The 52,799-nt window shown below is 50.1% G+C and overlaps 2 protein-coding genes across 3 annotated transcripts in view; one reads left to right on the top strand and one right to left on the bottom strand.

Moving 5' to 3' along the window:
• Positions 1-5,535, top strand: part of EGFL8 (EGF-like-domain, multiple 8) — a 37,886-nt gene extending 32,351 nt beyond the window's left edge. For both annotated transcript variants that reach the window (XM_015407822.1, XM_015407821.1), the window contains 2 exons: positions 380-521; positions 5,241-5,535. In XM_015407822.1, the coding sequence (XP_015263308.1) occupies positions 380-521; positions 5,241-5,290 (192 nt within the window). In that variant the 3' untranslated portion in view covers positions 5,291-5,535. The remainder of the gene's footprint in view (positions 1-379; positions 522-5,240) is intronic.
• Positions 5,536-12,139: 6,604 nt separating this feature from the next.
• On the bottom strand, positions 12,140-47,518 carry AGPAT1 (1-acylglycerol-3-phosphate O-acyltransferase 1). Its single transcript, XM_015407818.1, has 7 exons — positions 47,438-47,518; positions 32,020-32,209; positions 23,453-23,586; positions 19,142-19,317; positions 17,286-17,381; positions 14,446-14,518; positions 12,140-13,763 (listed from the first exon to the last, which is right to left on the bottom strand). The coding sequence occupies exons 2-7, from the start codon at positions 32,202-32,204 to the stop codon at positions 13,621-13,623; spliced, it is 807 nt and encodes a 268-aa protein (XP_015263304.1). The 5' UTR covers positions 32,205-32,209; positions 47,438-47,518; the 3' UTR covers positions 12,140-13,620.
• Positions 47,519-52,799: the final 5,281 nt, after the last annotated feature.

The raw sequence follows: 52,799 nt of genomic DNA, 5'->3' as shown, positions 1-52,799 counted from the left end.
CCTCACCCGGGGGAACTGCGATCCCCCGCGATCCCCCCTGAAATGACCTCTGCCCCCCCCCCCAGTTCTGCCCTCCACAAAATCTCCAGCAATTTCCCAGGCTAGAGTTGGCAACCCTGTTTGGGAGAGAGGCGGCTTTGCAGAGAAGAGCTCTGAGAGGAGAAAGACAGAGCAGTGAAGGAGGGATGGTTTTGGGAGGACAGCATCCAGCCCCAACAGCCGCTTCAGACAGTTAGCACTACCCCTCCGCCAGAGTTCCCATCAGAACAGTGGGCCAGTTGGGGTGGGGCCTAGTCAGTGAATGCGGGGGGGGGGAGTTTGATGGGTTGGACTGGCGTATTTCCAAAATGCTTCTGCAGCTCCCTCCCTCTCTGCGCAGCGTCTGGATCGGGCCATTTCCATCTTGCCACCTCCCCTGGAACCCACCCAGCTGAAAGAGTTGTGGAGTCGCCTTCAGTATCTGGACCAGGTGGAATCCCTCAGCGACCAGCTCCTTTTCCTTGAAGAGAAACTGGGGGATTGTGAGTACCAGAAAGACCCTCCCACATCTCTTACCCCACCCCCACCCCAGCAGAGATGGCTAGCAGCCTTGGGAAAATCTTCCCCTGTGACCAGATCTCTCGCTTCCTCTGGGAGTTGTCTTAGACTGAGACCACTGATCCACTGGAGTTAGTAATAATAATAATTATTATTGTATGGCATCGTGTGTAGTCTAGCCAGGAGATCCTGTCTGGCAGCCAGAGGTTCTAGCTCCTTTAGCGTTATGCACCACTGCTCTTTTCTGGGGGTATTTCCCTGCGCCTTGGCATTCACTCATGCCGGCCAGATGACCATGGAAAAGTCTTCAGACAGCGCTGGCTCTTCGGCTTGGAAATGGAGATGAGCACTGCCCCCCGAGAGTCGGATTAGATTGGCTTTTGAGCAAGGGAAACCTACACCACCGAGAGCCAGTTTGGTGTAGTGGTTAAGTGCGCGGACTCTCATCTGGGAGAACCGGGTTTGATTCCCCACTCCTCCACTTGCACCTGCTGATGTGACCTTGGGTCAGTCACAAGCTCTGGCACAGCTGTTCTTGAAAAAGAGCAGTTTCTGTCAAGAGCTCTCTCAGCCCCACCCACCTCACAGGGTGTCTGTTTTGGGGAGGGGGAGGGAAAGAAGTTTGTAAGCCGCTCTGAGACTCGAAGTGAAGGGCGGGGTATAAATCCAATCTCTTCTTCTTCTTTACCTTTATTTGTGTGTATGCATGTGTGTCCCTGGAAGTCACTGGACGTTTCAGAGAGGCGGCTTGCTTGGCTTCTGGGATCTGACGAGATCAGTCTGGCCGGGGCTATCCGGGTCAGGGCTGCACCACTGCTCTTGATTGGCAGCAGATCTCTGGGTAGAAGTCTGATCCTTTCAGCTGGGGATGCTGGGGATGGAGCCTGGGTTCTTCTGGCTGTGAAGCAGATGTTCTCCTATTGAGCCGCAGCTACACCTGGAGTTGCCAACTACCTGGAAAAACATGTCTGCCCACCCCTTTAACAGAGGAGTAATGTGCAGGAATGGGCGGTTTAAGTACTTTATGGTACTTTATGGTACCAGGGTAAATATTGGGGGGGGGGGTTGCCCTCATGCTGACCTATGACAACCCTGTGGGGTTTTCAAGCCAAGAGGCGTTCAGAGGGGGTTTGCTGTTGCCTGCTCTGCATCGGTACCCTGGACTTCCTTGGAGGCCTCCCATCCAAATACTAGCCAGGGCCGACCCTGCTTAGCTTCCGAGATAGGATGAGACCAGGCTAGCCTGGACTATCCAGGTCATGGCACCATCCTATGGAGAAGAAGAAGAAGACGAGATTGGATTTATACCCCGCCCTTCACTACCCAAAGGAGTCTCAGAGTGGCTTACAGTCTCCTTTCCCTCCCCACAACAGACACCCTGTGAGGTAGGTGGGGCTGAGAGAGCTCCGAGAGAACTGCTCTTGAGAGAACAGCTCTTATCAGAGCTACGGCTTGCCCAAGGTCATCCAGCCAGGTGCAAGCGGAGGAGTGGGGAATCAAACCCGGTTCTCCCAGATTAGAGTCCGCGCACTTAACCACTACACCAAACTGGCTCTGTTCTGTTAAAGGGGTAGAACTCTTTAGCTCCTCCCTGCAGATGGGGACAGCATTTATAAAGCACCATGGGGAAAACAGGAAAGCCCTACCCACAAGGGCCCTGCACCAACTCTAGACATGCAAAAGAAGTGGTGGTCCGAAACGGGTATATACATCCATCCCCTCGCCATGCAGCAGGTTCAAGAGAGTTCAGGGGACTGGTGCACTGAAAACACAGATGCGAATCCAGCGATGAAACGATGCCTGGATAAGCCGCTTCCACTCGTGGATCGCTTGCACCAGTTTGGGTTGAAGTGTGTGTTGAGGCCTTCATTTGCATGCAGAACGTTCTGGATTCGATTCCCGCACCTCCACTAAAAGCGCTGAATTAAGCTAGATGGACCAATAGCGGATCTTTCTACATATTCCCCAGTCCCTCCCCACTTTTTTTTTGTGGGTCTGCTCCTGTGCAGACTGGTAGAAATGATTTTGTTCACATTTGTGGGGGAAACCCTGCTGCCATCCACCGCCCCCCCCCCCCCCCCGCATCCTGCCCCTTGGCTACCTCCTGTTCTTATTGCGCTGGATTTTGCCTTCCAGGCACCTTGGATGGTTCAGGAATAAATCCTGGCACTAAAAACCAGTGCCAATTAGGTCATGGGAAAAGGCTGCTAACTTTACCTCCTGGTGCTACTCCTGCACTTTTCACAGCAAGTCCAAGAAACCAGACAGGTAACAGGAGAAGCTTCTGAACATGTGAAGCTGCCTTCTACTGAATCAACCACTCAGTCCATCAAGATCAGTATTGTCTACTCAAACTGGCAGAGGCTGTCCAAGGTCTCAGGCAGAGGTCTTTCACATCACTTTCTACCCGATCCTTTTAACTGGAGATGCCAGGGGTCGAATGTCTGCATGCCAAACAGATGCTCTACTACTGAGCCACGCCCCCTTCTCAGTCGTGTTGTCTGCGTTGCCAGAAATAACTCCGTTGCCTAGATTTACAAGCAGTTGTAAGTCCCCCCGGGGGGGGCGGGGAAAACCGCCAGATCGGGCCTCGGGGGGGGGGGGGCTCCACCCCAACATGCACATCACCAGGAAGTGACGCGATCACGCGGGGCATGCTGGGGGCAGGGCCATGACCATCTGAGGGAAAACTATGGTTTTCCCTCAGATGGTCATGGCCCTGCCCCCAGCGTGATTGTGTCACTTCTGTGTGACGTGGATGCGGCGCGCGTGCGCTCCGGGAGCGACCCGGGAGTCCCCCGCTCCGGATCGAGGTAATACTTGGCAACCCTATGAAGAGGCAAGGATGAGGCCCCGCCCCCCTGATATCTCAAGAATCAGCCAGGCTAGTCTGTTGCGGCACGACTCAGCAAAGGGACTGGTGGCCCCTGAAAGCCAAACAGGTTTACTGAAACAGACGCTTCTCATCGACCAGGGCCCACTTCTCCAGATGCGATGGTTACGCCTAGAGCTGCCAACCTCCAGGTGGGGCCTGGAGATCTCCAGGAATTACAGCTGATCTCCAGACCACAGACATCAGGTCCCCTGAAGAAAATGGCTGCTTTGGAGGGAGGCCTACTTGGCATTATAGCCCCACCCCTCCGCCAACCCTGCCTTCCTCAGGCTCCATCCGCCCAAATCTCCAGGAGTTCCCCAGCCCTACTTATACTTGTGTACACACACTCTAGCTTTAAACAGTAGAGTCCAACAACCCAGCAGTGCAAGAGGCACAGGAATTTTGTGGCAAGTCTCCACCGAGCTCAACCACAGACAGAAATAGATTTAAACACCCACAGCCTCTCTCTCATGGGGAAACCTTGAACACAGATGAAGCGGCCTTCTCCTGACTCAGACCATCAGTCCATCAAGGTCAGTATTGTCTACTCAGACTGGCAGTGACTCTTCAGGGGTCTCAGGCGGAGGTCTTTCACCTCACCTCCTCCCTGGTCCTTTCTAACTGGAGGTGCCGGGGATTGAACTTGGGACCTTCTGCATGCCAAGCAGATGCTCATCCGCTCTGAGCCATAGCCTGCCATGGAGTCTTTGAGCAAATTACTTTTGATACGTGCCTCATGGCTGGACAGCACTTCCACTGTTCCTTATTGACCGCGCACCCTTCCTAGGTTTCTGTGCTAATTAAACATCTCATTCCTCCTCCCCCGATACCCATGTGTGCCAAGCGAGGTTAACCAGCTTCTCACAAAATGAACGCCTGGCTCTCGGAAGCTAAGCAGGGTCAGCCTTGGTAGGTGCTCGGATGGGAGACTGACGAGGAAGTCCAGAGTCACTACACTAGGGTTGCCAGCCTCCAGGTGGGGCCTGGGGATCTCCCGCTTTTACAACTGATCTCCAGCTGACAGAGATCAGCTCCCCTGGAGAAAATGGCTGCTTTGCAGGGTGGGCTGTATGGCACTGGGCCATGCCAAGGCCCCTCCCCTCCCCAAACCCCGCCCTCTCCTGGCTCCACCCCCAAAGTCTCCAGGTATTTTCCAACCCAGACCTGGCAACCCTACACTACGCAGAGGCAGGTCATGGCAAACCACCTCTGAACCTCCCTTGCGTTGGAAAGCATGCAGGGTTGCTACAGGCGAGCTGCAACCTGATGGCACTTTCTCCATCCCCACCGGGCCTCAGAAGCTTCCACTGCAATAGAGCTGTCTTGAAGGGGCCTCCAGGCCTTTTATTTTACATGGAAGTCTCATCTTGGGTCCCTTTCCCTGGGAGCACAGCTTGGGGCAGATGCCCCTGTGAGGCCAATCAAGAAGAGAAGAAGAGATTGGATTTATACCCCGCCCTTCACTACCCAAAGGTGTCTCAGAGCGGCTTACAAACTCCTTTCCCTTCCCCTCCCCACAACAGACACCCTGTGAGGTGGGTGGGGCTGAGAGAAACTGCTCATTCTCAAGGACAGCTCTTATCAGAACTATGGCTTGCCCAAGGTCATCCACCAGGTGCGAGTGGAGGAGTGGGGAATCAAACCCGGTTCTCCCAGATTAGAGTCCGCACACTTAACCACTACACCAAACTGGTGGAACTCTTCACCTGTGGAACCGGCAACTATTCCAGTCGGTCGATTTCCTTTCATCACCCCCCACCCAAAAAAATGGCTTCATCAGTTATGAATCCCCCTCTTTCATTTGTTTTTCTGCTCCTTCCCTCCACAGGTGCCTGTCAGAATGGCAAAAATGGCTTTGGCCACGATATCGCCCGGTGATGCCAAGACTCAGTATGGATTTCGGGCTCAACCCCACCCCACCCCGCCTACCTTGATGGCTCGTAACTATATACCAGCAGTGGCCACTTGGTGCTCCCGTTAACACCTCGCCCTTTATTTATGCTGAAATGAGTATGCCCTGGTAATTCATTAAAAGTCACTTTCACAGTCACTATCGGGTGAATAAAATAAGAGATTGGATTTAGACCCGAAGGAGTCTCAGAGTGGCTTACAATTCCTTTCCCTTCCCCTCCCCACAACAGACACCTTGTGAGGTGGGTGGGGATGAGAGAGAGCCCTAAGAGAACAGCTCTGAGAGAACTTGTGACTGACCCAAGGTCACACCAGCAGCTGCATGTGGAGGAGTGGGGAATCAAACCCAGTTCTCCCAGATTCCTAACCACTACACCAAACTGGCTGTCTCTGGGTGCTGGAGGCCAGTATCTGAGTGGCACGGGATTCTCCTGGGAGCAGCTGAGGTCAAAGCAAGACACCAGGCTGGTTCCAGACCACATTCTAGCCATTTTAAGTTCCATAAGGGGCAGGTGAAGCGCCGACTCAGCTCTTCCCAGTTGAAATCAAGGGTACTTAAAAGTAGCTCAGGTTGAAAAAAACAAAAGCTGTGTGACCAGCCCAGAGCGTAATTTAATGCCTTCAGATATCAAAACAAGCAACCCCCCTTCCCCCTTTTAAATTTCCTTGCCAAAATCCAGAGTCACTGTTTCTTTGCTAGTTTGTGTTTTCAACACCTTCCGTGAAGATCGTTTCAGGTGGGTAGAACCCAGACTCTTCATGCCTGTCCCTACTTTGGACACTGGCCTTTTAAAATGCCATCTTGTGATTGAGTTGGAATCTGGAATAGTTGTTTCTCGGGTTTTTAAACTGTTCTGTTCCTTGTTCGGTATATTGTAGTAACCCACCCTGAGCCTGCTTGCGGGGAGGGCGGGATAAAAATGAAAATAAATAAATAGCAGTGCTGTTCTGAAGCAACAGAACCAAGTCTGAGTTCAGCGGCACCTTGAAGTGCACACAAAAGCTGATACCCAGAATTAAACGTGGCTGGTCTTCAAGGTGCCGCTGTACTCGGACGGTTTTTCAGCACCTTATTTCTGTCAAAAGTTGCCACACTGGTTCCCTCCAGCCAGGCCAGGCCAGGCCGCTCTGTAGGAATCCAGCCCACTCCGTTCCTATTTAACTCTTTCACATCCTTTGTCTGGAAAAGCACTTGATGCTAACACATTAAACGTTCTGTTTGAACTCTTAATATATTGTTCTTCACATGTTTATCTTATCCCTGATTAAAAATGTAAAATTTCCGGAAATTTTGAAGCTCGGGAAAAAACCTGTTTTTTTGGGGGGGGGAAATGGAAATTTTCGGAAAAATTGAAAAAGTGCTACATTAGCACTTCTTCTTTCTTTTCCAGATTGAAAGTCATTCTGTTACTTTAGGAACATAAAATAGGACTATGGACATTTTTACTTGGCATGAAATTATCACAACTAGCATATTAAAAATGTAGTGCATCCAAACAATTATTACAAACAGAATATACACCCACATGCAAAAACAAAACTGAAACCTTTTTCTTTTCTTGTGACAATAGCACCTCCTAAAGGAAGAAATGCATGTTGTTCTTGCATTGGAGAGTTCAGTTTGTAACCTTGGACTTACTTGTCCTCAGTGCACAGAAATTAGATCAATCTGATACCATACATATTTTTTAGAAATGATTTGGAAAATATTTGAACACCTTGTCCTAAAATATTTTATTCATCATGTTAAAATAAAACGTTCCATAATCTTTTTTCTTTTCTTTTTTCAATTTTTCGGGGGGAAAAAAAGGCTTCAGCAAAAAAATGGGTTTTCCCTGATTTTTTCTCGTTTTTTTCTGGGCCTTCACATCTCTATCCCTGATATGATCGCCCTGTCAATGGCAAAGGGGTAATGGCTGTGCTGGTCTGACATAGCAAAATAGAACAAAACAGAAACAGAGTTTGAGCCCAGTGGCACCTTGAAGGCCAACAAAGTTTAATTCTGGGTATAAGCTTTCGTGTGCATGGTACCTGATGATGATGATGAAGAAGAATTGGTTTTTGTACCCCACTTTTCTCTACCCAAAGGAGTTTCATTGTAGCTTACATTCACCTTCCCTTCCTCTCCCCACAACAGACACCCTGTGAGGTAGGTCGAGCTGAGACCCCGCATGATAGGTAATCCAGCCACAAAGGCTGCAACAAACAGCACTGTGAGAAAAAGCTGTGCAGCTACTTTGTTAAGAACAGTATAAGATTATTTTCCATGAGAGGGAAGGGTTTTATTACAGTGAAGTCATGCGAGGTGACACACCTTAGGTGTAAGCGCTAAATCTGAAATGGGAAGCCAGCCAGTCATTTCCTAACACTTGTGATAGATCAAGATGGTTAGTCTGTCCGCAGCACCAGAAAAGAGCAAGAGCCCGAAAGCAGCTGAACAAAATTTGTGGCAGGGGATGAGCTTTCCTGAATCACCGGGTTGCCAGGTCCCCCTGGCCATGGGCGGGGGGATCGCCAGATCCAGGTTGGAGCAGACCTAGGAGCCGGTTATGAGAAGAAAGAACTAATATGGTCGCCATCGTTGATTCAGCTACAACAATACTCGCACTTACTGTATCATTAATTGGTTTTAGCCAGGGGTCATTTCGTAGAAAAAGAGGTGCAGGAGCTCATTAGCATAATTCATTTGCATATGCCACACCCCCTGACATCACCGGAAGTGTGTCAGAAGGGAACAGCCACCGCTCAGGCTCCACTGGACTGTTTTGGATTGCTAGCTATTGGGAGTGGGGGAACGTGCAGATCTGTCCTCGCAGAGAAGGGAGAGCTTGTACCTGAATAAAACTTGGTCTTAAAGGTGCCACTGGCCTGTTTTGAACTGGGGGGATGGAGGGGGGGGGGCTCTGCATCTTACCTGGCTGCTTCTTGCTGTTTTAACTGTAATTTATATCTCATTTCCTGTAAGCCGCCCTGAGCTGGCCTTGGCTGGGAAGGCGGGGTATAAATTTGAGAAATAAATAAATATATAATAATAAATTTGGAGGTGGAGCCTGGGGAGGACAGGGGCCTCAGTGGGGTCCAATGCCATAGAGCCCACCCTCCAAAGCAGCCATTTTCTCCAGGGGAACTGATGTCCGTAGTCTGGGAATAAGCTGTAATTCCGGGTGACCCCCAGGCCCCACCTGGAGGCTGGCATCCCTACAACTGCTCACAAGTAGTGACTCATGGCAGCTCCTCTCCGCCACAAATTTTGTTAATCTTTAGGGTGCTACTGGACTCTCGCTCTTTTTTAACACTCGTGAGAATGCAAAGGTGGTGTCCTTGGTCAGACCACGAGACCATGCAATTTGCTACAAACCACCCAGGAGCTGCGGTGGCTCAAGTGGCTAAGACGCTGAAGTGCAGGCTGTGGAAGGTCAGTAGTTCAGCAGTTCGAGACCCGGGTGCCGCATGATGGAGTGAGCTCCCATCTCTAGATTTAGCTCCTGCCAACCTAGCAGTTCGAAAGCAAGAAATTGCAAGTAGATAAATAGGTACCACTTCGGTGGGAAGGCAACAGCGCTCCGTGCGCCTTGGTGTTTAGTCATGCCGGCCACATGACCACGGAAATGTCTTCGGACAGCGCTGGCTCTTCGGCTTTGAAACGGAGATGAGCACCGCAACCCTAGAGTTGGACTCGACTGGCTTTTGAGCAAGGGAACCTTTACCTTTACCTTTACCTTAAGGGAACCTTTACCTTACCCAGCCAAACATCGTTCACCAAACACAAAGCGTGACTTTGGAAGGTACTCAGAAAACCGTTTTAGTTTTTAACTGATCCTGTGGTAGGCTGCCACACATGGGCAGCAAGGGCTGTGTTTGGCCAGAGAAGGTAAAACAAGGTTGCACTTACCTGTAGGGTAACATGACTAATTCAAAATAAAGGAACAAATTTATTATGCAAATCACCAGCATAGGCTGTGAGCCACAGTGCATTAAAATACGTTCAAATGGAACACCAAAAAGGTCTTAATGACCTGTTGATTCGTAACTAATGGGAAAGTGCAGATTAGAAAAAAACTGCACCCCATCCGGGTTAATTTTCTGCATTAATACTCTGCACTGGTTAAATAAAGAGCAAGCGCTATTTGACCTGTAGGCCAACAGGAATAGAGATGACCCATGGAATCAAACATATTAAGGAATTGTAGAAGAGGATGGAACAAGAGCCATTAATTATAGTTTGCATGTCAGACACCCTGTCTATTGGGGCAACTGTTTTGAGAAGAAAAAACATATGCTGTCCTGTAAAAAGAGTGGTAAGGAGTCTATCCTACTCCTTAGCCTGGACTCAAAGAGTCTTACAACAACTCATTTTCTTTTTTTAAATCCTCACTAGAACCCAGTCTATCCTACTCCTTAACCTGGACTCAATGAGTCTTACAACACCTCATTTTCTTTCTTTTTTTAAATCCTCACTAGAACCGTACAAGGTAGGGCAGCATGAGAAGCTGTGAAGGCGCAAAGTCCGCAAGTTGTAACACAATTTGTTATCTAAACCTGGTCTCCTAGAGCCAGACCAACACTGAATCCATATATGACACTGGGTCTTGCCGTAAATGATGTCTCATAAGAGTGACTCAGGCAGGGTTACCAATGTTAACTAAAACAGTGGCAGGCAGCTAAGGAGTCCCCCAATTCATTGATGGTTCTGAAGGATACCATGGCACCGAGAGGAGTGGCAAACTACTTAGGCTTGCCTCCCAAAGCATACTTGTCAATCACTTTTGAGTTCCCCATGAAGATGGCAACAGTAAGCCTTGCCTGTGCTTGAAACACCTGTATTGGAAAAGCCCCGTAGAGTTAAGTATCAGTGCAGAGAGACTGCAGCAAGGCAGTGGATTGGGGCTGCTGTGTCACTGTGTCAGCCTTTAAAACTAGGTCTTAGGAAAAGGGCTTGGAGTGGAGCTCGGCAGCGATCTGGTTCTGACCCTGGAATCCAGGCAGTCCCAATTGAGTGAGTGGTAAAATAAAGCACAGCAGGACTGAAGCATAAATAGTCTGTTGTCTCAGGACATGACTAACAAGAAGGGGAAACTCCACCCACCCACTTCAGCCACTCTTCAGAACTAGAGGAGGAGGGGATATGTCTTCATCCGGGCTGCTGGCACACAGATGAAGCCTCTGAAGAGGTCCATTCAGGCCCTTTTCCCACCTCACCAGGGAGGAGGGAATATGCCTTCACACAGGCAAAAACTCAGAAGAGGGCCATTGAGGCCAGGCCCTTTTCCCGCCTCACGGGGGGAGGCCAGGCTCTTTTTCCATCACACCTCACGGGGGGGGGGGATACGCCTTCATCCAGGCTGCTGGCACACAGGTGAAGCCTCTGAAGAGGGCCATTGAGGCCCGGCTCTTATTCTACCACACCTCACCGGGAAGGGGGGTGGGGAGATATGCCTTCATCCAGACTGCTGGCACACAGGCAGCTCTGCCGTGTGAACCCCTAGGCAGCCAAGGCACAGAGAATGGCTGTTTTATCAGCACCATTTTTAGTCATCACACAGTGGAAATCCAGAAAACATTTCTCCTTTGATGTACATTATTGTTCACTAGAGTGAAAACTGTTGAGAGAGAGAAAAGCCTCAGCCTTAAAACTATGAGGTGAGGAAAAACACAGAGAGGAGCAGTGGAGATCTTCTCTCCATGGTGGCAAAACGTGAACTGAGGGAGTAGCAGGAAAGCACCAGAGGGAGGAGGGGCGTTCCTAGTCTGTTAGGAAGCTTGGAAATCTTTTCTGTGGCTGGCCTGCAACTGTGCAGTCCCCAGTCGTGCCTGTAAAGAAGCCACAATGATGAAAATGGGGGGTGGGTGGGATCCCTCTCGCCGAAGGCTGGGCAGCCATCTCTAGGTTTGTACTAAGTCTCTACAAGGCCCCTTCCAACTCTCAGCCTCTGCTTTGTAGTCCAGGGACAGGAGGCCATGAAGCAGCCTGCACTGAACGCGAATTCCCCATACCAGAGGTCCCCTTTTTGAGCCTGCAGGTGCCTTTGGAATTCCCACACAGTGTGGTGTGTGCAGCCACAAGGTGGCTGATGCAAAATGGCTGCTACAGCTTACCTTTGGCCACACACTGAAGATCCTTGTAGTTTGAGCAGCAACGGCCAGGATGGGACATTTCAAAAAATCTGCATAGTGTCAAACTCGGATCTTGTTTGTCATCTTTTCCTGTACTGTCTGTGGCTGCGTGCCTATCATCCTGTTCGTTCTGGTTGGGAGGGGGGGTAAGCGTGGGGGCGTGAGGACTGCTTGGCTGGGGAAAGGGCGGAGATCCATTTAAAAAGCTTCCTCTGCCTCCACCGACAGGGGTAGGAAAGCACACAGGCGTGACCATCCACAACTTTTGCCCTAGGTTGGCGGAACAAGACGGAACACAAAAGATGGGGCTTGTTTGAGGGGCTTTATTAAAAGCAGGAAGATCTTGAAAACACAGACTTGGTGACGCCCCCCCTTCGATCCTCGTTTCCCGCCTCCTCCGACAACACTCCCCCCGCCCTTCTCTCCCAAGGAAAGGCACCTCCTTTCACTGGCGGAAGGACAGGCGAGTGGGTCTCCAGCGACGGAGAGGACCAGAGATATTCTGGAGGGGGGTGGGGTGAAAAAACCACACACACAAAAGATTCCCTAAAGGCAGAAGAGGAGCAGAGGCTCGTCCCCCCCCCCCGAAAAAAACAGGGAATAATTTGGCAATCCCAACCCACCCCTACTGATCTGTGAATAAATACGGTACCACTTTTCCCCTTTCCCAGGCACCTCATCCACCATTTGCCACCCCCCCTCCCCACATGCTGTTATCTCAGATCTCTAATTCTCACACTATTCTGCCTCCTTCAGGCCTGGGGGAACTTCTACATATCCAGCACCACTGTCCCCCCTTCCTCAGCTGTTTTCCCTTCACATCCTCCCAATACTTTTGGCTCCTTGCCCTCCTGAGAGACCCACTTCAGCTCGGCTTCGACCGAAAACAACAGAGACGAAGGCCACCCTCTTCACCTCAGAGATTCCAGTGCATGGCTCCCCCCCCCCGTTAATTTATTGGGGGGGGCTGTATTTTATTCATCCCACACAGACCTCGGGTTAAGAAGGGTTAAGAAGATGGAGAGTTACTTTTTCAACACTGAGAAAGGGAGGGGAGGCACGAATATTGTATTCTCACCCGCCCTGCCCCCCCCACGGTGGGATCTCCCCAAAAAGTGGAACGGCCCCAGACTTACCTCTCAAACAGAATGCAAACAGAGCAAGTCCCTTGATCTCAGCTCCCTCCCCACACACACACACGCACGCACACGCAAAGAGCTCCTTCATGCTCCCCTTCGCCCGTCCAGGTGAAAGTACAGAGCCTAGTGCATTCCCCCTTCGCCCACCCCCACTGTTCTCCTCCAGCGAGGGAAGCAGTCCTGTCCATGATTTTCCTTTTTATTAGAGCCCCCGTTCAGTCCAAGGAGGTCCTCTTCAGGCAAAGCCCCCCCGCCCCCAACCTGCCCTCGCTGGAGATTAGGACAGATCGAATCCGCGGCTTCCTTCTTGTGCAGAGCCAGGAACGGGTCCTCTCGGGGAGAGGGTGGAGTGGACTGAGGCCAACGGAGGCTGTTTCCTCAGATTCCCTTCATGAAAAGCTTGGATGAATCAATCCTGGACCATCGACCCGTTTCACGTCCAGAGGAGCTCACGCTGGCCTCCTCCCCCTCCTCCAACCCCAAAACACTCCTCGGATCCGTCTCTCCCTCTGGCTTCTCCCCATTTGAACTGGGGGGGGGGGTGGCGGCGGGCGGCTCAGTTTGTATAGTGCCTGCGATCCAGTTCATGAGAGTTCCCCCCACCACGTGGGGATTGGAGTGGTTGAGTCCAAGAAGTCCGAGTGGAACGGTTCACAGCAACAAAACAAGGAGTGGCGGGAGGGACTGTACCACGCACCCTGGGGTGCAGGAGGGGGAAAGGGGGTGAGGGAGAAGAATAGGCTAGAATTTCGGTTCAGAACTGAAGGTGGAAACAGGCATGGCCGGGATCGACTCTGCCTAGGTGGCTCCTTGTGGGCGTGGCCAACTTAAGCCCCACCCACTCCCCCCGCAAGACACACCGCTGCCAATCCATCCCCTCCATGCTTGGTGGTAGCACGGCTCTGACACTCCTGGTCCCGTTGCTGGGAATGAGCTCCGCCCTCTTCCGTTCTGGCCCCGCCTCCTTGGCTCCTCACGGGCATAAGCAGCTCCCAGTCCCTACCCTGGAGCTCCCTAGGGCCGGAGAGTTGGGGGAGAAGGGGGTCACTGTGGGGCACCCAGCTCCCCTGAGAGCCCCTCAAAGGCAACAAGCATGGCCTGGCGCACGCGGTCTGTCAGGGCGGGCACATCGTCGGCGCTCAGCCCCCGCGTGGGCATGGGAGGCAAGACCTGGACCGTGCAGCGCCCTGCAGCAGGGGAGGCAGGCAGGGAAGCGGCAGAGGGAGGGAGCAGAGAAGGGAACACAGGGGCGGATGAGGGGAGGGATGACAGGAATTCAATGGGAGTACAGATGGAAACAAGCAGGGCAGGGGAGAGGGGGGGAAAACAGAAATGACATTAGAACAGAAGAAGAGGCATTTGGCTTTATACCCCACCCTTCACTTGGAGTCTCAGAGCAGCTTACAATCTCCTTTCCCTTCCCCGCCCCACAACAGACACCCGGTGAGGTAGGTGGGGCTGAGAGAACTCTTTCCGGAACTGTCTTTGAGAAGACAGCTCTGAGAGGACTGGGACTGACCCAAGGTCATCCAGCAGGTGCAAGTGGAGGAGTGGGGAATCAAACCCGGTTCTCCCAGATTAGAGTCCGCGCTCTTCACCACTACACCAAACTGGCTCTCAATGAGCTTTCCCCGAGTCAGAGCTCACTTCCTGAGATGCGTTAGACATCTGCGGAAGTGAGCTCGGACTGACAGAAAGCTCACACCAGAGTCCATTTTTCTTGGTGCTCCAAGGGGCCACTGGGCTCCTGTCTGATTCTGCTGCCAACGGACTGACGGCAGCTACTCCTCTGGAATCGCCTCCTGGTGGGGGCAGACACCGGTCTATCCGGGTCAGGATTTTAAAACAAGGCCTGCAAGTTGGACTCGCCTGTGGTAAAGCGCCTTTCCTTCTTACTGTAGAAATCCCGGTAGGATGACATCACAATTGGGATAACAGGGACCTGTGGGGGAGGGGAAGAAGAGGAGTTAAAAAAAACAACAACGGAAGAAGAGGATGGTTCCCCCCCCCAAATTCAGATATGGCATCATGGGTCACATTTTAACCCATCCATTCCTTCTCCAAGGAGCCGAGGGCGGCATACACAGTTCTTCCTCCCTCCAAACTCAGGCCAAGTCCTATGAGGAGAGGCTGAAGGAGCTGGTGGAGAGGAGACGACCGAGAGGTGATAGGACAGCCATCTCCAAGTACTGGAAGGGCTGTCATGTAGAGGATGGTGCAGAGTTGTTTTCTGTTGCCCCAGAAGGTCGAACCAGAACCAACGGGTTGAAATGAAATCAGAAATGTTTTTGGCTGAACATTAGGAAGAACTTCCTGACAGTTAGAACGGTTCCTTAGTGGAACAGGCTTCCTCTGGAAGTGGTGGGCTCTCCTTCTTTGGAGGTTTTCAAACAGAGGCTAGATGGCCATCTGACAGCAGTGCGGATTCTGTCAACGTAGGCAGATCATGAGAGGGAGGGCAGGAAGGGTTGCATCAGTGCTCAGTTCTCGTGTCCCTTTCTTATACTCCCAGGGAAATGCTGATTGCCACTTTGCAGTCAGGAAGCAATTTTCTTCCAGGCCAGTTTGGCCGGAGCTCCTGGAGGGGTTTTTTTGCCATCTTCTGGGCATGCAGCAAGGGTCACTGGGGTGTGTGTTTGGGGAAGGTATTTGTGAATTTCCTGCCTTGTGCAGGGGGTTGGACTAGATGACCCTGGAGGTCCCTTCCAACTCTATGATTCCAACAACCTGCAAAGTAGTTCAGACAGAACATGAATGGCCCAAAGCAAGAATCCTGGCTGAGCAGAGATACAAATTCCAGACTTCTCAATCCTTGCTGAGCACTGAAGCCCAGGGGTCCCCCAGCCTTTCTGAGACTGCAGGTACCTTTGGAATTCTGACACAACAGGGTAGGGGCAGCCACAAAATGGCTGCTGCAGGAGGCGGAGCCAGTAACAAAATGGCTGCCCCAGCGTGCCTTCAGTCACACATTGAAGATCCTTGTGCTGTGGTGGCAGCTAGTGTTCCTTCTAAGCTGTATTTCTGAGATCTGGAAAATCAGACTCCCATATACATAGGTTATTGGTCCCATAGTTAATGCCTATTTCCATTTAATATTCATATTCCCCACATTTGTTAAGACATTTTATTTATTTATTTATTTATTTATATTTATTATTAAATTTATACCCCGCCCTCCCCAAAGCGGGCTCAGGGCGGCTAACGGAAGAGGAACGTATGCCAAGGTTAAAACAGTTAAAAACAGAATAAAACATCTTATACGATACAATAAGGTGCGAGTGCTCTGGTTGTCACAAATCCATTAACCACAAGATGGGGTTCTGGAAGGTTAGACCGAGAACAACAGGAGTTCCACACAGCACTGCCATCAGCTCTTCATCCCAGGGCCATCTCATTCCCCCCCAATGATGCCCGCTCCACTAGATAATAGTGGAACGGTGATGGTATAATAGTGGTGTGGTGATGGTATAATGGTGGTGGCGGCTCCTACTCAAAAGCCTGGCGGAATAGCTCCGTCTTGCAGGCCTTGCGGAACTGTGCAAGGTCACGCAGGGCCCGAGTCTCTTCCGGGAGCTCATTCCACCAGATAGGAGCCGCCACCGAAAAGGCCCTGGTTGCAGCCAGTTTAACATCTTTGGGGCCTGGAGTTACCAGGAGGTGCTGCGTCCCCGACCGTAGTGCCCTTGGGGGAACATATGGGGAAAGGCGATCCCTCAGGTATGCCGGACCCTGGCCATGTATGGCTTTACAGGTAAGAACCTTTTTAAATCTGCAGAGCCAATCAAATCTCCAATGACCAACCAGAAGCCTTATTGGGCCGTCCCTGCCCACTTTCCGAAAATGCTTGGTGGCTGCCAGAAAAGGGGTCGGCGGGCCCCACGGTGCCCACGGGCCCCACACTGGGGACCGCTGCTCTGACCACTGAACAAGGCTGTTTCTGTGAGCAAAAGACTGACCGACAGATAAGTAACTTCCGGCTGAGCTTTGGCCCCGGCACAACCTTCGTGTCCCCTTCAAAGAGCACAGAGGAGCATTTCAGATTCTCAACAATCCTGCAGGGGTTGGGGCAGCCGGGTCCGCGACGTGAGTCAGCGGCACTGTCCCCCATTGCGGATATAAAGGAAGCCGACAGAGAGACCGCTGGCCACCGGCCGCCGGGCAGATTTGTGGCAGAGGAGAAACATGACCTGTGGACCTCCTGACTCTCGGCCTCGCCAGTTGGTCCCAAGGCTGCGACAGCCATAGACAGCCTGCCGAAGGGGACTGTCGGATCTGGCAAAGAGCCTAAACTGATGAACCAGGCTGAACAGCCGAGAAAGGGATACACACCACAGGTCTGGGAGGGCACCACACGTTGTGAAGTCTCAGCACAGGCTGAGTTGCTGAGGTGGAGCAGAGGGAAGCAGAAGGCAACAGAGGGCAGGACTCACAATCATGGGTTTAAATTAAGGGCGGGAAGGTCACGGCTGGATCTCAGGGGAAAGGTTTTGACAGTCAGAGTTGTGCGACAACGGAATCAGCTGCCTCGGGAGGTGGGGAGCTCTCCCTCTTTGCCAGTCTTGAAGCAGCGGCTGGACAAACACTGGCCAGGGATGCTCTGGGCTGATCCTGCACTGGGCAGGGGGTTGGACTGGATGGCCCATCTGGCCCCCTCCGACTCTATGATTCTACGGAATGCGGAGAAGCAGGAGGAGCCACGTGCCTCTTACCTGGGCTTGCACGGCCAAGTGGAAGGCGCCCCGCTTGAAGGGCAGCATGGAGCCACTGTGATTCCTGGTGCCTTCTGGGAACACCCAGACCCGAACCTGCAGGGGGGGGGGAGAAGTCATGAGCTGCTGCCCTCAACAACCGAGGTCATGGCCACCGTTCCCAAGTCCCTCCGGAGGTTAGCTTCTTCAGGGGAGATCTCTGCAGTGCCCGGTCAAACTGGAAACCCTTGGATCACCTGCTCCAGATACCCCTAGCCAGGGGTCAGAGTGTCGCGCTCTGGAAGTCTCCCATGTGGCTGGTGTTCGGGGGGAGGACCGGGTGGGAAGGGTACCTCTGCACGTGCTCAGAGGCACCCAGCACCATCCAGGGCTAAAATAGAACGCGGACGTCCTACCCTGTGGAGCCTCAGCACAAAAGCAAGCAGAAATCCTCCTCCCCCCAATGCACCCCCTTCCCTTTTTGATCCCTGGAATATGACTGGGTATCGACTGGGGGGTCACATCCTGGTCTAGCCATGGCTGCCTCCTCTATTAATCCCAAGGGTTTTTTGTGAGTATTTGGCGTGCAAGTGTGTACGCCTGGAAGTCATGGTTGACCTCTTGCGACCACTAGTGGGGCTTGGACATTTCAGAGAGGTGGCTTGCTATTGCCTGCCTCTGCATCCCAGCCCAGGTATTCCTTGGAGGTTTCCCTTCCAAGTAGAAGAGGACTTGTGACTGACCCAAGGTCACACCAGCAGCTGCATGTGGAGGAGTGGGGAATCAAACCCGGTTCTCCCAGATTAGAGACTGGATTTATACCCCGCCCTTCACTACCTGAAAGAGTCTCAGAGGGGTTTACAATCCCCTTTCCCTTCCCCTCCCCACGACAGACACCCTGTGAGGTAGGTGGGGCTGAGAGAGTTCTTTCGAGGACTGCTCGTGAGAGAACAGCTTTGAGATAACTTGTGACTGACACAAGGTCACACCAGCAGCTGCATGTGGAGGAGTGGGGGATCAAACCCGGTTCTCCCAGATTAGAGACTGGATTTATACCCCGCCCTTCACTACCTGAAAGAGTCTCAGAGGGGTTTACAATCCCCTTTCCCTTCCCCTCCCCACGACAAACACCCTGTGAGGTAGGTGGGGCTGAGAAAATTCTTTCGAGGACTGCTCGTGAGGGAACAGCTCTGAGAGGACTTGTGACTGACCCAAGGTCACACCAGCAGCTGCACGTGGAGGAGTGGGGAATCAAACCCGGTTCTCCCAGATTAGAGTCCGCGCTCCTAACCACCACACCAAACGGGCTCTCTTGCCCATATTAACCCCAGTTTTGATGATACTTTGGCAAAGCTGGAGTTAAGCTTCCTTAACTGTAATTTAGCGAAAGAGCCTGTTCCAGCAATGTCTTTCTTCACGCACGAAGTTCAGACGGCAAAGTCATTCTCCTTTTGCAAAGAGATGAGGCATCCTCTCTTAAAAGCATTTTCTCTGCCCTCTAGGTATATTCTGAGGTGGTACGGGCCCATGACAGGACTGCACCATAAATCTGGCATGGACATCAGAGGCAATGAACTTCTGAATCCCAGAGCCAAGAGCCCTGCTGTTGGCCCTCCAGAGGAACTGGTTGGCCACTGTGTGAGCTGGACTGGATGGACCCTCCCTGGTCTGATCCAGCAGGGCTCTTCTTAGGTTCTTAAAGGGAAATTTTAAACTGAGCAACATTCCGCTGGTTCCTCCCTCGCTGGCATTCCATCCGGGCTTGCCCTCTCCACCCCCTGCTCTGAAGACACACCCCCTCGCTTTCTCTCCCCCCCCCCAAGCCTTCCTTCTAGATCTCCCAGGACCTTCTGCTCCCCCCGCCCCACGGGACTCACATCCTCGCGCAACATCGTGTGGGCGGCCTCAGACATGACGCTGATGGCGTCGTCCGTCTTCTTGCGGTTGATGAAAATGATGCCGCCCAGCCAGCACGCCAGGCCCACCGTGCCCATGTACATCAGCTCCTTCTTGGCGATCGGCACGCACCGGTCCGGAAGCACTTCCATCATCCCTGCGGAGGAGAGAGCAAAGGTCATTCGGGGCCATGGGTGAGAGGGCCCTGCCTGCTTCAGGACAGAACCTTTCCAGGGTGGCTCAGCACAAGGTCTTCTCCCTCCCCCTCCCCAGCCGACAAATACCCCATGCTGGCACCCAGGATCCCTGAACAGCCAGCATCCTCTCACCCACCACGACTTGCGTATGCAGCAGCTGCTGCGCTTGACACTAACCCTGTTCCTCCACCCTATGACGTCTGCCTGGTTACCTGGGGTAACTAAAGAAACACCTCCAGGCGACCAAACAAGCACATCTCTGAGAGCTGGGGGAAAGAGCTGGTTCCTGCTGTTCCTACCGACTACTGACATGTGATATTTGTAGGCAGGCAAGCGAGTAAGGCTTGGGGGGGGGGGGAGCTTCAAAAAATGTTCTCACGCGAAAGGGAAGCCTGTGGGTGATCCTCCCCGTTTGGCCCTCTTTCCGGAGGCAAAGCAGCTGGCCATTCTGAGGAGTCAGGCATGGTTCTTGGTTGCCAAGAAAGCGTATTCTAAAAAGCAGGTCACAACTGGGGGGGTGTATGTGCGTATGTGTGTGTAGGGAGCCAACCAGCTCTGCACAAGTGGCCCGTTCAAGCCACTGGTGGGCTCCCTGTTCAGGAAAGTCAGGCCTGCTTTTCAAATTGTCAGAACCCACAGCCAACAACGAAGTACACGCATTCAGGAACGGTAATACTTTTATTGCAGAATGCAGTAACATAAGCACTGTTAAGAATGGCGGCGGCCCCATGGGCCTAATAGGATATAGGGTATTCGTATGCACCCCCCCAGCGCACTGGCCAATTAGGCATCCTCCCGCGCGCGGGATAAAGCTTGGGGACCGTTAGGTAGCTAAAGCTGAGAACCAACACTCTCTCACGGCACCTAGGAAAAACCCAGACAATACATCTCCCTCCTGCACATCTGTATAGATAAGCATTTCGGCGCAAAGCAGGAAAAGCACAGAAAGGAATGCAGTAGCAATTAACCAGACACAGACCAAGCTCCCCAACCCCCATGGCAGCGTAGCTGACACAAATACAGTTCAGATGTCACACGAAACCAGGACTTAATTTAACGCTGGTTAGTCTGAGCACCGGAAGATGGTCCGCTCCATGACTACGGTTTGTGAGGGTACATCAACCCGGGGTCAGGAGAACCCAGGCTGGAAACCGGTCTCTAAGCCACGGCTGGTCTTCGCTAAGGTCAGAGAAGATGCCAGAATGGGGAAGTCTTGGCTTGATCCCCAGGGCCGCTCTCATCACAGACAGTTCTCCACAGTGGGGACAGAGCGAAGGGGGCGATGTCAGCCCCTGTGAAGACCAACCAGGACTTGAACGATCGCCCGTGAGCCAATCCTGGTTTCATAAACCGATCCCAGTTGGCATAAATCACAGTTCTGTGGCACATCCCAAAAAACGATCCTTTGAATAGCCTCAGGGGAACAGCTGAACACACACAGGGTGTGCAGAAAGTCATCCCCCCCCCCCCCCGCCTCTAGTTAAAACAAGCTCGGTTGGTGAGAAATATCTTTCTCTCCCTGAAGCTCTGGAGAGCTGCAGCGGGTTAGGCCGGGCAAAACTGAGCTACGTGGGCCAACGGTTTGAGTACGCACAAGGCAGCTCTGTAAGTCCCTGGGGCACAAACGAGCAGGATGAGAAACCAGAGCTGTTTTCTTTCAAGCTCAGGACCAAGATTCCTTGCAAGTTCTCTGCAACCAGAATGCCTTCTCCCAATGGGACAGAAACACATGGGCTCAGGGCCAGCTCTCTCTCCCCCCCCCCTCCCACAGAGCACAAAGACAAGAGAACATCTTACAGAGCTTCAGCAGATGCACATGGAGGGTTGCTATCTATCAGTGGCTAACAGGCATGGTGACTGAGAGGAACCTCCCCATCCAGAGGCACTAAACCGCTGAACGCCAGTGCCAGGAGGCAACACAGGGGAAGGCCTCAGCCTCTGTTGGCCACCACGTGAGACAGGATGCCGGACTAGATGGACCCTTGGTCTGATCCAGCAGGGCTCTTCTGGATGTTCTTATGTTACTGTTTCCTTGTGGTTTGCTCTTTATGTTTGCTCACCAGCTAAGCGGTCACTCACCATGGATCACATGTGACCCTATTTGGTAAGCCAGTCACCAGAACTGTCCTATTGAGGGGAAAAAATATCTTACCACCAGTGTTCCCTCTAAGCTGAGTTAGTGTGAGCTAGCTCACAATTTTTTAGCCTCCGGCTCACACATTTTTGTCCTAGCTCAAGAAGGATGGCTCCAGTGCAAACTAATTTATGCAGTAACCAAATTGCTCGCTCACAACCTTAATGCCGGTAGCTCACAAAGTAGAATTTTTGCTCACAAGACTCTACAGCTTAGAGGGAACATTGCTTACCACTCTTCTGAGCCCAAATCAGAAGCCGGGGGGAAACAGGAGACTGGCGAGTTTCATCTCACCATTTGGAAGAGCAATACAGACGAAGACCAGCTGACACAATGGCTACACAAACACTACGTGGGCCCACTGGACACAGTCCAGCAAGGCTTTTGCAAGCCACCAAACGCCACTCTGGTGGGTGGGAAAGGGGGGGGGGAACCTGACTGACGGACCGGAAACATTCAGAAGCACCTCAGAGGCCAACAAGATTTTCGGAGTAGGAGCTTTCGAGATTCAGAGTTATCTGAACAAGGACAGCTTTGACTCTTGAACATTTTAACCCCAGACATTTTTGTTGGTCTCTAAGGGGAAACTGGACCCGAACCTGGCTCCGCCCATGTTTCCTCTAATTTTATCCCCTTACTGAGCGGAGCTGTTCACATCTTGAGCCGAACAGAACCGCTGTAACCTTAAAACGGGCGGTGCGAGACCTTGTGCGGCTCCAGACTGCTGCTGAGCGGGGCTTCCTGTGTTCATGAGCGGCAGCTCATGCGCACGGCGATGTGGCTACCCTCGGAAACTGAATTCAAAACCCTTCTGACTGATTGATCAAGCAGCAGATTTTTTAAACAAGAGTTCTTGCAAAAGTCGAGGGGGGGGGAAGGAGCCCCCTTAGAAGAAGAGGCCTTCTCCCTTATGCACAGGAGGGAATGCCACTTGTAAAAGCCATGGTGACACATGCAGGGGAAACAGGTGGCGTGGGGTGGAAGAATCAGGTGCACCATTTCAACCTGGCGGTGGAGGGTCACATTTTGGGATTCTCCCCTCTGCAAAAAGCCTCTTGCAAAGAGAAAACCAGCGCCGGAAGAGGAAGAGAGAAGAAGAGACTGGATTTATACCCCGCCCTTCACTCAGAGTCTCGGAGCGCCTTACAATCTACCTGCCTCCCCCTCCCCACAACAGACACCCTGTGAGGCAGGTGGGGCTGAGAGAGCTCACAGAGAACTGCTCTGAGAGAACTTGTGAGTGACCCAAGGTCACCCAGCTGGCTTCATGTGGAGGAGTGGGGAATCAAACCCGATTCCCCAGATTAAAGTCCGCCACTCTTAATTCCTACACCAAACTGGAAGCAAAAGCGGCAGTGCGTTACCCCCAGGTGTCTCATTTTTATTTGCAATGAGTTTCTCTATGTGAAAAAGCTTGCCACCTGCAGTCAGTACAGTCCATTTCACCACCCAAGTTTCCTGCATGCGTGAATGACGCCCGCAGCAACATACCGGTGCATGGTCTAAAAGCAACAAATGCTTCCCCCTCTTTAAGCACAACTTTTTAATATTCATAAGCAAGTTCAACTGGACTGGCCAATCCATCCAAAAACCACAGAACTGACAGGCAACCTTTGACATCATAATGGGACAACAACATTTAGCCAATGACGATCAGCTGAGAGAGAGCAAGAGTCCAGTGGCACCTTAAAGACTAGCAAAATTTGTGGCAGGGCAGAAGCTTTTGTGAGTCACCGCTTACTTCTTCGGATAACTCACAGCAACTCCTTCAGATACACGAGCAGTGACTCACAAAAGCTCCCACTCTGCCACAAATTTTGGTAGTCTTCCAGGTGCCACTGGACTCTTGCTCTTTTCGACTGCTAACGGCCACCCACCTCGCTCTAACTAAGAAAGACACACACAAGCACGTGGGAAATTTTCTGGTACTCTGGCGAATTCTTCCCCCAGCCAAGTCATACCTAGCAAGTCCAGCGAGCTCTGGTGGTTGGACACCGCCACGTAAGGCTCCTTGATATTGAAGTTCTCTGTCCCCCGCACCTCAATCTTGATCCCGTACAGGTACTTCACGTGCAGCATCATGGATCTGATTACCCTGGGAATGAGGAGGAGGAAAAAGAAATCAGGTGACGCTTGGGAGGTGGAACAGATATTGCACGTTTCTACAGGCCCAACTGTTGGGGCCTCTCAAGTGGTGACCATGATCCCTTGCTGCCATGACTGCCTCCCCCCCCCCAACCCATGACCGTAGAAGAACCTACCTTCTCCCTAAGAGGGGCTCCCCCTACAGGTCATAATTGTTGGTGCACTAATTCTGTCCACCCCTATCTCCCACCACAGATTTCGCATTTGCCATAAAAACACACGTTCCTAAAACCACCACCGCTTCCGGCAGGCCTGTACATTAAAAAGAGGAGGGAAGAAGGAAGCTAAGCAAGATGGAAGTAGCGCCATCTTTTGCCTGCTTTCTTTTTTAAACTAGGGTCCCAGCCAATGTTCCCTCTAAGCTGTAGAATCTTGTGAGCAAAAATTCTACTTTTTGAGCTACTGGCATTAAAGTTGTGAGCGAGTTATTTGGCTACTGCATAAATTAGTTTGCTCCGGAGTCATCCTTCCTGAGCTGGGACAAAAATGTGTGAGCCGGAGGCTAAAAAACTGTGAGCTAGCTCACACTAACTCAGCTTAGAGGGAACAGTGGTCCCAGCCATTCCCTTTCTTACTTTAGTTCATGGACAGCCCCCCCTCCCCCCAACCATGTACAGTTCCACACAGGGTTATTTCCCCTCCACCACTACCAATTTCATTTTTACTGTCTGTAAATGTCCAGGGGCATCTGTACAGAGACAAAGTACAAGGGGCTTTCCCATATACTCATCTTCCTTGCTTGGAAGTTCCTGTTTCTTCAGGGGTCGGGGGAGGGTCCTGTTCTTCACATTTCACTCCCTCTAGTGGTTGATTTGATATCAGACCAGTTTTTGTCTACTGTAAGTAAAGGTAAAGGTTCCCTTGCTCGAAAGCCAGTCAAATCCGACTCTAGGGTTGCGGTGCTCATCTCCGTTTCAAAGCCGAAGAGCCACCGCTGTCTGAAGACGTTTCCGTGGTCATGTAGCCGGCATGACTAAACACCAAGGCGCACGGAACGCTGTTACCTTCCCACTGAAGTGGTACCTATTTATTTACTTGCAATTTCTTGCTTTCAAACTGCTAGGTTGGCAGGAGCTGGAACTAGAGACGGGAGCTCACTCTGTCATGCGGCAACTCGGGTCTCGAACTGCTGAACTACCGACCTTCCACAGCCCGCAGTTCAGCGTCTTAACCACTTGAGCCACCGCAGCTCCTTTGTCTACTGTATCTCCCTGCAAATTTTAAACTGCAGGTTTTTATACTGTGTAGTTTAGACATGCCAGACATGAAATGGTGCAATATCGGACCACTAGAGGGAGCAAAACAAATGCAGAACAGAATTACCCCTGAAGAAACAGGAACTGAAGAAAACGGGGAAGGCATTGTGCAGGGGGTTGGACTAGATGACCCTGTAAGTTCCCCTCCAACTCTATGATTTCATGAGTTCGCTGAAAAGCCCAAGGGTAGACAGATGTGTGAAGATCCACGAGAAACAGGAAACACGATTCTTTTACCCCATGAAAAAAAAATTCCACTTACTACAGAAAAAAAATCAGCTATTTTTAGGGATGACTGGAAAAATCTTTATGAAATACATTGGCTTGGATCTTGTAGTAAATCTCCATTGACAGAAGGCATTCCCCCTCAGGAGAATGAGGATCTCCTTGCTTCCCCCTCCCCCACTGCCACTGAAAATGATCCCCTAAATGTTGTGGGGGAAGGAACTCCTAGAAACAGCACGGGGAAGGGAAGGCCTGCAGCAGGAGAGGGGAATCAGCATACATACAAAAGGGGGAGGGGAAGTCACCCCTGTTGCCATGGGATCTAACCCAATCCTCTTTATGAAGACCAGGTTTTATACCCAGCTACAGCATTAGATGGAGCTGCGGTGGCTCAAGTGGTTAAGACGCTGAACTGCAGGCTGTGGAAGGTCAGTAGTTCAGCAGTTCGAGACCCGGGTGCCGCATGACGGAGTGAGCTCCCATCTCTAGTTCCAGCTCCTGCCGACCTAGCAGTTCGAAAGCAAGAAATTGCAAGTAGATAAATAGGCACCACTTCGGTGGGAAGGTAACAGCGTTCCCGTGCGCCTTGGTGTTTAGTCATGCCGGCCACATGACCACTGAAACGTCTTCAGACAGCGCTGGCTCTTCGGCTTTGAAACGGAGATGAACATCGCAACCCTAGAGTCGGATTCGACTGGCTTTCAAGCAAGGGAACCTTTACCTTTTACAGCATCAGATAACGATAATGCTTACCACACACATTTTCAAATGTGAGTTTTTTCTGGGGGGAAACTTTGAATGGGGAAATGTTCAAAAGGGAGAAAACAGAGCACTGGAGAAAGTTTCCGTTTTGTCCATTTCGGAAAATTTTCCACCCCCACACCTCTTCTTCCAAGACATGTTTATTATTTAAACCTAACCTGTCCACAATTAATGTGTAGAACACATTATAACGAACGGTCGAAGAGTTCAGTGTTGCCTTGCGGTATGAAGCTTAATTCAATGTCCATACGGTGCCGCTAGTCCAATTGCGACGGTGTGAGACTGTTTCCGTCTGAACCCCACGCAACCCCTCTGAAGCGGATCCACGCCTATCAAAGGGCTTAGAGACGCTGCTCAGGACGGCACCGCTAGTTTGCAACAAGGTTCGCTTTTTCTACTTGAACTTTTAATTTCCCCCCTACCTCTCAGATGACGAACCCTAAGACAACTCATGCTGAGGGAAGCACACGGTGCAACAGTCTGAAGCTCCCCTCAGTCAAACACTGGGTATATTCCAGCATTTTCCTCATAGAAAACCCAAGGTTTTTATACTTTTAAGCTTAATAAATATGTGTGTGTGTATTAAGTGCAGTCAGACTTATAGTCACCCTCAGGGCTTTTTTGTTTTGGAAAAAGAGGTGCCGGAACTCTCAAGACGGAAATGCAGTTTTCAATCTGTATACTGAAAAATCATGAACTTTAAAACATTTTGAAAAGAGGTTCCGGAACTCCATTCTGGCACGTTCCCCCCAGAAAAAAAAAGCCCTGGTGACCCTATGAATTAATGGCCTCCAAAACGCCCTGTTGTTAACAGCCTCAGGTCAGGTCTTGCAAACTGAGGGCCTTTGTGGCTTCCTTTACTGATCGCATCCATCTTGTGTTGGCGCTTTTCTCTTTTCCTGCTGCCTCCCACTTTCCCAGTGACTCTCATCGTCTCATAATGTGACCAGATACAGTAGCCTCAACCGAGTCATTTTACTTTCTAGGGAGAACAAATTTAGAGTCCAGTGGCACCTTTAAGACCAACAAAGGTTTATTCAAGGTATGAGCTGACTACCCGGATCTCTCTTCAGACCAACATGGCTGACTACCTGGATCTTTCTAGGAAGACTTCAGTCTTGGTTAGTTCTACAACAAACTTGCATGTCTTTTTGGAACCCACGGTATCTGTAAAACTCTCCTCCAGCACCACATTTCAAAGAAATCTATTTTCTTCCTGAACAAAAGTTTGAGTCCGGTGGCATCTTTAAGGCCAACAAAGTTTCCTTCAAGGGATAAGCTTTCGTGTGCAAGGCACACAGATGTCTGGTATCTGAAGAAGTGGGCTTGCACACGAAAGCTCATACCTTGAATAAAACTTTGTTGGTCTTAAAGGTGCCCCACTGGACTAAAACTTTGTTCTGCCGCTTCAGACCAACACGGTCACCTCACCTGAATCTACGTTCTTCCTGTCAACCATCTTCACTGTCCAACTTTCACACCAATACATAGTTATGAGGAATACTATGTACGGATTATCTTGATTTTGGTCTCCAGCGACACATCCTTATACTTAAGGATTCTTTTCTTGCTCCTTCATGGCTGCCCTTCCCAGTCTCCATCTCCTTCTGATTTCTTGGTCGCAGTCTCCCTTTGGGTGGATGATGGAACCAAAGAATAGAAACTCTTTTAACAATTTAATTTTTTTTCATTGTTAGCCTTTAAGTTGTATAATTACTCAGCAGTCATTGCTGTAATCCTACTCGGGCACTTTCTCCTTCAACCTTCGTCAGCAGTTGTTTCAAGTCTTCACTATTTTCGGCCAGTGACGTGATGTCATCTGCATTATCTCAAACTGTTAACGTTCCTTCCACCAATTTTCACTCCACCTTCATATAAATCTAATCCAGCTTTCTTTATGATATGTTCCGCATATAGATTGAAGAGATAGGGAGATAAAATGCATCCTTGTCTGACACCTTTAACAACTGGAAACCATTCCGTTTCTTCATATTCTGTCTTAATAGTACTATCTTGTCCAGAGTACAGGTTGCGCAACAAAACCATCAGATGTTGTACAACACCCATTTCTTTTAAAACCAACCACAAACCTGTCACGATCTACACAGTCAAAGGCTTTGCTGTAATCTAGGAAACACAAGCTGAGTTTCTTCTGAAATTCTCTTGTATGCTCCAGTGACCAATGTAAATTTGCAGTATGGTCCCTAGTGCCTCTTCCTTTTCTGAATCCAGCTTGAACATCTGGCATCACTGATTCCATATAGGGTAACAGTCTTCCTTGTAAGATTTTGAGCATCACTTTGCTCGCATGAGAAATTAATGCGACGGCCCAATAGTTGCTGAACTATGTTGTCGAAGGCTTTCAGGGCCGGAGTTCATTGGTTGCTGTAGATTTTCCGGGATGTGTGGCCGTGGTCTTGGCATTGTAGAACCTGACGTTTCGCCAGTAGCTGTGACTGGCAACCTCAGAGGTATAAACACAGAAAGATGGAATACTCTCTGTGTCAAGGTGAGAAGAAAATGGTAGGCAGTAAATTTATATCTACTCCAGAAGGTGGGTAGGGCTGAGTCATTGTCTTGTAGGAGTTACCCAGGCTATGGACATGCTAATGGGGAAGCTTTCCTGAGGAGGTCTCCTGATTCCTGAGGAGGTTGTTGAAATTCTAATCTTATCTGTAGTGCTATTGTCTGATGTAAAGCCTTTTGTGTTTTTCAGGACAGTTGCTGCACTCTTTGACATCTCCTTTTTCGGAATTGGAAGGTAGACTGAACATTTGGGGGCCATTGTTTTCCCCGTAATTGTTGGCATATTCTTGTTAAGATTTTGATGGACTCCACTTCTGTGTCTATTGATCTCTACTGATATTCCGTCTACTCCTGGAGATTTGCTTCTCCCGATAAGAAAGTAAGTATTGAATACATTTCAATTTCCCCCCCAAAATTTCTGTTTTTCCCTCTGGAACGTCATAATTTCCAGAACAGCTGGATTCAAGCCCAGCAGAGATGCTCCACATGTGTCAAATCAAATGAAGAAGATCATCTGATGTCCCAGCATTGCATTTAATCTGGACCCACTTCCTAGGACGGCAAAACATACACATGTGAGCTGGCCTACATTCGCCTTGCCAGGTCACACCTTAGGTGCAGGTTTGATGTTCCCTAAGGCTCCCAGGCGGCTACAAGAAATTTTACGGCTTTATTTTGCTATCTGCCCTCCCATCTTCTTGGCAGGTTTGGTCCACCTCCTCCTCTGCCCACCTGAGAAGTTCAAGCGGTTCACAGGAAGCTTCCAAGTCACTTCTGCTGTCGGATGCTTTAAGCATGACCCAAGCCTTTCTCCTCCCCACATTCCCAGGCCAAGGACGGACAGCCAGGCAGCCACCCACTCTCAGCCCTTCAGTGTCTCTGCCACTGCCGCCGAAGCTGCTGATATAAACTCCGCCCTTTTGCCAGAAGTACTGAGCCTGGCAGTCTGGTTAGCAGCATGTCACATTGTGACTCCGTGACCCGGCCTTGCCCAAGCGCGGTAGACAGAGGTCATTTCGGGGGGGAACGCGGGTGAGGTGCAGGGGGCGGGGCACACGACGAAGCCCCGCCCCCTGCTTCCGGGCCGCCCCGCTTCCAGCCCTCATTCAGCCAGGAGGAGGCAGGAGAAGAGGAGGGTAAGTTGCTTCCTCCCCGCCTCTCCCCACCCCTGCCTGCCTGGGGCCAAGGAGGGCCTTGGCGTGGCTTCCACGCACTCCCGCTGGCCTTGCAGGTCCACCGACAGGCCCCTGATGTCAGGGTGTGTGGCATATGCTAATGAGTTATGCTAATGAGTTCCCCTAGCTCTTTTTCTACGAAATGACCCCTGGCGGTAGAGCAAGTCCTCCATCGGCGGATTACAGAAACAGCCGGGGCTCCTGCTACCGCCTGGGCACATCTAAGTCATCACGCATCAAGGAACCTTGCCAGAACTGAACTAAATCCAAACTCGGCAGCAGCAGCTCTTGCTGAATGTGCTGATAAAGACTGAATGGCAGCCACAGTAGCTATTTCGTCTTTTGTCAGTGTATGCGTGCATCCACTACGATTATATTTCATATGCTATTACCGAAGTTGTATGAGCTCCTCCCCCCGGGCCAAAAGAGACCTTTCACATCCCTCACAGAAGTTGCACTGTTTGTCAACATTCTTCCCCCTCCCCGAAATGTTCACCTGTAGGCATCAGGATGTTTGCAACACCTCACGGATGTCACAGAAGCCTAGCCAAGGAGGACAGATTAATATAAATGCCTCATCCAAACACACACGTTATTGGGGATACAAAGAACCAGGTGCCCCAAAGTCTCCAGCACTGTAAAAATATAGGCCTTGTGGCCAGCACCTGCATTACTGCAGAGATTGCCTTCGCCTTGGCTGACAGAAAATGTTAATGACTCCTAAGGTCTACATTCCCCCAGCCCTCTAAGTTGCGTGTATATCCTAAGATGTAAGTTCCAACAGGAGGCCCTTCAGTGAATGGCTACTGCATCAAGAAACAAGATACTAGAACTTGAGGTCATCCAATGAAGTGGAGAGGCAGTAGGTTCAGGAGAGACAAAAGGAAATACATCTTTACACAGTGAGTGATTTTGTGGAATTTGTTGCCCGAGGCTGTAGTGATGTGTAGGGATGGGCACGAACCACAAAAAGGCTAGGGCAAGCCACGAACCCAGTCAAGCTCACATACAAACTGAACTGGGTTTGTGCCCAAAAGAAGCTGAGCCACAGGGGCAGCCTGCTCCTGTGGCTCACCTGTTTGAAGGGGCTTTCTTGGGTGGCCAGCCCCAGGGACTGGCTGCCTAAGAAAGCCCCTTTAAACAGTTGAGCCAGGAGACCAGACTCAGCTATTTTGAGCCCGATCTTTTGGTGGTGGGGATGTGGAGGCTTTTTGCTCCCCATGCACCCACAAAACTCCACATACTACCTTAAAATTTTGTGGAGGTTCACGGCCAGGTTGCAGTTTGCGAACTTCAGTTCACATACCACGAACCAGCCAAAATTTGTCTTGAACAAAGATTCGTGCCCATCCCTAGCAACAGCCTCGGGCACAGATAGCTTTAAAAGGGGAATGGTCAGACAGGATGCTGGACTAGATGGACCCCTGGTCTGACCCAGCAGAGCTCTTCTTTATACCTTTAAAAGGGGATTAGTCAGATTCATGGAGGCCAGGACTATCAACGGCTACGAGCCATGGTGGCTAAAGAGATATTCCACGTTCAGACACAGTAAACCTTTGAATACCAGTGCCAGGAGGCCATATCAGGGGAAGGTCTCAGCCTCTGTGCCCTTTTGTTGGACCTCCAGAGCTACTGGTTGGCCACTGTGTGAGACAGAATCCTGGACTAGATGGACCCCTGGTCTGATCCAGCAGAGCTCTTCTTATGATCCTATATCTGGTGGACTGCAATCTATTCCTAAGTATACACAGGAGCCCTGACCTGAATAGCCCAGGGCAGCCTGATCTCTTCAGATTTTGGAAATTAAGCAAGGTCAGCCTTGGTTAGTACTTGGATGGGAGAAAGCCCAAGGCCCGGATGCAGGGGCAGGCAATGGCAAACTACCTCCCAACATCTCTTGCCTTGAAAACCTATGGGGTTGCCCTAAGTCAGCTGCAACTTGATGGGCCACCACCAGAGGACCATCAGTGGCTATTAGCCACAAGGAATAGATAGGAACTCTCAGTCTGGGGCAAGTGATGCTCTGTATTCTTGGTGCTTGGGGGGGGGGGACAGTGGGAGGGCTCCTAGTGTCCTGGCCCCACAGCTGGACCTCCTGATGGCACCTGATATTTTTGGCCACTGTGTGACAGAGTGTTGGACTGGATGGGCCATTGGCCTGATCCAACACTGGCTTCTCTTATGTTCTTATGTTCTTTCCACCGCCACATACGTATGAAGGTGGGTTGCTCCAGACAGAGTTATCCCGTAGAAGTACCCTCGGTGTGAACACAGTGCAGGGAATTCCAACTCATAAGTGAAACGCTTATGACACAAAATCATACTCCGCCCAACCCAGGAAGATTTGTTTGGACAGGAGAGACCACGGACGGGACAGCGGCATCAGCCCAGGGTAGGTTGGGGAGGGTTGCAGGGCACAGCCCAGTGCGAGAAGCTCACTTCATGTTTTCCACGTTGCGCCCGCGAAGCGCACAGACTGGGATGACGAGGATGGCCAGGAAGAGGATGTAGCCGTTGTAGAAGCCCATCTTGCAGAAGTACTTGAAGGTGGCGCTCCATTCATACAGCAGCGGGACCACCACCAGGAACAGGATAAGGAGCCACTGGCCCAGAGAGATCTCCATTGTCCCTGCAAAAGAGAGGGGGAAAGAAGAGGGGGAGGAGGAATCAGCTTCGCTTCTGCTTCCGCCCGTTCAGTGTCTATCGACTCGTTCTCTTCCAACCCTGCGCAAAATACGTTTCAGTCCAAGAGGAAAGATCCTTTGTATACTGCGTTCCAAGGAACATTCGCAGGGGGGTCCTAAATGGGAATGCCCTGTCCTTGTTATGGAAAACGATAAATAAACTATTTTTAAAAAGAAGAAGAAGAGAATGCCCTGTCCTGGATGGCCCGGGCAAGCCCGATCTCGTCAGATCTCAGAAGCTGAGTAGGGTCGGCCCTGGTCAGTCCTTGGAGGGGGAGACCGTCGAGGAATACCAGGGCCACTACGCAGAGGCAGGCAGAGGCAAGCCCCCTCTGAACGTCTTTTGCCTCGAAAACCCTACGAGGGTGCCATAAGGCAGCTGCAGCAACTCGATGGCAAAGAAGAGAGAGAGTATCACTCGGCTAAACGAGAGCTCTTCAGAGCCACGGGAAAGGACTTCCTGCTGGAGCAGGGTGTGGAACTGGCGTGTGTGACTGAGACCTGGGTACGATATGGGGCGACAATTGCTCTCTCCCAACTAACTCTTCCCAGGTCCTTGGTCCTCCAGCAAACATGGGGGAGGGGTGGCTCTGTCCATTCGGGAGGCTTACTCCTTCATGGCACTCCCACCGCCGAAGATCATTGGCACAGAGTGCACTGGCCTGGTGTGGGAAGCCGGGGAGAGTTTGGCTATTTGGCTGGTGTACCGACAGCCAATACCCTACCGTCCCTGGTGGAGGCCATGTCAGGCTGGACGTTGGAGCACCCTAGGTTAATAGTCCTGGGTGACTTCAATGTCCATACCAACAACTTGGCCTCCATGCAAGAGATGGCGGCGCCAGGACGATCCCAATATGTAGCGGCTCCCACTCACCGGGCAGGGCATACGGACTTGATTATTGTGGCGGGCGTCGGACAGGATCACTGCTAAAGCAGTGCCATGGTCAGACCACCATGCCTTGAGGGCCCGTGTGAATGTTCCACCCCGACCCGGTTTGGGCAGCATGGGTATTTTAGCTCGTCCACTGAGCCAAATGGACCCAATGCGGCTTCAGACGGCCCTGCAGGATCCCATGCCCCCTGGTGGCTTGTTGGATGAGCTTGTGGAAGACTGGCACAGCTGACTTTCTGCAGCCATCAACGAGATCGCTCCCCGATGCCCTCGACGCCCCCGCTCTAGGCTGGCTCCATGGTTTACCCTGGAGTTGCGGCTGATGAAGCTAAGACAGCTAGAGAGACAGTGGCAGCATGCTCATGATGAAACAACAAGAACATCCTATAGGTCATTTATGAGGACCTATGAGATGGCAATCAAGGCTGCCGAGGGAGATGATTATGTGGTCACGATTGCATCTGTGAGCTCACACCCAGCCCAATTATTTAGAATGATTCGGTCTTTGACTATTCTGCCTCAAGGCAGACCAAATGCTAGGGAGTTAGATATTCATTGTGAGGCTTTTGCGAGCTTTTTCGCAGATAAAATCTTGTTGCTCTGCCATGACCTCCCTGCCACAGTTGAAGCAGTAAGTGAACTCGAGGCTCCATGCACATCTTCTAGTCAGGTTATGGATTGCTTCAGTCAGCTCGTCCTAGAGGAGGTTAACAGAATACTCTCAACCATATGCCCTACCACTTGCACCCTTGACCCGTGCCCATCATGACTAACCAAAGCTGGCTGTGATGGGTTGCGAGGTCCCCTAAGGGAGATTGTTAACAAGTCCCTCTCTGAAGTGCCCTGGGGCACTTAAGGAAGTGGTAGTTCATCCTCTCTTAAAGAAACCATCTCTGGACCAATGCTCCCTCTAAGCTGTAGAGTCCTGTGAGCAAAAATTCCACTTTGTGAACTACTAGCATTAAAGATGTGAGCGAGCAATTTGGCTACTGCATAAGCTAGTTTGCTCTGAAGCCATCCTTCCTGAGCTAAGACAAAAATGTGTGAGCCGGAGGCTAAAAAACTGCGAGCTAGCTCACACTCACTCATTTTAGAGGGAACACTGCTCTGGACCCGGATGAATTGGCAAATTATCAACCGGTTTCCAACCTGCCCTATTTGGGCAAAATAACTGAGAGAGCAGTGGCAAGTCAGCTGCAGAGCTTTCAGCCAGGCCGTGGGACGGAGACGGCACTGGTCGCCCTCATGGATGACCTCCGAAGACATCTGGGTCAGGGCGGGGTGGTGGTACTGCTGTTGTTAGACCCGTCAGCTGTGTTCGACACGGTTGACCATCAGTTACTGATCCAATGCCTCACCGACGCTGGGGTCCAGGGGTCTGCCTTACAATGGCTCTCCTCCTTCCTCCAGGGTTGGGGACAAAGGGCGGCACTAGGGGAAAAACTGTCCCGAAGGCATCCACTGATTTGCAGAGTGCCTCAAGGCATCCACTGATTTGCAGAGTGCCTTTCCCCAATGTTATTTAACATCTACATGCGTCCCCTTGCCCTGATTGCCCGGAGGCATGGGCTGGGCTGTCACCAGCAATGTTCCCTCTAAGCTCTGCAGTCTTGTGAGCAAAAATTCTATTTTGTGAGCTACTGGCATTAAAGTTGTGAGTTAGCGATTTGGCTACTGCATAAATTAGTCTGCTCTGGAGCCCTCCTTCCTGAGCGAGGACAAAAATGTGTGAGCCAGAGGCTAAAAAACTGTGAGCTAGCTCACACTAACTCAGCTTAGAGGGAACACTGGTCACCAGTATGCGGATGACACCCAGCTATATCTGTTGTTGGGCAGCCGGTCTGACTCTGGACCGGAAGATCTGGACCTGGTGTTACAAGCTGTGCCTGTATGGCTTAGACTGAGCTAAATGTAATTGAATCCAACAAAGACGGAGGTTCTGTACCTAAGTTGCAGTGTTCCAGGGTTAGGGATCTCACTTCTGACCTTCGACGGGGCGCCACTGGTACCATCGTCGGAGGTTAGGAGTTTGGGAGTCCTCTTGGATGCCTCCTTAACTGGTACCATCGTCGGAGGTTAGGAGTTTGGGAGTCCTCTTGGATGCCTCCTTAACAATGGAGGCTCAGGTAGCAGCCACTGCTAAGTTGGCCTTCTACCATCTTCGGCTGATTAGGCAGTTGTTCCCTTCCTTGAACGTGACAACTTGGCAACAGTGATCCACGCAATGGTCACCTCGAGATTAGACTACTGCAATGCTCTCTACATGGGGCTGCCCTTGTCCCAAATTTGGAAGTTGCAGCTGGTCCATAATGTGGTGGCCAGGCTGTTGTTGGGTCTCTCTTTGTGAGAACACATCCAGCCTGCGCTGAAAGCACTGCACTGGCTGCCTATAGCATACCGAATTCGCTTCAAGGTGCTGGTTCTTACCTATAGAGCCCTTCATGGTCAGAGGCCAGCATACCTGAGGAACCGCCTTTCCCCACATGTTCCCCCAGAGAGCACTGCATTCAGGGACACAAAACCTCCTGACTCTCCCTGGTCCTAAAGAGGCCAGACTGGCCATCACCAGGGCTAGGGCTTTTTCTGTGGCGGCTCCACACTGGTGGAATGAACTCCCCAAGGATATCAGGGCCCTGCGGGATTTATTACAATTCTGCAGGGCCTGAAAGATGGAGCTCTTCCACCAGGCACTCGACTGAGGAGCAGCATTTAATAATTCAACACAGATTTAAGAGCCTTGCCCTGGAATCCATCATTGGCTATTTGTGCCGTGCCTGTATTTTTAATATACAATGGGACCTGGACAGCAGTCTGGCAACCACTGATGATTGGATACTTGCTATGGTTAATATTAAAAACTATGTTTTGCCATCATATACGTAGTATCTATATATAGCACCTTATAAATGTTTTATGATTTTAACCTGTTTTTAACTTTTAATGGAAGAAGAAGAAGAAGAGGAAGAAGAAGAAGAGGAGGAGGAGGAGGAAGAGGAAGAGGAGGAGGGTGGATTTATACCCCGCCCTTCACTACCCAAAGGAGTCTCAGAGCGGCTTACAAACTCCTTTCCGTTCCCCTCCCCACAACAGACACCCTGTGAGGTACCTGGGGCTGAGAGAGCTCTTGACAGGAACTGGTCTTTTTCAATAACATCTGTGCCAGAATTAAGCCGCTCTGAGCCTGCCTCAACGGGGCAGGTGAGGTATAAATCTAATAAAATAAATAAATAATAAAGGACGGTACCAATCCCTGCTTCAAACCCAGGCATGGCCCCCTCAACCCTCCGGCCTACACCATAGTGCCGCTGTGGAGAATACACGTGCACCTCTGCCACCCTCTAAGCCAGAAACAAAACACCAGGCCTGTGGCTCTTGCGGCATCACCTTTCTGCCTCCCCCCCCAATGGGACGGCAACCAGTTACCTGGGAGACCAAGGAACTACAAATTGCAAGATATACCTTAGGCCCCTTGGTTCAAACGCTTTGGGGATGGGACACGAGGAAACAACTATCCAGTTTAAAGCAGATTAACAGCCATCTATGCTGAAAGCTCCTCCCCATTCTGACCTGCTTAATCCCCGCTGTGACAATGGGGGGGGGGGAATTATAAAGCCCCTGAAAGATTTTGAGGCACTGCCTAGGCTCCAGAGGAGGCAGGTTGTGCAATTACTGTCAGCATGAGAATTGTGGAACCTCTGAGGTCAGCCGTAGAGATATTGGATGTTCTGGTAATTAATTAAAAAAAAGATGTCAGGCTTCAAAGCATTTCTAGAAACCACAACTGGATTTGTAATTCTAGGGGTGTGCGGACAGGCCGAGGGGGTTCGTTACAGGTTCATTGTCCACAGCAGAGCCCGGCTTCGAAAAACATGTCCTGGAACTCGGTCTTGGTGCAAAGATAATGAGGCCAGCGTGTTAACACTGGAGTAAGCGGATTTTAAGCTCCTTGTCCTGCCTTACTAGCGCAAAAGACTTTCCAAGTCACATGCAAATGAAAGTAAAAGCCATGCACTAAAACTATAAAGTGCATACAGTAAATCAATCAGCCATCCATCTCGGAGACGCCACTAAAACCAATCCCAAAGCCGTTGATCTCCCAGCTCCCTTTTCATCTGTAGCAACAAATCTCCATCCAGACAGAGCCAGAGCACCTGCTCGGCATACACAAAGTCCCACGTTCAGTCCCTGGTTCCTCTTGTTAAGAGAGGATCAGTTAAGTAGGTAATCTGAACAGCCTCCATTGGAAACTCTAGAGAGCTGCTGCCAGTCAGAGCAGGCGAGTCAGACCTGACAAACTCAATATAAGGCAGCCTTGCGTGTTCCAATACATTTTCTGGTGAAGCACTCGAGCATGTTGCGTAACCTCCTCCCTCCCTGTCTCAATTGTCTTTACAAGAGCCCTGTAAGGTAGGCCAGGAATCACCCTCACAGAGGAGGAAGAGGCAATTTCAAACTCTGTCCTCGGCACTCGAGCAAGGTATCCATAGTGCTCATGCGCTGCATGGTCTGGCTAGAATTATTGTATTGCTACACGAGTTTGGGACGGGGGGAGCATTCATTCCTGGGCATAGATGGGGCAACACCCCTCACCCTCCGGCATCCCCTTTTTTTTGGGGGGGGGGAGCTTTGTGGCACTTCCCAATTTCACTTCTCAGACTGGTGCCGTCCTTGCCGGAGAAACCCAAGGCTCCACAGCCGCCTCAGAGCACGGCGGCTCGGCTCAGATTAGAAGCGGCCCAAGGCCAAGCTGAGATACGAACCAGGCGCCGCCTCAAATCAGAATCACTGCTTCTGGCGCTCAGACCTGGCACAAGCAAGAGAAACTCAAGCTAGGCCAGGGGTAGCGAGCCCCTGGCACGCATGCCAAGGAGCATCACGCCAGATCGTATTGCTTGGCACTCGGAGCTGGCCCACTGCCCAAACAACTGAGGCGGGCGCCTGAGGTAACGACAGCGGTGCTGCGGCCTGGTTTGCCCCCTGGCGCGTCCTTGTCTTTCCCTCACTTATTTGTTTGTCAGTACACCTTCACAAGTAGATGTTGTGGGTGTTCTTGGCACTCAGGGCATAAAGGCATCCTAACCTGTCAGTTAATAGTGGCTTAATGACATACAGAACATCATTCTTGGCATGTCCGGTTACAGAAAGTCAAAGAAAGTCAGCGTGGGGTAGTAAATGTCCTACTAGAAATGGGGAAACTAGGGTTTTAATGCCATGACACCTCCTGGAGGAGGACGAGGAGGAGATTGAATTTATACCCCGACCTTCATTCGAAGTCTCAGAGCGGCTTACAAACTCCTTTCCCTTCCCCTCCCCACAATAGACACTCTGTGAGGTAGGTGGGTCTGAGAGAGCTCTTTCCAGAACTGTCCTTGAGAGAACAGCTCTGACAGAACTATGGCTTGCCCAAGGTCATCCAGCAGCTGCAATTGGAGGAGTGGGGAATCAAACTTGGTTCTCCCAGATTAGAGTCTGTACATTTAACCACTACACCAAACTGGCTCTTGGGTCAGTCAAAACCTTGGTGGCCTTGGGCCAGTCACTCGCTTTCAGCCTAACCTACCTCACAGGGCTGTTGTGATGATGAAATGGAGAAAAGGTGAGGAGAACCAAATATGGAAGAAGGGCAGGATAAAAGATATCTAGATAAGTCTCTCTCCCATCACCTGCTACCTATCTTTCTCTGTCCGAGACCCTGGAAAGCCACTCCCAATCGAAGGAGAGAAATGGTAAGATGATATATGTGCCATGGGATATATTCACCAGTAAGATATACATTTATTGATATGGTTCTTCATATTTACTGTATCTTATTGATCTGATGAAGTCTTTTAGGACGTAACAAGGGACGTAATACATCCGGGACCTCGTGATCTATACACACCGATCTGGAAAATTACACTGGACATTTTTGTCTCTCCCTTGTTTCCGACAGTTTGTACCGTAGTTGTTTTTCATTGTAATATGTTTTGGACTAAGATAATTAAATGTACAAGAGTATGAGTCCAACTTAACAACTGTATTTGTATGTATATTTACTGGCTCCATATAAGGCAGCTTTATGCATTCACCGCCTGTCCTGGCAGTCTCAGTGGGACTGCACAAGAGAACGGGAGGAGAGGCCTTCTCAACAGATCAGTCCCAAGCCATCAAGGACTTTACAGATCTACACCACAGCTGCATGTACTCTGCCAATGAACTACCACAACACTACCTCAAGACAACCCACAAAACTCTGTACCTACCCAGAAAAAAGTTGGACTTTGTGAGCAAAACACAAGCAAGTTACCAAAATCTGCATAATTTTGAAAAAGCAACAGATATGCAGGGCTCTGAAGAGAAGCAAAATCCTTCATTTCTGAGAAATTAACTAAGAACTGAAGAAGATCCCTGCTGGACCAGACCAGTGGTCCATCGAGTCCAGCATCCTGTCTCACACAGTGGCCAACCGGTTCCTCTGGACGGCCAGCAACAGGGCAGAGAGGCCGAGGCCTTCCCCTGATGTTGCCTCCTGGCTCTGGGATTCAGAGGCTTAGTGCCTCTGAATGTGGAGGTTCCTCTCTGTCACCAGGGCTAGTAGCCACCGATAGACCTATCCTCCATGAATCTATCTAAGATATCTTTTATAAGAACACTAGCAATAAGGCCCATTGTGGAAATAAATAAAATGAGCTCTAGAAAGAGGCTCTGGGCAGGTGCACTGGTCTTGGATGCTCAGCATCAGTTTGCTGTGGTGACCTCAGCAGGGTATAATGACACATAGTCCACAGTTTTCTCCAGGGGAACTGATCTCTGCCACCTGAAGAGCAGTTGTAATTCTGAGTGATAAGAACATAAGAGAAGCCAATGTTGGATCAGGCCAATGGCCCATCCAGTCCAACACTCTGTCACACAGTGGCCAAAAATACCAGGCGCCATCAAGAGGTCCAGCAGTGGGGTAAGGACACCAGAAGCCCTCCCACTGTTGCCCCCCCAAGCACCAAGAACACAGAGCATCACTTGCCCCAGACTGAGAGCTCCCATCCATACCCTGTCGCCAATAGCCACATGGACCTCTGCTCCATATGTTTATCTAATTCCCTCTTGAAGCCGTCCATGCTTGTAGCAGCCACCACCTCCTGTGGCAGTGAATTCCATGTGTTAATCACTCTTTGGGTGAAGAAGTACTTCCTTTTATCCGTTCTAACCCGACTGCTCTGCAGTTTCATGGAGTGCCCACGAGTTCTTGTATTGTGAGAACGGGAGAAAAGTACCTCTTTCTTGACCTGCTCTATCCCATGCATAATCTTATAAATCTCGACCATGTCACCCCTCAGCTGTCGTTTCTCGAAGCTAAAGAGTCCCAAACATTTTAACCTTTCTTCAAAGCGAAAGTGTTCCAACCCTTTTATCATTCTAGTTGTCCTTTTCTGCACTTTTTCCAATGCTATAATATCCTTTTTGAGGTGTGGTGACCAGAACTGTACACAGTACTTCAAATGAGGTCACACCATTGATTTCTACGGGGGCATTTAATGCTCCCTCTAAGCTGTGGAGTCTTGTGAGCAAAAATTCTACTTGGTGACCTACTGGCATTAAAGTTGTGAGCGAGCGATTTGGCTGTCGTAGGGGGGGTCAACTCAGTAGGGTATAATGACACAGAGTCCACTATTTTCTCCAGAGGAATTTGATCTCTGCCATCTGGACAGCAGTTGTAATTCTGAGTGATCTCCAGTCCTCACCTGGAGATTCCAAAAATGAGAGATCACAGGAGGAGGTGAAAATCCAAACACAACATCCATGACAAAAATAACGAAGAGTCAATAAAGATATGTATGCAAAAACATTTACTGTAGTTATTCTGTAGAAAATTCTCTTCTATTTTCACTCCCACGCAACGGATACTGCGCAATATAAACAAATCCGTTTCACAAGAATTGCTATATCTGAGCGTGTATCAACTCTTGAAGGAAACATCCCATGTTGACTCGGGTTCTGTTATTAGAAAGTCAACATGGGATGTTTCCTTCAAGAGGATATAGCAATTCTTGTGAAATGAATTTGTTTATATTGCGCAGTAACCGTTGTGAGCGAAAATAGAAGAGAATTACTACAGTAAATGTTTTTGCATGCACATCTTTACTGACTCTTCGTTATTTTTGTCACGGATGTTGTGTTTGGATTCTCACCTGGAGATTGGCAACAATGGTTCCCCAGGAGGCAAAGTACAGTCTTTATCCGCAGTGGGGATCAAAGCAGCTCACATCATTCTCCTCTCCCCCTGTTGATCTGCACAACAACCCTGTGAGGTAGGTTAGGCTGAAAGTCTGTGACTGGTCTGAAATCACCCACTCAGCTTCCACGGCAAGAACCTCGGTCTGGCAGACCCTGCTCTGAAGTGCTAACTGCTATGCCACACTGGCTGTGGTATTGCCTGGTATCACAGCTGAATTCCAGACAACAGATCTCTCTCTCCCCCCTGGAAAAAACAGCTGCTTTGGAGGGTGTAGTCTATGGCATTCTATTTAACTGAGGCCTCTCCCCTCCCCAAACTCCGACATCTGTAGACTCCACCACAAAATATCCAGGAATTTCCCAACCAGAAGCTTTAATCTAGCACCCAGTAGCAACTCCTCCTATGTTTTTCTAGCACAATCCTGCAACGTCCTGAAGGTTATCACTGAATCAAGTTCACAGAACAGTAAAAGTGCTTGGGGGTGTGGGTGTAGTATTCCGGTGGGGAGGGGCCGATCCAGGCAGCTGGCTGTCTGCCGAGGTGCTTTGAAGCTTCATACCAACACACTGGAGGAATGTGAAGTATTTTCCCAACTGTACTCTCCGTGATCCAGAAACAGTAGGAGGCAGAGGCAGAGCTTAACCACATACTCTGGTTGAATGTCTCTCCCCCCCACACACACACACACCTTTTTTTTGTCAGTCACTAGACTGGAAAACAAGTATGCAAAACATAGAAACGATTTCTCCCTGCTTTATTAGCCCTGAATAGGGGATGATGCCTCATACCCAAGGGAAACCAACTAGCCCAGGTCTGAGCCTTCTGGCGGGAAGAGGCCATAATAATGCCCAGCTTCATTACCAGTGATCTTTAACAGGGCGCACCAGGATTAAGTTTACAAAAACACTTCCGGTGAATTATGGGCCTTCTGCGTGTGGGGTCCGTCCCCACCCCCCTTCCTTTCTCATTGCTGTTATCTGTCAACAGGCGAGAGACATTGATAAAAAAACCCAACTCAACTCTCAGACTGGCCTCCCCTGCTGGCTTAACCCTGCAGAAAGGGTACACTGCAGCCAGGCCCAGAGCTTTAAGGAGCTAGGGCTGCCAAGTGGGGGAGGGGGGCAGGGAAACCCCCGCTTTGGAGGCCTGATTTCCGCCACGGCGGAATCGGGCCCCGGGGGAACTCCGCCCCCCGAAGCTGCGTCACCTCCGTCCCTCACGTTGGGGGCGTGCCCCCCCCGATCTGGGCCACGCCCCCAACGTGAGTGACATAGCACGTAACTTCCTGTGACGTGCTGGTGGCGCGCGCGCCTGGGGAGAGCTCCCGGAGCCCAGCAAGGCTCCCCTGCTGGCAAGGGTAAGTACACTTGGCAACCCTATAAGGAGCGAAGTAATTAAAGTGGTTCTTTTCACACTTCTGGCAGTTGACTCGTCTTTGGCACTGTGGGAAGAAGACGGCATCTCCACAGAAGGTTGCAGCCACTGGGCCGGGGGGGGGGGCGCCTTCACAGGGCTGCCCAACAGAACAAAGCTTGAGTCCAGTGGCACTTTTAAGACCAACGAAGTTGAATTCTGGGTATAAGCTTTCATGTGCATGCCCATTAAGTGTGTATTTTCTCATGCTTCACACTGCTTCTTCCTCAGTTAGCAGTTATTTATCCTACTTTGCCACACGTTTGTTCTTCTGTACCTCATAAGACAGAGGCTGGAACTTCTGACCTCTCTCATTATCCAACATCATTGTTCCAGTCCCTTACATGGAGAATAACAACTGAAGGTTTTACAACAGGATTCACACCAATCCTCCCTCTGCCTCAACTCCTCCCTCCCCCACTTCTGTAATTTTCTCTATAAAAATATGGACTATGATTTCCTCTTCGCATCATCTGAAGAAGTGAGCTCTGACTGACCAAAACTGGAATAAATATTGTTAGTTTTTCAAGGTGTCCCTGGACTTCTGTTTTATTCTGGTGAAAGTTGAAGCATGTCAAAATATCTCAGTGGTAACCACACAAGTTGAGCCACTAATTTATTGCCTCAGGCCACGGGGACAGGCTCAAGTCATGCTCCCACTGCTTCACAAACAGGAGACGTGGCTCACACCACAAACAATGGATGACAACCCGTGCTCAGCAATGCATGAGAAATAGTTGTGTCATCCAGCTTGAACACAAAGCTGCCTTATCAAATCACTGGTCTATCAAAGTCGGTATTTCAGGAATCCCCGACCTTTATCAGCCTCTGGGCACCTTTGTAACTCTTGTTGCCAGGTCTTATAGGTCCTCCTGGTGTATACTGGGCTCTTCAAGACCCCCCACTGGGCAGCCCTAGAACAACGTCTGAGTCCAGTGGCACCTTCAGACCAACAAAGTTGAATTCTGGGCGTAAGCTTCCGTCTGCAGGCACAACAGACTGCCCACCTGAATCCTGGGGAGGATTCCTGGCTCCTTCGGAAGGCCACACACACACTAACACACACAAGAAGCTGCCTTCAACTGAATCAGAACCCTGGTCCCTCAAAGTCAGTATTGTCTACTCAAGACTGGCAGCAGCTCTACAGAGTCTCTCAAGTGGAGGACTTTCACATCAACTGGAGATGCTGGGGACTGAACCTGGGACTATAGCGTTGGGACGGCCTAGCGTCCAGCAGAGGACCCCCTTCTAAACACGACCTCTGAAGTACAGTCCCGGAGGTTACTGGAGCCTTGATGGTAGATAAAGTGGGGAAATTACAAATGGGTGAGGTGGACTATGGTGAGTGTTTTGGACCTGGCTCAGAACTTCCTGAGGAAAAGATATGGAACCTGTCTAATACGTGGAAGTAATATTCCTGGTCACAGGGAGGCGGCTGATTCCCAGGAGGACTGTTTTTTGGTAGGTGCCCGCACGAAGGCTCAGGTGACGGTGCAGGCCCAGGTGGATGGGAAAGCAGGGTGAGGACTGATGGATACTGGGTGAGGGAGGACTCTGGTAAAAGATGTCGAGGGAGCCCCTTTAGATGAGGTCCTTATGGTCAAATGGATGCATGGACATGTAAAACCACATGCAACCAGACTCGCCACTATTGAGGTAAATGGTTTTCTGGGAATATATGGAAGCAGGAGTGGTCCCTTCCGTGGCTTATTCAATGGTGGTAAGGAGGGACTGGCCCCAGTTCAGATCTCTGGTAGAGGCAACCTCCTCACCACTCGGGTGGCCTGTGGAGGCTGCAGCGGCAAGAGAAGAGCCGTGGCCAGAGGGACTGAGTGGCCTAGGTAACATGGTGGAACTCCAGTGGAGGATCCCTTCCTGAAGCATACCCTGAGGCAAGCAGGGCAGGCCCAAGGGGGGCAGGCAGAGCCACTATTGCCAGCGTTTGGGGATGAGAAAGGGCATACTTTGTAGAGAAAGATTCGAGTCCAGTTGCGTCCTGAAGACCAACAAGATTTCCAGCTCTCGAGAGCCAAAGCTCTCTCTGTGAGATACAAGAGCGCTGACTTTTGAAAGCTTTCCCTTGCTTGAAAGCCAGTCGTATCAGACTCTAGGGCTCAAGCCGAAGAGCCAGCGCTGTCCGAAGACTTCTCCGTGGTCATGTGGCCGGCATAACTAGACACCAAGGCGCACGGAACGCTGTTACCTTCCCACCGAAGCAGTGCCCATTTATCTACTTGCAATTTCTTGCTTTCGAACTGCTAGGTTGGCAGCTTATACCCTAGAATAATAGAGTTGGAAGGCAACTCCAGGGTCATCTAGTCCAACCCCCTGCACAATGCAGGAAATTCACAAACACCTCCCCCCCACACACACACCCAGTGACCCCTGCTCCATGCCCAGAAGATGGCAAAAAGAAATTCCTCCAGGATCCCTGGCTAAACTGGCCCGAAGAAAAATTGCTTCCTGACCTCAAAGTCGCGACCAGCATTTCCCTGAGCATGTCAGAAAGGGCCACGAGAACTGAGCACTGAGGCAACCCTTCCTGCCCGCCCTTCTTGTGATCTGCCTGAGTTCACAGAGTCCGCATTGCTGTCAGACGGCCATCTAGCCTCTGTTTAAAAACCTCTAGAGGAGAGCCCACCACCTCCCGGGGAAGCCTGTTCCACTGAGGAACCGCTCGAACTGTCAGAAAGTTGCGCATTCCTCCGCACATCTGCCTTCGCCTGGACCCGCGGGCAAAATACTGAGGGGTCCCGAGACGCACTATGACTCCCAGTTCATTTGTCCACATTCCCGCCAACAGGAGGGACACGGCCTCACTCTAATTTTGGAACCTTTCTCAGAATCGCACCAAGAGACTCAAGGACACCTCGTTTGCCTCCACAGTTCTTCCAAAAACTGGCTCCTCATTCTCTTATTCTGGATTGCTCAACTCAGCTGACTGGGTATCACACCGCTGCCGCTTGGATTGATTTTTATCTTGACAGCTGACATTCTTACAGGCCACTGCTTGCTCCTTAATCAATTGTCTTTTAGTGACTTGGCGCATTGTCTTTTAGTTCCTTCCTGGGGCCCAGCTGTATTTGTCGCTTTCCATCCCCAAACGGCCTGGTGTGCCGGTTCGTTATAGATAGGCAGCACAGAACCTTTAAAAAGAAAATTAACTGTACAATTGGCGTTTTAATTGGGGGAGGGGACTTTCCCTCCTGAACGAACGCCCAGTCACCAAAGATATAAAAGATCTGATACTTAAGACTTGGGTTGTAAGGCAATGACATCTAAGGGGGTAGGGGGTAGTGTTCCATCTAAGCTGAGTTAGTGTGAGCTAGCGCACAGTTTTTTAGCCTCTGGCACACACTTTTTTTTTTGTCTTAGCTCAGGTAAGATGGCTCCAGGGCAAACTAATTTATGCAGGAGTCAAATCGCTCACTCACAACTTTAATGCCAGTTGCTCACGGAGTAGAATTTTTGCTCACAAGACTCCGCAGCTTAGAGGAAGCATCGGTGGGGGAGCCCCATATCCCCAGTGGTTCTTCCAAAGTGAACTTCAGAGATTACTCACTGGAACAGAGAGGTGTCATAGTAGATACCGCATTTATGGCAGAAAGTGTTTAATATGTTGTCGAAGGCGTTCACGGCCGGAGTTCTTTAGCTGTTGTAGGTTTTCCGGGTTGTGTGGCCGTGGCCTTGGCATTGTAGGACCTGACGTTTCGCCAGTAGCTGTGACGGACATCCTCAGAGGTATAACACAGAAAGACGGAGTACTCTCTGTGTCAAGCTACTGGCGAAACGTCAGGTCCTACAATGCCAAGGCCACGGCCACACAACCCGGAAAACCTACAACAGCTAAAGAACTCCGGCCGTGAACGCCTTCGACAACATATTAAACACTTTCTGCCATAAATGCGGTATCTACTATGACACCTCTCTGTTCCAGTGAGTAATCTCTGAAGTTCACTTTGGAAGAACCACTGGGGATATGGGGCTCCCCCACCGATGCTTCCTCTAAGCTGCGGAGTCTTGTGAGCAAAAATTCTACTCCGTGAGCAACTGGCATTAAAGTTGTGAGTGAGCGATTTGACTCCTGCATAAATTAGTTTGCCCTGGAGCCATCTTACCTGAGCTAAGACAAAAAAAAAAGTGTGTGCCAGAGGCTAAAAAACTGTGCGCTAGCTCACACTAACTCAGCTTAGATGGAACACTACCCCCTACCCCCTTAGATGTCATTGCCTTACAACCCAAGTCTTAAGTATCAGATCTTTTATATCTTTGGTGACTGGGCGTTCGTTCAGGAGGGAAAGTCCCCTCCCCCAATTAAAACGCCAATTGTACAGTTAATTTTCTTTTTAAAGGTTCTGTGCTGCCTATCTATAACGAACCGGCACACCAGGCCGTTTGGGGATGGAAAGCGACAAATACAGCTGGGCCCCAGGAAGGAACTAAAAGACAATGCGCCAAGTCACTTGCAACAAAGTACCTGTGTGAGAAGAAATCGGTCTCCCAGTAAAAAGAGCATTTTACTTGCCCGTGCCCATGAACACAGAGAGAGAGAGAATAAGAGAGAGAAAGCGAGCGCAGCACAGACTAGTAAAGCCACCGGCTTGCTTCAGCAGTGTGGGTGGCTAGCTCTGTGCCCAGAGGGAAGTTGTTACTCACCCAACCCCGGAACCTGGATTCCAGTGAGGATGGTCTGACATCAGAGAGAAGTGGACGGGGATCAGGGAGAGAAAGAGTGCGTGCCGGCTCTTGCTTCAGAAAGGCTGTCTCAGCGAGAGCGGGCAGAGTCATTGGCTGGTGGCCTTCCTGTGGGCAGGATCAGGCACCGAGAGGTGGCATCAGGAAAGGCAGGAAGTGCCTCTGGACCCAGCTCCAGGCACTGCGAAGATGCTCCAGCCTCCCAGAGAGGAAAGGCTGCGGCAAATTTGGGAGATGGAGATCTCATTGCCCTTTCTATTGTGCAACCGACATGTGGGAAGAGTTGCCTGAATGAGACCCACACGGGCAAGAGAAAGGAAGGGCTGGGTGGGAGAACCAAAAAAAAAGGGGGGGTGTAGGACTTTTAGGTGGGACGTAGGGGAAAGATCCCTGCTCGGATTTAGAGAAAGAGGGGGAAGGAATCACACAACGGCTTCCTGCAGGAAGGCTATTTTAAGACCTTTTATATCAAATGGATCATGTCGCCCGATCAATCATATGGCCAATTCATCAATGGTAAATTTTAAATCAGCAAGTGTACAGCCATCCAGTTGGGTGTAGTGGTTAAGTGTGCAGACTCTAATCTGGGAGAACCGGGTTTGATTCCCCACTCCTCCACTTGTAGCTGCTGGATGACCTTGGACAAGCCACAGTTCTGTCAGAGCTGTTCTCTCAAGAGCAGTTCTCTCAGAGCTCTCTCAGCCCCACCTACCTCACATGGTGTCTGTTATGGGGAGGGGAAGGGAAAGGAGTTTGTAAGCCACTCTGAGACTCTGAGTGAAGGGCAGGGTATAAATCCTCCTCCTCGTCTGAGCACCGTGTGTATGGAGAGGGGCTGTGGCTCAGAGGAAGAGCCTCTGCTTGGCACACAGAAGGTCCCAGGTTCAATCCCTGGCATCTTCAGTTAAAAGGACCAGGCTGTAAATGATATGACAGACTTTAGCCTGAGACCCCGGAAGAGCTACTGCCAGTGTGAGTAGACAATACTGACCGTGATGGACTGACGGTCTGATTAGTATAATGCAGCTTCGTGTGCTCATGGTGTTCAAATAGTTTAAGGGGGGTGAGATTGAAAAAGACATTAAAGGATGGTCTTCCTCTTGAAATCGTGATTGGAAAGTGCTGTCAAGTCGCAGTGAACTTACAGCGACCCCTTACGGGAGGGGTCCCCAACCTTCTTTGATTAGATTTGATTTATTAAATTTCTACCCCTTCCCTCTCAGCCATGGCCGGCTCGGGGCGGGGTCCCCACCCCCCTTCCTTTTTGAGCCACAGGGTACCACAGAATTCTGACACTGCATGGTGGGTACAACCCAAAAATGGCTGCTCCAAAATGGCTACCACAAGAGGCAGAGCCGGCCACAAAATGGCTGCCACAGCTGAACTTCAGTCACACAGTGAAGATCCCTGTGCTGTGGTGGCAGCTGCTGCCAAAGCAACGTGTTGTTTTTTTTAAAATGCCCAGTTAATCAAACCTTCAATAGCCAATCAGAAGCCTTGCGGGCAAGTTCAGTTCAGTTCAGTTTATTATTATTACAGTCATCGACCAGCACAAATTCAATCAAATTTGAAAGGGAATGAAAAAGAATTCCCAACAATAGCCTACCTGGTAAGAACCAGAAAAGGCTCATAATAACATAGAAGTTTAAAATAACATAGAAGAAATAAATTTTTTATAAAAGGGAGAAATAGAACTACCTTGTGAACTTTTAAAACCATTTAAAATGTCCCTATTAAAAAAGAAAACAAGTTTTTTTAAATTAAAAGATAGAGGTATGGCCTATTTGCCATCACTTTTTGCGTTCCTTGTAAAACCTGGGCACGGAACCCAACCTCCTGTCTGGTTGCCTGATGATTCCTATCCGATAGCAGGTATTCCAGTAAGCCTTGCGGGCAAAAGCCTTACCTGGCCCTGCCCACCTCCTAAAACACTTGAGGTGTCAGTGGGAGCCAAGGCACCCTCGGAACCAAATTGGGGACCCCTACCTTAGGGGGTTTTCAAAGCAAGAGATAAACAGAGGTGATCTGCCGTTGCTTGGCTCTGCATAGCAACCCTGGGCTTCCCTGGAAGGCTCCCATCTGAATCCTCACCACAGCCAACCTTGCTTAGCTTTTGAAATGTGAAGTTAAATGGGCCTTAGAAAGCATTACTAACAACAAAGCTAGTGGAGGTGATGGTATTCCAGCTGAGCTATTCAAAGTCTTAGAAGATGATGCTGTTAAAGTGCTGCACTCCATTTGCCAGCAAATTTGGAAAACGCAACAGTGGCCACAGGATTGGAAAAGGTCAGTATACATTCCAATCCCAAAGAAGGGCAATGCCAAGGAATGTTCAAACTATCCCACAATTGCACTCATTTCACACGCTAGCAAGGTCATGCTCAAGATCCTACAAGCTAGGCTTCAACAGTACATGGATAGAGAACTGCCAGAAATACAAGCTGGGTTTCGAAGAGGTAGAGAAACTAGAGATCAAATTGCCAACATTCGCTGGTCATGGCTTCCCACCCAGCGCCTGGTCTAGTTTGACCTTTAAGAGTTTAGAGCAGTCCACAGAAGGGCTCTCCTCTTCTCGATGCCCCAGCTCTCTTCTTCTTGGTGAGTTTCCCCTTACCAGGCTTAATGCTAGAGTTTGAAGCAGGGCCAAGAAGCGACAGTTAGAGCCGGATATGGAACAACTGATTGGTTTAGCATAGGAAAAGGAGTATGACAAGGATGTATATTATCACCTTGCTTATTTAATATATATGCAGAGTACATCATGCAAAATGCTGGCCTGGATGAATCACAAGCGGGAATTAAGATTGCTGGGGAAAAGATCAACAACCTCAGATATGCAGACGATACCACTCTAATGGCAGAAAGTGAAGAGGACCTAAAGAGCCTCTTGCTCAGGGTAAAAGAGGAGAGCGCAAAAGTGGGCTTGAAGCTCAACATCAAAAAAACTAAGATCATGGCATCCGGCCCCATCACTCCTTGGCAAATAGAAGGGGAAGTCGTGGAAGTAGTGACAGACTTCACGTTCCTGGGATCCCAGATCACCGCAGACTGTGACTGCAGCCATGAAATTAAAAGACGCCTGCTCCTTGGGAGGAAAGCGATGGCGAACCTAAACAGCATGATAAAAAGTAGAGACATCACCCTGCCAACAAAAGTCCGCATGGTCAAAGCAATGGTATTCCCAGTAGTCATGTATGGCTGTGAGAGTTGGACTATAAGGAAGGCCGAGCGCTGAAGAATAGATTCTTTTGAACTATGGTGCTGGAGAAGACTCTGGAGAGTCCCTTGGACTGCAAGAAGATCAAATCAGTCAATCCTAAAAGAAATCAACCCTGACTGTTCCCTGGAAGGCCAGATAATGAAACTGAAGCTCAAATACTTTGGCCACCAAATGAGAAGGGAGCACTCACTGGAAAAGACCCTGATGCTGGGAAAGATTGAAGGTCAAAGAAGACGGGGACGGCAAAGGATGAGATGGTTAGACAGTGTCATAGATGCAACGAACATGAAATTGAGCAAACTTCAGAGGACGGCAGAAGACAGGAGGGCCTGGCGTGATCTTGTCCATGGGGTCATGAAGAGTCGGACTCGACTGTGCGACTGAACAACTACATACTATAGCCCTTTACCAACGTCAGTTAATCTTCTTATGCTTCACACTGCTTCTTCCTCAGTTAGTTGTTATTTATCCTACTTCATTACACTTTTGTTCTTCTGTACCTTATAAGAGAGAGGCTGGAACCTCTGACCTCTCTCATTGTCCATCATGTATACCAACCTCATTGTTCCACTCCCTTACACAGGAGAATCACACCTGAAGGTTTTACAAGATTCACACCAATCCTCCCTCTGCCTCAACTCCTCCCTTCCCCACTTCTGTAATTTTCTCTGTAAAAATATGGAATATGATTTCCTCTTCCTAACATCTGAAGGAATGAGCTCTGATTCACAAAAACTGGGATAAGTATTGTTAGTTTTTCAAGGTGTCCTTGGCTTTCTGTTTTATTCTGGTGAAACTAAAAGCATGTTAAAGTATCTCAGTGGTAGCCACTCACGTTGAGCCACTAATTTATGGCCTCAGGCCATGGGGACAGGCTCAAGCCACATTCCCACTGTTTCTCAAACAGGAGGTGTGGCTCACACCACAAACAGTGGCTGACAACCCACACTCAACAATGCATGAGAAATGGTTGTGTCATCCAACTTGAAGTGCATACTTGACCACACACACAACGCTGCCTTATCAAATCATTGGTCTATCAAAGTCAGTATTGTCTACTTCCAGGGGTTCCCAAACTTTATCAGTGTATAGAAATATTGATTTCTAAATGTCTCCTGCATCCTCCTGTGATATCTTTCTGATAACAGGCTGTGCCTTGTTTCCTGTTGAACCCATATGGCCTGCACATTTGGCCGGAGAAACTTTATAGCCCTGCCATATAACCACACATTCTTTCACACCTCTCAGGGGGGAGGCAGACATGATGGCTCCAGCGTGGCCACAGGCCAAAAGTCACGTAGGCGATGGGGAAGGCTGTAGGTTGGGTCACCTGACTGCAGAAGGAGTTCCCAGACTCCCAGCCTATCCCCACATACACCCATGACAACTAATAATTGGACACACCTATGTCCACTCGCAATTGGCTCCTGGCCAGGGCTAATTTGTGACAGGAATGGGCCTATAACTGGTCAGTCCCTATGGGAGAGATTCTCTTGTTCTCGCTCTTGCTCTTGTTCTGTGCTCTCTGTTCCTGTTCGTGAGCTCTCTGCTCCCTGCTTGTTGTTTTATTGCACCTGGACATGTGGTCTCTGGGAGAACAAACACCTGCTTTGTGAACTGGATGCATGCTTGCACAAGATGGGATTCCTACTAAAAATCCCTTGGTGCTCCTGGATTATCACAATGGACTGTTCTGGATTGATGAATGTTCCTGACATGGTAAATATGAAGCATTAATGTTCAGTTAAGGCAAACAGCCCTAGCCTTTCCTGTTTTGAAATCTTGTATAGTTTATATGCAATGCTCTGTGCTGAATAAAAACTTATTCTGTTTCTAACTTGTCTTTGATGTGTAACTGAGTTCCAAGGCTAAACTCCTGTGCCTTCTGCTCACCATATAAGCTACCTTTGTAAGAATTAAGCGTGCATCTCTAGACAAAGGTGCTAATGTGTAAAACCCAGATGCCAACTGAGAGTCTGGAATCTCTAATCTCAGGCTGGTGAGGGACTAAGTGTAGAGGTTCTGGTGGCAAATTGTTCTGAAATCCAGAGGGGGTAGCCTTCCTCTGTGGGTTGGTGTTTAATGTATTGCAAAAGTACAGGA

Source organism: Gekko japonicus, unplaced genomic scaffold (genome assembly GCF_001447785.1).
Source record: "Gekko japonicus isolate JY-2015 unplaced genomic scaffold, Gekko_japonicus_V1.1 scaffold3014, whole genome shotgun sequence".
Taxonomy (NCBI): Eukaryota; Metazoa; Chordata; class Lepidosauria; order Squamata; family Gekkonidae; genus Gekko; species Gekko japonicus.
This window is presented reverse-complemented; position numbering and strand designations above follow the sequence as displayed.

What these genes read in the sequence shown, in the direction of transcription:
- AGPAT1 (XM_015407818.1), bottom strand. Translation starts at nt 32,204, where the DNA reads ATGGAGATCTCTCTGGGCCAGTGGCTCCTTATCCTGTTCCTGGTGGTG. An exon ending in ACACGATGTTGCGCGAGGAT is followed by an intron (nt 17,382 to 19,141) that starts GTGAGTCCCGTG and finishes CCCCCCCTGCAG; the next exon opens with GTTCGGGTCTGGGTGTTCCC. An exon ending in GGAAAGGCGCTTTACCACAG is followed by an intron (nt 13,764 to 14,445) that starts GCGAGTCCAACT and finishes CCCCTGCTGCAG; the next exon opens with GGCGCTGCACGGTCCAGGTC.